This window comes from Salarias fasciatus, chromosome 1, assembly GCF_902148845.1.
Source record: "Salarias fasciatus chromosome 1, fSalaFa1.1, whole genome shotgun sequence".
Taxonomy (NCBI): domain Eukaryota; kingdom Metazoa; phylum Chordata; class Actinopteri; order Blenniiformes; family Blenniidae; genus Salarias; species Salarias fasciatus.
In genome coordinates, this window is record NC_043745.1 from 25,572,752 (window position 1) to 25,633,699 (window position 60,948).

The following is a 60,948-nucleotide window of genomic DNA, read 5'->3' on the forward strand; positions in this document are numbered from 1 at the left end:
ACAGGGGTGCCGATCTGAAAGTCGGTGCACGGCGCGTCCTGTGTGAACCAAGCATTTGTCCCCCCCTATAGTGAAAGACCGCCCTATCTCTCAATGATAAAGAATCCTTTAAAAAATTCCTGGATCCAGACGATGATCCGGATCATCACCAAAATTTAATGGATTCTAAGTTCGCCCAAGACCCACCTTTCCTCAAAGTTTCATTGCAATCTGTCCATAACTTTTTCCGTAATGTTGCTAACAAACCAACCGACAAACCGACGTGATTCCATAACCTCTGTGGCGGAGGTAATAACTGCCTCATGCATGAGTCATTCTGATATCAAACCATTTAGATTTGAGATTGAGAATCCTGTATGCTGATTGTTTGGCTTATGTGTCGTCTGAAGGTTCGCTCTGGTCGTGCTCGTCCTGGCTGTCTGGACACTCGAGGGTCATGCTGAGGACAAGAGGAAAGACGTTGCATCAGGTAACACATTCATTTGTCTGTTTGTACATTAATGCCACAAATTATCATGATAAAGGAAGGATCTCAAAGATGAAAATTTAAATAAAGAAATAAAGAAAAAAAACAACATTTGACAAGCCCAGATGTTAGTGCAGGAGTCTGTAGCTTGATGATCAAAAGGGATGTTTCTGTCTCCAAATCTAACTGGAGCTACAAAACACATTTCCTGTAATAACTGTTCACAGCTCTTAAAGTTTTGAGATTTCTTTTTTTTTTTTGATACAAGAACATGAATTCTGTCTTCTGTTGCATGTATGAAGTTTCACTCACAATTTTCCATAAAATGTTCCCACATTTAAAGTTGTTTTTGTACTTACTTCAGTACTTGCACTTCTTAGCTTCAACTTTCTTTTGCAGTATTATTTCAGACAGTTTGACAGTTTAGCTGTTTTAACCATTTTTACTCTTTTTAAAACAGCTTTGTGTAAAACTTGTTACATTTTACAAATCCTTATCGTTGCAGGGTTTTTCTTAAAGTGGGTCTTAGAAGAATTTTTCTTTTCTAGTTCTTGTGGTTGTTTGTTTCTCTGCTAAGAAACAAACACTCCACTCACTGAATTTAGTGCACATACTTCAGAAACGCTCCAGAAGATTACCAAACCTGGTAAACAAGCTTGAGTAGAGAGGCAGCAGTGATGAATCCTTGTTCTGTGTCTACATAAAGCTTTTAGTCTCCAAAAAACCTTGTGGCTTCAGCTCTGGTCTCACATGAAAGAAGCAGGTGAACACAGTCAAACAACATGCTGCTCAGCCTGTACTGATGCACTGCTTTGGATTAAAAGAAGAGGTTAGCAGGCACATAGACAGAGCTCACCGATTTCAATCCTAGAAATGATCAATTCAAAGTGGTTTATTCATACATTACCAACTTAAACTTTTGCATAGACAAACCGACAATTCCACATGAGCACGCATAGATGAAAATGAAGATTAAAAAAGATCTCCTTTCAATGAAATCCCTGCAGAACCAAACTCCGAGGGGCTCACTGCTCACCTGTTGGAGTTTTGGGGATAGTAAGAGAGAAAAGGCTCAACAGAGTCAGCTTTTTGACACAGCGGGACAGCAATCAGGTCATGAACTTCCTCCTTCTAAACTCCTTCAGGAGGATTCAGAGAGGCACAGAGAGGAGCCATATAAACCTGCAACAGCTGACATAGAAAATGCTCCAGGGTGTGTTGAATCAGCCCTGACTGTAAGCTTTATTACACTGCATCTCTTCCACTGCAAGGCATCTCTTCAAATATTTATTTCTTAGAGGGTAAATAGATTGTTGGAGAAATTACAGAAACACATCCAGACAAACAGGACGAGACAGAATTAAGCTGAAAACTAATTTGCTGTCAACTCTGTCGCTGTACACAAAGAGTGCTGCGATCTGTCTACCCAGAGGACCTTGTCCTCTGAAGCTACAGCTTCCACCAGTAGCTTCTTGACAGCTGCTGTCTGGATAGATAACTCCTGCATGAACTGACACAAGCTTTCCCCTGGGATCTGACGGCCAGGCTGTTACTGTTCCTTCCAGACCCCCTGATTTGGCTCCGAGGGTCTTGAGTCCGAAATGAGAATTGTGCGCTTTCCAGCTTCTGACCGAAGAGTTTGAGAAAAATAACACTAAACCCAACAGTCAGACTTCAACAGAAGATGTAATTTATGAACCCACTTAAGGCAATGATGAACAACACTGTATTCAAATTAGAAACAATATCTTCCATTAAAAAAAAAAAAAAAAATCAAGTATATTAAGGTGGAAACTCATGAACTGTTTAAATATTCACTCTTTAATGTGCGAAACATCAATTAAACGAGTCAGTGTAAACTAAACATGGTGAATGAAATATGTTATAATGTAGCTTTACAACTAGATTAATTGAAACAAAGATGCCAGCATGTTGCATTCTGGTGGCAAAGCTCTGTAAAACAGCAAATTCAGGCACAGAAAAAAAGGATGTGCTGTATCGACTCTGCTGTATATTGACAGAATGATAACATGTTCAACATGTCAGTTGCATTTATGAAAAAAAAAAAAAAGATGAATACAAATGCATTTAACAAACCAAAACAAATCAAATCATTATATGTTCCATCTGCACTTAATACAGATAATGAAAGGAAATTATTGAAGCTATTTTATTGTGGAAGTAATGTAATGATCCTGACAATAAATTGTGTAACATCGGCCACATAAATCAGATATCGAAGCTCCGAACGAAACATTGAATTTTACAAAATGTGGTTCTTTTTGTAAAAGGAATGCTTAAAACATGCTCATCTCAGTTTTAATAGCCTTTAAATCGATAATTTAGGTCACTTAAAGGTATAGTGGATGATTTTCTTGAAAAAGTTGAAGTCAGATGTCTGTTACTCGCTTTTTGAGAAACGCGCCAGACCATCCTACCGGCTCTATTGCTCCTACGAGCACGCTTGACGGCGTGACGCAAGCATTTCTCCAGCGTGATTGACATGTTGGAGGACCAATAGTTGAGACTCGCATCACGCCATTCATTGGTTAAAACATCGTCCGTTAACAGCAACGTACAAACTGGAGTCTGTTTTTTATGGATTTTAGATGCAAACAAGATTTGATCATGAGCATAAACAACCTCTTCTGAGGACAGAAGACCTCCAAAACAAACAAACAAACAAAATTTATGTGAAGGCAACAGTTGACTTAATGATTTTAGACACATTTTATCTCACACTGTGATCAGCAAAGAGCAATGTTTCATTTTCAGAAGAGACTCCAAAAACATAGACATTATTTTTAAGATTTTTATTCCTCATGGACATGAAATAAATCAAAGCTGGTGTGGGATTGATTGTATTGGTGTATTCAAATCACATCAATAACTACTGCAACAGTTGCTATAAGGAGGTGTGAGTGTGTGACTGTAAATTTTGTCTAACTGCTTAGAGACAAAAAAGAGATGTGTGTTTCGTACTTTAATTTCAGTTCATAATAATCAAATAAAAAGAAAAAACAAATAAAATACAAAGGTAAAGGAAAAATAGTTATTGTTAACTTAATTGTCATAAATCCATTAAAAGGGAAAATAGGTCATATTTTTAAAACTCTCAAAACCATTGCTTTGCACTTTTATTTCACATTATCGACCTGTCTTTGTTTGTCCAGGCCCCGGGGTTTCCCCGCGTCGCTCCAAGCGGCTGGTCGGTGGGAGGCTCTCAGCTCACGTTCCCTGGCAGGCCTTTGTCCACCTCAGTGAGGGGCAACTGAACGGAGGCTTCGGAGGAGGAGCCCTCATCACCGACCGCTGGGTCCTGACGGCTGGAAGAAACCTTTTCGTGAATAAGGACAGAGAGGACATCCCAAGACCAATTCTTCATTTCCCCAAAATTTACTTGGGAATCAAAGACAGGTCTGAAGCTAATGAATCCAATGAGCACCCTGTAGAAGAGGTGAGCCAAGGAAAAACTTGCTGTCTCTCTGTTAAAGTTTGATGTCAGGTGCTAAAATGTAAAATTAAATGATAATTTAAGCGTACTGTCCTATTATGATAGAGAAAATCCACCAGAATTTAATATACTATAAATTAAAGACGATGCTCATGACAGAACGTTGTATATAGATCAAAATTTGCATCACAGAATGTAATTCAATATGTTTACGAAGCAGTGCTTGGAAACGTCAGGACACTTAGGAAATTATTAATATTCTTTAACATTACTTTAACACACTCCAACATGTTGCATTCATATCCTGCAGGTCCTCGTTCATCCACTTTTCCAAAAACTATCCCACTGGGACAACGACCTGGCTTTGATCAAGCTGCAGCGGCCCGTGCTCATAAATGAAAAAGTGACCCCGATCCCCCTCCCAGACAAGTGCCAGGACCTCAGCAACACCACCGGAAAGTCAGGGGTTATCACAGGCTGGGGCTTGGGGGCCCTCCTCAGCCCTGCTCCACATCTCAAACACCTTGTTCTCCCCCTGGTTAACCAGTCCGAATGCAAGTCAGTGTATGACAGGGATCCAGAAGCACCGAACATAGATGACAGTATGATCTGCACCGGAGCCTCCAAGTTTGAAGAGAACGTCTGTTTTGGCGATGCCGGAAGTGCCCTGGCAGTCACCGATCCTGATAGTGGGGACGTGTACGCTGCAGGCATCCTCTCCTTTGACAAATCCTGCAGAGTCAAGCCGTTCGCAGTCTACACGAAGCTTTCTGCGCACCTGCCCTGGATCCAAAAAGTCACCAGAGGAGACACAGATCAATCGATCAATGTGCGCACCGCTGCAATGTCTAAGATGATTTCCCAGCAGCTATAGAGATTTTTTCTCTGTTCTTTGTGCTGACTCAAAGAATGTGAATAAATGCTTATTCTTCAACTGCTATCGTGTCATGTTGGCTCCGTAATATTTTTATGAATACTGATAAATAATTGGGCATCATAGCTCAAATCATGTTTTGTTCCACCGTGACTGTTTTGATACTCCAAAGTTTTTTTTCTTCTTCTCTTACTCTGATTACTAAATTTACCTTTAACCCTCAACCGGCAATTGATCACATTTGGTAACTTTCACACTTTTTATTTCATCCCTCCAAATTATTTCCGGTAAGCTCACGACAATCACGATCCAGCGCCAGTCTGGAACGGCCTGCAGAACATCACAGGCTACAGGAGACCATCCGCCCAGCCTGCAGGAAGCCACAGACTTGCAAATGAACTTAACAACATCTACTGCAGGTTTGATGAGTCTTTCACACCTACCGGTCAGACAATAGACCTACCCGCCACCCCCAGCAGCCCCCACCCCTGCACTAGTGATCTGTGAAAACACCACATCGAGAACCCGGTCCATCAGTACTGGCACCCCCCAGGGCTGTGTCCTCTCCCCACTGCTTCTCCCTCTACACCAACGACTGCACCTCAGGTGACCCCACTGTGAAACTCCTGAAGTATGCAGACCAGACGACACTCCTTCATTGGTCTGATCCGTGATGGATACGAGTGCGCATACAGACAGGAAGTGGAGCTGGTGCGATGGTGTAGCGAGAACCACCTGGAACTAAACCCTCTGAAGACTGTGGAGATGACAGTGGATTTCAGGAGGACCCCCACAACACTTGTCCCCTTCATCATCCTCAGCAACACAGTGACTACGGTGGACACCTTCAGGTTCCTGGGTTCTACAATCTCCCGAGACCTGAAGTGGACCCCCCACATAGAGGCTGTGAGGAGAAAGGCTCAGCAGAGGTTATACTTCCTGCGACAGCTCAGGACGTATAACCTGCCCCAGGAGCCGCTGATCATTTTTTACACGGCCATCATCCAGTCTGTCCTCTGCACCTCCATCACTGTCTGGTTTGGTTCGGCCACCAAACAGGACAGGCACAGGCTACAAAGAATAATCAGGTCAGCCGAGAGAATAATCGGGGCCAGTCTGCCCTCTATCCAGGACCTGTATCTCTCCAGGGTCAGGAAGAGGGCCGGTGACATCTCTGCCGACCCTTCACACCCTGCTCAGATCCTCTTCAAACTCCTGCCGTCTGGCAGGCGTTACAGATCTCTGCAGGCCAGAACCACCAGACTCAGGAACAGTTTCTTGAGGTTTCAGTTTTATCTGTTTTTTATTGAAAGTACTTGTACATTCTTATTGTTAATGTTATGCCTCTCTTCTTTGGGTATCTATTTTTCTCAGTAGCCAACTTTAATTCAGCTGATTTAATTTGATTTGTGTCCCTTGTCCTTTTGTGTATTTATCCTTTCGGTATTCATCTGTGTACTCAGCTGATAGCACGGCTAACCGGAGTCAAATTCCTAGTTTGTTGACAAACCTTGCTAGTAAAATCTTTCTGATTCTGATTCTGATTTCTGATCACAGAATACATGATAAAGTGAAACTGGAGATAGGTGCTGGACTTGTGGAATTTAGTCTAAAAACAGTATTTTATCCTTCCAATCAATTCAACTAATTATTGCTTTTTACCTGAAAGGTTATGACACCATGTTTGAATGTACGAGTATTCAAAAACTGCACAAGAAAGACATTTTTGAAACAAAATAATGTCCATTTAGTAATTTTTAAGGTCATGCAAGAAACACTCCCTTCGGATTAAGTATTACAGAAAAGATAAAAAGCAAATATTCTATGTATGTGTTTATTTTAACTCGATTTAGTCAGTCACAAAATAAAGAAGTCCATCATGTCAACAGGTGGGTGCAAAACGTCTCATTTTCAGATTCCTCAAAGACAAAAACTTCACCAGACATTCACCTTTGTATTCACAGATCAAAAAGCAGTTTGATGTTCTGCTTCAGGTTTGAAAAGTCGTGACAAGCGATGTCAGATTACCAAAACAAACGAGTCCTTCTGGAAGGGTTTTATAAATGACACAGCTGAGGTCGGACGTGATGCTTCGCTGGAAAACATTTGTCTTTGAATAGGAGACCTGAGCACTTCCTGTGGTGAGACGACGTTTTATGATCAGCTTGAAACATAAAAACACTGAAGAGTAACAGAACTGACAGAACTGAAGGATTTAAAGTGTCACCAGAAGAAATCTCAGATTATGAACTGTCTCAAGAACAAACACTTCAGAAGCTGATGTGAAGACTCAGAGATGACTGGATTTGTTTGTGCTGGCATCTTTGAGGGTGATGGAGCTGATCTTCTTTCTCACAAGGTTCATGTTTTTTTTAACCTGCTATTTTCTCACAGTGATGCGTGTTCAATCTAAAAAGGGAACAGAACCCAGACAGAAACGATTTCCTCTGCTCAGTGAAGTGCATCCAAAATTATTTTGTGTTTTCACTTTATTTTTAGGCTATAATAAAAATGTAGTCATTGGAGGAAGTAAGAAGTACTTTTTAGCAGATCTGCAGCAGGGTACAGGAGGTTCTCCTCCTCAGTTCCTGAAATATTAATACCCCTGTCAAACACCATTACTCTCTACCAGTCTCAGAGTGTACTCTCTGCGGCTCCATCACTCCTCAAGAGCATCGGCTCAGGTCACGACACCGCCTCTTACTTAATGCAGTTCAAACCAGAATGAGATGGCAGGATGCATGTGATATGTTTCTGTGTATAATAGTTAAGAAGACTATTTTTGGACTATTTCTTCTCAGTGATGATTTTAGAGTGCTTTTTTCCCCTTGCACTACATATCCAGAAGCAGGCTGGGTGCTCATTTCTCTTGCTTTTGGTAATACTAATCAAGCATTTTCTTTGTTGCCAAATAGTAAGTTTATTTAAACTTGTTGGACAAGTTTGACTGAGAAAATCAATACCAGTGATTTCTAACCTTCCTTCCCTGCCGTTATCAGGCATTTTTAAGTTGACCGAGTTGAGTTTTCAGGAAGGGTACATCGTGACTGTGGCCATTTCGATTAGCACATAGAATATCAAACAGAGTTATAAGCAGTGTTGCCAGATCTGCTCATTGTATGCCATTTTAGTCTTGTTTTGGGGAAAAGTTGCTCATGAACACTGGGGCCCATTAGTCAGTTTTTTGGGATTTGTTTCTCAAATGCTTATCTGGGTTCCCACCAGAATTTGTCAAACAGATATTTTCAATATTTTTGTGAAGTCTCTTCCGTCCCTTCTGATTGGCTCCAAAGCCTTTTGAAACCAGTGATCTAGAATCAGTAGTAATTTGCTTTTCACACATGGGTGTTTTTTCAATCCGATTGAAAACAATCGAGTTAAACACACGTGTATACATGGGCGGCATGCAAAGCGATCCACGATCAATCCTCGTTTACAAGGACCCTGGGTGAAGTGGATTATATGCATCCTGTGACATGCGCACAAAGTCTCTCGCGGAACTTTCAGGTGTTTAGCTTTGCAGCCAGCAGCTCAGCGCCGAGCAGAGTGTTTTATCTGTTGGATATCTGCTCAAATAATGTCCAAACAATGTCCAGGACCTGTATCACTCCAGGGTCAGGAAGAGGGCTGGTGACATCCCTGCCGACCCTTCACACCCTTCACACCCACCCGTGAGTAGCCGCTGTTGAGAGGGGGGCGCTACAGGGGCGGTGCAGCCTTGGCTGTGGGGGAGCCACAGCTGTGGGCCCTTTCCTGGCCGTGTTGCGTCTGCCTGCAGGGGGCTGCTGCCGGTGTGACCGGACCGGGCGCAGAAGAAGCGGGAGCAGGAGCTGCTGGCTGCGCGATCCAGGATGGAGGTCCACATGAGGTCGAACCAATGCAGCAATCAGAGGACTTGGAGCGGGTTCCTCAGGAACTGACGACGGCTGTGGTTTCTATTTTTTTTTTTTTTTTTTTGCGAAGACTAATCCTATTTTTAATTGAATTTTATCTGTAAACAGTTATTTTTTTTTTACTTGTAATAAATACACTGCAATTCTTAAGCTTGTTGTTGTTGCACTGCTCACCCCTGGGTCAGAGCCTTGGTTAAACGGGTCCTAGTCCCTCCACTAGGTGGCGTTGTCAAGCAACTTTAAATTAACTTATTTGTAACCCCCTCGGCCACAGGTGTCTGTGCTAACTTGTGACCAACAGATGTTGAAATACCGACTGAAACCTGTAGTCTTTCTAGTGAACATCGGTTATCTACAGTTACAGTAAATTTATAAGTTTATTTTATTTATTTATTTATTTTTTTAACATCTGCTGTTACCAGCATGTGTTTACACAGAATTCTGCCATCACTCATTGACATAGGAACCAGTTAATCCATAACACCGGCCGGGCGGTTCTCTTGTAGTCCCTACGGAGCTCTTTGAAAAACTCACTGTTGCGCGATTTGCGGCCATCTCGACTCTCCAATGTTTGTTCTCTTGGGGTTTTCATTAAAAAAAGTTTCTCAACCACCGTCAAGTTCTTCTGCTTGTTTTTGACTTTCCTGCTTCCCGTTTACTGCGCACGTCACCACTTCACAGCAAGGGAACGCGTGCGCAGAACAAATAATCCTCCGTTTAATCCGCTCTGCTGTCAAGGACCGTATATGTGAGACACAGAGCTGACTATCGATCGGCATCGACTACCTTGTACAATTGGATCCGAAATACAATCTGCTCTGAGTGAAACGGATCCACTCGAGTATTTGTATGACACATTTACAATCCGATTATACGGGGCCCATGTGAATGTGACCATTGTGAAAGCCAAAGTAGATGGAAAAAAAGAGACAATTTTACACCAGTGTACGAGGGACCTCTTTGATTCACTGATTTTCCATTACAGGAGTCAATTTTTTCATGACAGATGAAAAATGACGATTTTTCTTGTGAAAGTCTCTTCATTTTGTCTTATTACTTACTCATTGGAAATGAAATTGGTGCAAAGTACTAGAAGTAAAAGAAAAATGTTTATTTAGTGTATGGTGTACTTCCTACAAGACTGTAAATTTGATTTGTAAATATTGACAATCCATCTGTTAACACCCTACGCAAGTCCATGTTCTGTATTTCAATTCTATCTTTTTCATTCCATGTTTTGTAAAAATTTGAGAAAAAATTGAAATTGCTTGTTTTGGACTTCTCTTCATAAGCCTGGTTGTTTGTTTCTCATGGGATTTGGAAACGTTGGTAAAGAGAATTGAGTTTTTGTCTACATTGTAAACTTCTCTCTCTGTTGTTTGAGGCTCCGTCATCTCAGCGTGAGTCCTGGGAACATGATGCTCCACCGGCTGGTGCACAGTTCTGATGTGAATAAGGTGTATGTTTCAATACAGCCAAACACAAACCTACTGGCAGCATACAAATACAGACACTTTGAAGATGAAATTGTAGTTTCTTCTTTGACATGTGCAAATGTAATTTATACAAGTGTTGTATAGTCAAAGCCTGAAGCCTCACAGTGTCTCTAACCCTACCCTTAGAGCTAGTCCGATCCTGAGTGATGTCTGGTTGCCTCTTGAAGAGGAACCACTTAAGGAAGATAAATGAAAGGAATTTCTGAACCCCTGAGTATTGACAGGTTCTTTATTAACTGTTTTGCAGTGTTTTTTGAAGCTTAGTTCTCTAAAATTGACTGAGAGATGACAGTAATGAAGCATTACCAGTGTTACAAGTGGTACTAAAGTCATTACGAGACATTCAAAGACACAAAAGTGCTCTCTGTGGACTAACCTGAGTCTCTGAGGCAGAATTAATATCAGTCAATCGTATTTTTCCTTGCTGGTCAGCTGCTGTGTACTCAGCTGCCGGGTTATGTACTCTGTCCTCCTGTGCAGCTGGGAAACTGCAGCTTTACAGGCTTCATTACTGACCTCACAGTTACTCTATCTATCTCACACACACACACACACACGCACGCACGCACGCACGCACGCACGCACGCACACACACACACACACACACACACGTCTTTTAAAATGTTTTATAACCCTTCGGATTTACTTCACGTGCTAATACGCCATCCCCTGGACCACTGGAAGGAGTATTTTGTCCACTTTTGTCAGTCCGGCTCTGACTCCTGTTGACCTCCAGCGATTGCGCTAAGCTAACTACGATGCTAACAGCTGGGAGCCAGCCACTGGACACAGAGACACAAAAAAGGGATTTATGAGCTTATCTCACTTTGTCTTTGATAGGGTCCAAAATCTTCAGAGTTTTCCTTTAAGTCTTTTGTAAGGAAACACCAGATCCGAAGGAAAAAAAAAAAGAAACAATATGTGTTTTATTTGAGCATCATTGGTTACATCCACACTGTTGGATGGCAGTGAAACTGTGAATGATCAAATGATCGGAGATCCAGTTCTTCTTTTTGTTTCTCCTCACATCTGTGGTTTTCTGCAGTTTCTCGTCTGCTGCAGAGCTGCATGTTTAATACCCATGCATGTGAACCCCTGTGAGATTTACAGCTTCCTATGCAGTGGTGTGGCGCTGCTCCGGGTCTGACACTTTGGGGAAGGATGATAGAGCTGACAGGCATTAAAGGCCATTCAAATGCCACCACTGTCACACCTTCTCCTGAGCAGAGCGCCGCCGCCTGACTCAACTCCCTTATCAGGAAGCAATCTTGGTCGCACATGCTCCTAATTGCTTGCCGTGTGTAAAGTTTAGATGTTTTGTGCTGTTTTGTTAGATGATGAAATGCAATTAATACGCCAGGTAAATCTGAACAGACCAACAAAATGTGGTTTGTGTCCACAGAAATGATTCTGTCTGCAATTACATTTTACATAAAGGAAAAAGATCCATTTCACACATTAAAGTCTTTCCTTAGCTTTTGTTTTGAGCATTTGTTCACATTTTTTAAAGTACATTTATTTTATTACATTATTTCATTAAAGAAAACTCTCGTGGAATCTCTCACTTGGGTGCAAAGTGAGAGTTTTACATCTTTTTTGAAGGTATCTTCTGATGGGTTTTTGTTTTTCCTCAATAGCTGGACAGAAAAGGTCAGCCTGCCTTTACTCGTCACTCTGTGAAAATCAAGTCGTCCTGCAGTAAGAGTGGTTCCAACACTGGATGTTATTTCACCTCAGGCAGAAATGGCTTGTGCCATGTGGACAGGGGGATTCAAACCTGCAACCCTTCTGTCTGATGGATGACTGCAAACCAAGCCACAACGACCCAAAATGTGTAAGTTATTGACAGGGTTGGGGAGTGACGGATTACATACAATGGCGTTACGTAATTAGGATACAAAAAATGTAAGCCGTTACAGTACATACAAAAAACATGTAATTTCATTACAGGTACATCTGAATAAAACACAGATTACTGTGTGGGATTACTTTTGAAAATCAGACAGAAAATATCAGACATACTGCAGACATACGCACTGACACTGACACTTAACAGCACTTCATGGCACAAACCGCGACACCACCGCAGTCACTATAGATATAAATGATGATAGACGCCGCATCGACCGCTATCTTGGAGCAGCCTCCCGCTCTACTGTTAAATGAATAAAACAACCGGCGTTGCCATGTATTTTACCGCCTGCTGCTGGAGTCATGGCTGCTCCCAGGGAGAGAAACTCATTCTTTGTCTGGAAACGTAGTCATCGTTTTGTATTTAAGTCAGATGAGGCCCATGACCTCTCTGTTTAATGTAAATTCTGCCTCCCAGCTGTGAAAATGCTCTAAACAGAGCTCACAGAGGTCTGCATGTGTTCTTAATCCTCAGAGCATTGTGTGTTTGCTGTGTGTAGAGTCGTCAACACACTGTGAGGATGACACGTCATAATTGTCTTTGTCTTTATTTTATGTTTGCTGGTGAAGTAGTCTCAAAGTAACTAAACGTAATCTGGTATGCTACTTTTTATCAAAGTAATTAGAGTAAGTTACTGATTACATTTTCTGACAAGTAACTTGTCATTTTACCAGATTACATTTTTAAATTAGTTCTACCAACCCTGGTTACTGATAAAGGCAACACACAAATTTTAATTACAAATTAAATCAACTTAATTCATTTCCTGATCAAAAGACAAAGACAAACAATGAGAATGAGAAAATCACGTTTTTTCTTTTTGTTTTTTTAATTGACAGTTCCCCTCAACTGAACTGTCAGTTTTTTGTTTGAACCCTCAACATCTGAAGCAATTAGCAATGACACCAGCTTTACCCTTCAACCTCCTTCCCCTCAGCATCGGAGTCTGAAAGGAAGTGTGAAGTGGCTTCTCACACGACTGAAATGTGTGAGCGTGAGCAGCGAACAGCTCCGGTCCTGGCTGGGTGGTGTTTTATTAGATGCACATCGCAGGCCTTGTCAGCCTGATTACTTTGGACAAAAATCAAATAAATCAGTGACTGAAGGTGAAAGAGGAGTGAAAGACAGACCACTTTTACAAAGGGAACAAAATATTCCCAGAGGAGGGGGTAAAAAATGTCATGATATTTAACTTATTGCTCCTTAAAATGTGTTTATCTCATATCAGGAGCCCTGCCTGTTCTCCAAGGTCTGCTGAACTTTCTAATAAATCTCTGAGTCTCTCAACAAACCCACAGGCAAGAAGGGTAATTCTTTCATGAGGCAGTCTTTCACTCCATCATTTTAAAAGGCAAGAGACACAAATCTTGAAGGTTGCATGACCCTGAGTGTGAATGTTTTCTTCTTTTCAAATCAGACCAGATGACATGGGACAAACACACAATCTGTCACTTAGATTCTCGTCTTGAAATATGCACAGAAACACCAGTGTCAGATACAAAAATAGGCTGAATAAGAGGTCATGGGAAGGATAATGGGAATTAAAAAAAGATATTGTTTGTACAGAAATCAAACACAAATGTAACACCCCAACTGTGAAATATTTATCATGCATTAGTTGGTCTGTTATCGTCAGAGATATTTTTGCTTTTACTCACTTTATGGAACACAAATGTCAGCCTGTCGTCAAATGTCCACTACTGCACCCAAAATTTACTATAACAACTTCTTCTTTCCCACTTCCTCCTCTACACTTGTAGGTAAACATAATGGAAGCTGCAGAGAGCAAGCAATGTGTCAAACAGAAGCACAACTTACAAATACGAGTGAGAACTGCCCCCACTGAATGTGTGTGTTTGAGGAGTATGAGTCTTTGAGGACAGATTATACAGTGTACACATGAAGTGTAATGGAAAGGTGACAACATATTTAGAGATGATATTCATCCTTGATAGCTACAATATGGCTTTTATGTTTCTCAGGTCTAAATATTTATTAGTGATTGTAGTCGCTGCATTTTTAGGACTGTTAGCAGTGGTTAGCAGACTGCAGAATTTGCTGATTGTGTTTTATGGGGTTTATCTGAACCTCTTGTGTTTTCTCCAGTGATGGTGTGGAGACCTGTCCACGGTGTGCCTTTGTCTATATTCAGCTGAGATAGGCTCCTATAAAGCTGCTTAGAAATCAGACAGATAGTTATTTGAAATGAAGTTTGCTGGAAGCATCACAGTGAAATGAGTCATAATTGTGATCAAAGAGGATCATGCTGATCTGGAAATGACTTGAAACAAGTCAGAGTTGATTCAAAGACAAAAATAATTCCTATTCAATTTTGATGTGAATGAAACACACTGTTTTCACAGTGACATTGACGGTGTATCAGACAACCGTAAAACACTCAGCATCGATCAGACTTCCTCATCCGTGGCTCTGTGGATTAATGCTCTCATCAACCTCTGTCTGCCACTTATCAGAGTCTATCATCACCATCACAGAACATATTGTGTTCTTTACAAGGCCGAATGTTTGTTCTCTGTATGTATAAATACACAGACACACACCAATATGGAATCATGTCCGGAGAACAGAGGGGATCCAGCACTTTGCTTTGTGTGTCAAATCATATAAGACACTCAAGGACAGCTCAGAGCTCAGGACAAAGAGATCTATATCCCCTCATGTTTCTCTGTGGCCTTTACTGAATTGTCACCTTGTCTGCTTGTATTCTAGGAAGCAGAAATGTCACCAGATGAGATCCAATAATCGAATGAGGGATTCAACTAAACTGAGATTTATCCCTATATTCACCATATTGAAACAAATTAGACACCTTTACCTGTGATGATGCACACACACACATATACAAAATGAATGAAAAACCACATAAAAATACATAGAAGGGTACTGAGGTGAATAAAGACAGAACGTTTTGAACTGTTCATGTAGCACTCTATGGATTTTCAAAGCTGAAACACACTAACCACTGTTACATGATTTCATTTTCTCGGCTCCGTGTTGTTCTGTGGAAGTTTTTCTTCCTCGTTTGGCTCCTCTTCATCCGGCTTCTCCCACACAAACTGCAGAGAGCACTGCTGCATCTTGGAGCTGAAGACGCTGTCAAAGCGTCGTCTCTGCTCCTCGGTGAACATGTTTTTCCAGTCTCCAATCTCACCTACAATGTATACAAGGAATTTTGTAAGAAGACTCAACTATACGTTTTAATTTAAAGCTTAACAGAATGAAAGTCATTTTATTCACACGACTGTGTTTTTAAAGTCGTGCATTGAGTGAAAGAGTAAATATCACCTCAGATGTGATTATTTACTCCAGTAAATTACAAAAAAAAGTTGGAACTTTGCATTACATGTGAGTTGAAAAGCAAATCATTCGGACTTTATATGTGTGTATAGTGTTAGAACACAGAGGGGGGCGTGCCAACAGGCAAACCAGGCATTTGCCTGGGGCCCCGGCTTTTAGGGGGCTGCACAGAAACAAAAGGGTCTGTAATTTCAGCTGCTCAGTTTATCCCTGTTATTCTCATGGTAATCAATGTTTCTGTGAATTAGCAGCTCGGTGTCGCTCTCAGCCTCATTTATACAATAACCACACTGCTTTAATAGTGTGGTTTGACACTGTCGTACATAAATAGGCAAAGCATTTCTTGAAAAATATTTTGTTTATCTCATTTGACAAAAAAAAAAAAAAATCAGTTTAGTTTAAAAAAAAGCATGAAAACAGCTAATGTAGGAGTGATCACATCAAAACAGATGCCCGAATATTTGTAAGATAGGATCTTTTCTTCTTTGTTGTTCTCTTTTATTTACATCTTTTGGAGGAACGCTGTCAGGCTCTCATTTAGAGAATAAGGATTAGTAAAAATCATTTTTGTGTGTGGCAGAATTTGTGTCCCAAAACTTTAAAAATGCTTGCCACAGTTCAGTAATGCTGTCCTGATGAAATTATGTGAAATGTTATGGGCACCATAGACCCAAACATCATCACAGGTTTTGGAAACAATAAGCTGAATTCTTTCTTCACTGTTTTGGTTTGTTTTGGAATCACTTTGTGGGTGTTTCGAATAATAACCATAATGTTTGAGAATCTTTTGATGTTTTTTTTTTTGTTTTTTTTTTTTTACTGAAATTAAACTTTTAAACAATGTTTTAAGTAATGATTAGAAGTGTTTTACTGTTTTTTCCAGGACAAAGAACCTCTGAGATTTGTGTTTGATCTGTCCGGAGGTCACTATTGGTTAATATCATGATGGGACTGTATGATTCACCTTTCCTCATGAAAGAGCCTTTGCTGTGATCCATTATCTCTTGGGGAACGAGGGTATAGTTGATCATCTTGTTGTCTTTCATGCTGCTGAAGCTGCAGTGTTTCACACAGTTATTGATCTCATCCTCCGCCAGGGGGCACTGCAGGAACAGGCTAATTTTCTTTATGGCGCCTTGTGGGTCCTGGTGACAAGAAGAAGACAGACAGAGGCTCGATAAAATTACAGGACTGAATCATCAGTTCACAGACTATTTAGTGTGAGCAGCTTCCTTAAAAAATGTAAATAACGCCTCCGATTGCAGAGTCACAGCTGAAACTAAAGAAGTGACTAAAGGTCAATGTTTCCACACAGTGCACTTCCACCTTGTGTCAGACCGCAGCGGCTTTTACAATTAGGGAACAACATAGATTAGCTTCATGAGACACTGCTCACTTTAAAGATGGCTTCAGTGCAAACAGCAATTAACAGTATTTTCACTTTACCAACAACATTTCTTCATAGGTGACGTGAAGCAGGTTGCTGACAGCTGCTGTCTGGGTCCAGCCGATAATATGCTCAAACCACGACCCAAAGTGCACTGGAACAACAACAAAAAAGCAACGAATGAATGCATTCACATCCCAGTCTTCGCAATAAAATTTAATTCAATAAATTTGGCAATAATATGAAGCAATACCCACGTTTGCCCTCCAGGAATCGATCTAAAAACTCTGGAAATGAACCAATGTCGGGAAGAAAGTTTGCCATTTTATGGAAGTGGTAAAAGGACACCATCACATCTTTAGGGTTTCTGCTCACGTAGATGACCTGCGAGAGAACGAGGAGAGAAACAACTGCACTCACAGACTCTGGGCTGGTCAACAAGCACTGAAAAGAGTCTGCAAACACTTCCAGTGAGCTCACAGCACGTCACAACAGGTTCACCTGACATTATTGATACTTCTATTTGTATATATTTTAGATTTGTTGACTACATGAACGTGGCTGTGGCTCATCTTCAAATCTCACCACTGTCCATATGCGGAAAAGTCCCTGAACAAGAGGCTGAACCCATTGCAGATCAAGCAGTGTGTGTGTGTGTGTGTGTGTGTGTGTGTGTGTGTGTATGTGTGTGTGCGCGCGCGCAAAAAACAGTTTGGTTAAAAAATAACCCAATTCTAACCCAAATGTTGGTAAAGAAGATGGCTGTGTATGGTCATAGTAGTCACATTCAGCCTGCTTAAGTATTTAGTACCACTTTAAAAGGTAAAGGATAAACAACCAAAAAATGATGCATAACTTTGAAAACCCAGAAATATCTCATATTTTTGCTGCATTCATTTAAAAAACACAATAAGACTTGCTGTTCCTGATTTATTCGCACTGTTGTCGGAAGAATCGTCTATATAACACAAGAGTGAGATGTGAGAAGTGGACCCAGACATCAGGGATGCAGCATTCAAAGCCAACTGCCTCATTAAAGCAATGCTGTGGGAGTGTGTTTGTGAAAACCTACATGCGAAAGGCTGCTGGAGTCATGCACCCTGAAGAGACAACGCTTTCACATCCTTCAACAGATTTTCGCGTGCAACAAAACTAATAGAGGATAGACATTGTTTTTGTACATTTTGCATTAGGAGGCATCAATATAAATGTTATGATGTTGAAAATGCTTTATTTGTCTAGATAGCTAGCTAGCTAGATAGATAGCTGGATAGATAGATAGATGGAAGTCACAGTCAGTTGACAGATAAAGAATGCGTTTCTTCATGATGCTTTGCCTTGTAAAGGACAAAAATCTAAAATGAGGACAGACTACTGTCCTGCAGCTTGTAAAAAGATGGGTGACAGCTGTCTAGCTGAGAACACGCAGTCCTGTTCGAACGATAAGTCACCGTGAAAGAAGCAGAAATTGCTCAGATAAGACTGATAATGCTGAGATAAGATGCTCAAAACAACTACAGATAAAGCAGCAAGAGCTTCTTCCTCATTGTGTATTTTCATTGTTTCCATTCTTACAGTAACAATGTCAGGGGGTAGTTGAAGTGCTTGAGTGATCTGACCTTGGCTTTGGAGTCCTGGATGGCGGTTCGCAGCAGGCGATAGGGAAGGTGTGTGGTGAGGAGGCGAGGCACAGCAGACGAGGCCTCCAGCACCGCGGTGCAGTAGTACTGCTCCAGCCAAGGCGCTCGTGTCCAGTTGGGGACAGTCTGACTTAGGTGAGGGTCTCCTCTGCTGTAAACTAGAGTCACAATCTCCTGCATCCACGTGGTGCCTGATGAGAACAGACAAAACGTCCTTTTCTGAATCTCCTGGAATCTACTCAAAGCCTTTAAAGGGATACGTCAACATTTTGGCAAATTGGCCCATTTAGCGCAATTCCTTAGTCATTTCGAACAGCATACTAACTTTTTTTTGTGAGGGCGAGCTGTTGTTTATCCAGAGGTGAGTCGGGGAAGGTTTTCGGGATGGACACAGTGGAAGTGGATGGTATTTTTGGTTCCCCTCGTTAAACTCATCAAATACAAAATCCAACAACCCCAAAACACTTTGGTGGACACGTTACAATCCGCACATTCACTACGCCAGGGGTCGGCAATTAGCGGCCCGCGGGCCAAATGTGGCCCGCCGAACCGTCCAATCCGGCCTGCGAGAGGATTCCAACATGCATGCGCACAAACGCACGCATTACCCCGGGCCCTCGAGCGGACGCACGCACCCCTGTTGGAGTGCGATATCTGTCATTGTGTTGCAATAGACAATCTTTGAAGGATGTGTTGTTTAGTTGTGGTTTCTGGTTTGTCACTGAAAAATAAAGAGGAGTGGCACCTCGTCTGGTGAACTGAGAGCGCAAGTGAGTGCGCTGCACCGAGCTCACCGTGTGTGTTTATTCTCCAGTAAGTTTGAGTGTAACGGTGTGTTTCCACCGGACGCGACGCGAATTTTTCGTGCGATGAGATTACATACAAAGTCACTGTAATGACGCGATTGTCGCTCAACCTTGAGCGGCGGGCAGCGGACGCGAGCGATGACGCGGCGAGCGGCCGGTGGCGGGCGTTTCCTGGGAAACATCCGCGCGCCCGTCGACTTGCACTGCCACTCGCTGCCGCCCGCCACCCGCCGCTCCATTGCTCGTAGCTCGAGTTGAAATAATTGAACCTTTCAAGCGAATTCGCGCCAGGACAGCCTATCAGCGTGGAGGTCTTCACGGATGTGCTGACGTAGGGCAGAAGGGCTCCGACCACGCAGAACAGTTGGCATGATGCCAAGGCGAGCGGCGTGCGCGATCTCACTTGTTCACCGCTTCTGGTGGAAACTGGGCGTCAGCCTGAAGTAGCGCTGGAACCGGCCGTCCGGGCGCAGCTCCTGCAGAAGACGGTGGAACTCACCGAGCTCAGACCGGCTCCGGAGCGCAGCATGCAGCCAGAAGCGATGCTGGCGCCTCGGCCACAGCCGGAGCTGACTTCCCCATGTCAAATACAGAGCAGCGATTGTGGCAGGCGGAGCATCTCAATCTTTATTTGTAAAAGCACTTCTCATATTCATAAAAGTGCTGAACAGTAAAAACAGTCATAAAACAAAAAAGAACAAAAACCCGCACCATCGATCAGTATGCGCGCGCGCACACACACACACACATACACACAGACAGCCGGGTGCACACAGGACTGTAGGACAAACATCAGAAAAATCCTGCCCACTGTGCAGGAGACGGTGATGAGGGAGAGACAGCAAGATCGATTTATTGCCTGCTGGGATGAGGAGGCTGTGATGTTTCTGCAGGATGTTCTGTGTTGCATATGTGTACCAGCGTGACCCGTCCCATGAATGAATTCACACACCAGCGATAAAAGTCGAGCATCTAGCGCGGCGTGGTGTCATTTGTAGTGCGAATGCCCCCCCCCCCCCCCTCCAGTCCGCGGATGGATGTGCGCTGGAGATGCCTTGGCCCGCGATTGAACTGCCCCCCAAAAAAGTGGCCCTCCGCCAAATCTAATTGCCAACCCCTGCACTACGCTGTGAAATATTAATGCAAAATTACCAGATTGAGTTGTTTATGCGAAGATTGCTAAGACAGAACTACTTACTAAACATGGCATCTGGGTGTAGTGATTTCAAAAGAAAAAGTAGTTCCCAGTATTTGCTTCAGTGTCATAGCACGACAATATTATTTGTTGGTGTTCCACAGCGTAGTGAATGAGTTGAAAGTGTTTTGGCGTTGTTGGATTGTGTATTTGATGAGTTTGATGAGGGGAACCAAAAATACCATTCACTTCCATTGTGTCCGTCCCGAAAACCGTCCCCGACTTGCCTCTGAATAAACAACAGCTCGCCCTCACAAAAAAAGTAAGTATGCTGTTCGAAATGACTATGGAATTGCGCTAAATGGGCCAATTTGCCAAAATGCTGAAGTATCCCTTTAAGACTGTCAGACAGTCAGAAAACAGAGTAATGAGTCATGGGGTAAATAGCAGACAAACTCTCACCTGACTTCGGATAGGAAGCAATGAGAATATCTGTGTCCTGGAAATTAAACTCAACCGCCTGTTGCAAGGAGTCCTGTGTGTGCAGATGTCCAGGAAAAGAAATGTCTTGAAACATCTCTGTGACATCCAGCCTGGCCATGTCCAACTCTGAAGTTTTCAGCCTCTGTCGTTTCTCTCTCTCTCCGGTCTTTCTACGCTGCTTCTGTCTCTGTGAGCAGGATGAAGTACAGACCAAACGCAATATGAGCCAGAAAGAGGAAATAAACTCTGACATGCAACACTTCTCCACTAGAGTCAGACAGGGCGTAGCTTGCAATATTATGATAAAGAGATGGATGTCTGTGATGGAAAGAACATGATGGAATGGAGTAGCCTAATGGAAATGAGTCATTTTGAGCCAAATCCAAAATACACAGGAAAAAATGTAGTAATTTCATCCAAGAGCCACCTCATGTTAACAGCTGCTCTTTTACAGTGATTGTAGTCCATGTAGACTATTGATCAGAGAGAGAAGATAGATAGATAGATAGATAGATAGATAGATAGATAGATAGATAGATAGATAGATAGATAGATAGATAGATAGGTCTTTATTATCCCGTAAAGGGAAACTTGTTTCCACAGCCTTTCATGTCAGCTCAAGATGTCATGGACACCATCGCATACACCACAAGTAAAACAGTAAGACAATTACAAAAACAGAGAATATATAACAAACAGCATCTAACATAGATTGGCAAGTAAGTCAGCGAGGTACCTTGTTCAGTACAGCAATAGCAGATGGAACAAAACTCTTGTTAAAACGGGCCCGTCTACATTTAAGAGTCCGATATCTGCGCCCGGAAAGGAGGGGCTGGAAGAAGTTATGAAGAGGGTGATCTGTGTCTGAAACTACTGATTTGGCCAGCCGGGCTATTGCTCTGTTATTCAGTTCTGAAATGTTTGGTGTGGGAGAGCAGATTATTTTAGATGCTGTGTGAGTGATTTTAAGGAGTTTGTTTCTATTGAAGACTGACAGCATAGTGTAAAAACAGGAAGAACAATACAACAGAATGGACTGGATGATACTCTTATACAGCAGCAGCAGAAGATGAGGAGCAACATGGAGAGCACCGAGTGTACGGAGAACATTAAGTCTTTGTTGTGAGCATTTATGAATGTCCATGATGTGGTGCTCGAAGGTGAAGTTATTGTCCAGGGTGATTCCAAGATATTTAAATGTGTTCACCTGTTCTATAGCATTGCCGTTGATGGAGATATGGTTCAGGCTGGGAGTGGGTGGATTAAAGACCATTTCCTCTGTTTTATCAGGGTTAATGTAAAGATGATTATACATGCACCATTGTGTGAAGTGGGTGACTGAGCTGTCATAGGCAGTGATAGAGTGCTGATTATTGAGGAGAGCCAAGATTGCAGTGTCATCAGAGTAGTTGTAGTATGTAGTGATAGGTGTGGGGCTTGTACAGTCATTAGTGTAGAGCGTGTAGAGAAAGGGACTGAGGACACAGCCCTGTGGGGCTCCAGTGATGGTAATGGTATGGCAGTTCCTGTCCTCACAGCCTGTGGTCTGTTGCTCAAAAAACTATGGATCAAGTGGACGATTTGAGATGAGATGTTTAACTGATGTAATTTGTGTATCATCAGGTGGCGTTGTATGGTGTTAAAGGCTTAACTTAAATCCACAAAAAGAACTGCTGCAAGGTTGCCAGGTGTTTCCAGATGTTGAAGGAGGGAGTGGAGGAGACATGCCACAGCATCCTCCGTACCACGCTTGGCCTTATAAGCAAACTGATGCTTGTCCAGCTGAGTACTGACAGCTGGAAGGATGGTCCGTAGAATCAGTTTCTCATAACATTTACTCACTATAGCTGTGAGTGCAACAGGTCTGTAGTGGTTGGGTTCTGAGGGCTGTGGTTTCTTTGGCAATGGAATGATTGCAGATGTTCTCCAGAATGTGGGCCACCATGCAGTGTGATAAGACTCCTGCATGATGGAGAACAGAACAGGACACAGTTCCACGGCACACAGCTTAAGCACCTTGGCAGGGATGCCATCCGGCCCCATAGCCTTGCCAACTTTGCATCGGCTCAATTCCTGTCGAACATCTTCCTCTGTAAATGGAGGAGATGTTGATGGGTCAAATGGGAGAGTGTCAAGGAGCTCGTTACAGGCAGCTGAGAAGTCAGTGATGTCAAATCTGGAATAAAAGGTGTTGAGTGTGTTGGCAAAGGTTTGGGGGTCTGTGACTGTGGAATAGTCCTGTTTGACCTTCTGTCCTGTGAGTGTTTTTATTTTCTGAAAAGCTTGTTTAGTGTTCATATTTGCAAAATCCTGCTCTATTCTGTGTTTGTATCTGAGCTTTGCTTTAATGATGTGATTTTTAATCCGTCTGTCAATCATTCTGAGGGAGGCCCAATCCTTCTGTTGAAATACCCTGTTTTTTCATCAGTCTTCTTCTAATATGAGATGTAATCCAAGGTTTAGAATTCGGAAATGTCCTGTAGGTTACCATGGGGATACAGTTATTAACACAAAAATTGATATAATCCCTTACAACAGATCCTAGTTCATCCAAATCACCGTCAAATATGCTCCAGTCCGTGCATGCCAGGCAGCCTTGGAGGCATGCAATTGCGCCCTCAGACCACTGCGCAGCGCTGTGGACTTGCGGCTTAGTGCGCTTCAGTTCCTGTTTGTACAGAGGAAGAAAGACCAAAACATGAAGTGCAATTACAATCAGGATTCAACACAGTAACTCTTGAAAATGATGTGTTTTGCAAATGTGTCCACCTCAAACACTCAGATCAGCACAAACTGTAATAATAGCAGAATATGTTCTTGAAAGCTATACAAGTAGTTGTTTGTGAAACTATCAACATGTACTTTATCACATACCATTCTGAAGCGACTGTGGATATCAGGGTTGGCTGAGCTGAGGACGTTGAGGGTTTTTGGACAGAATAAATCATTAGAGGGACGGCTCCATGTTGGACATCTGCTATACTCCCTATTGAGAAATTGTTGACAGATGAAACAAACAGTCTGTATTTTGGAAATTTTCTGCAGATTTAACTGCATAGATGCATTGGTTAGCACTGCTATACAGTAGCTCACCTTTCTCTCAGTGACTCAGGCATTTTGGGGACAAGGTGTCAGTGTTTCTGTCTCAGGTTCTGCAGGCTGGAGCTTTACTTTCTGTTCAAGTATCTGCATTCTTCAAATCCTGGGGCATCACTGAGCTTGGGAAAAGTTTGCCAAAGAGAAGGATTTCATTTTCTAAATACTATTGTAATGATCTAAATCGACTGCTTGTGCTGATACTTTCGATGTAGATTCATAGTTATATTGCCACACACACATATGCACAAATGCACACATTTTGACCTGAGTATACTGGACTTAAGTTATTGTTTTCCATAACATGACTGAACAAACAGGACAAAATGGTAATAAAAAACACAAACATCTGTGCATTTTAAGGGTAAAATCAGAGACGCTGCAGTATTTCCAGGAGACACACTGCAAACAGTCCTCATACTCACATTATTCTGCTTTGCCTGCCAGTCAAGAGTTGGAATAGGGGGAAATCCAGGCGTGCACAAGTTTCTCACGACACACTGGGTGGTCCCACAATTTACAGAGCAACTGTTTTACAATATCTCCGCTTGTTTGAGTCTTGTCAGATTTCACGCTGCAGTTTTTGGGCTTTACCAAACAGAGATTAAACTTGAACCTAAACCTAAAGAGTGACGTAGTTAAATAAAGCTCCACCTAGTGTATGTGTTTTTCTAATAACAACACATTGAAACTGACTGGGCTTTACCGTTCAGATTGAACCTTTAAATCTAATCACTCTGTCCACTGATTTTCTGCCAGCAAACAACAGAGACAGTTGAGCTGAAGGTAAATGTTTAAATCCTGAGAGATTTTCTACTTTCAATTAGTGGTGTGTATCGCCTAGTATCTGGCGATACGATTCGTATCACGATTCATGGGTCACGATTCGATATATCCCGATATATCCCGATACCAATGTTCATGACGATTATTGCGATACTTTAGGAACAACAAATTTGTAAACTAGTAGTACTTCATGAGAAAACTTGTATGAAACACATTTTATTCACCCCAAATGCAACAGAAGCACTCAAGCAACTATATATAACAGCAAACAAGTTGCAGGCTACTTTTTCATTTAAACAGTAAATAAAAATAAAGGCTATATATACCTTCAATAATGTAACATGTTTTGAGAAAATAAAGTGCAATCATTGTAAAACATTGAATTGAATTGAATTGAAATTCCTGTATTTGTCTCACAGGGGGAAATTGCAATGTTAAGCAGCACAGAGAAAAGAAAGAAACAGAAAAGAAATGCAAAATATGAGAATTTACAAGGTCCAACCATACACAGAAAAATTAACTATAAATTTAGGATAAATATAATTAAATAACAGATACAAACTAAATGACATAATTTAAATGTAGTTTAAATGTAAGTTTCAGACAGATATAAAGAAATAACAGATATACACTAACAGATATAAATCAAATATAAATTAAATATACATTTAAGACAGAACACATATGTAAAGTATAATATTAATAACAGATATGAGTTACATATTATTTAAATATACATATAGGACAGACATATGTACAATATTATAGAAAAATGTGAGAGACATGAGAAGGCAAACACACAGGAGTGTCATTTAGAACAGTGTGTGGTGTGTGTTTGGACTGGTTGGAGCAGTGCTGGCTGTAGAGTCTGATAGCAGCAGGGAGGAAGGACCTGCTGAGGAGGCAACGCTCCTTCTCACACCTGGGGGGACGCAGCCTGTCCCTCACACAGCTGTCCAGGGCCCTCAGGGTGTCCTGCATGGGGACATCCTGCTCAAATGCATGTGGGTTGGTGGTGTTTCCGCGGTATTTGACTTTTGCAAAGCACATTTTACAAATGGCGTGGCTCTTATCTGTCCCTCCATCCTGGTTGTAAAAGCCAAAGTGCGTCCAGAATCCGGCTTTATAAATATTCCTCGGAGCGTCTCCCACTTCCTCCGCCACGGGAGACTGTTGTGTGATCCAATTACCGCGAGACGGTAGTGTAAAGAAACCACCAGGAGAGCTCTCGCATGCTGTTCTTCCTCTGGCGGACTGGAGGCTCTGCAAAGCTCTTGGTGTGGTGTGCTGCCAACTAGTGGCCAGGAGTAAAAGTGCAGCACACAAAAAGACGCCGCAATGGATATTTGCCGGGTAAATACATAATTAAAAATCCATATGAACGTATTTTGAATCGATGCGAGAATCCCGTGACGTCATATCGCGATATGTCACCGAATCGATTTTTTTAAACACCCCTACTTTCAATGTTTCTGTTACTATTTCAGTGTTTTGGTAGGCATTGCGGCAATCTTAAAGAGCAACAGAGACAGAGAAGGAGGAAGAGACTCATTTGCTCTTTAGTTTAGCAGCAGCAAATTTATTGTTAAAACAACCAACCCACGCTACTGGCCTCCCTCCGTGGAGGCGCGCAGGCCACGCCCTTCCCCCAGAGGTCTCCCTGACCCACAGTGCAACTAAAAGTGAACACAAAAGCAAAAGAAAACATGGCAACAGCACAGTAACGATAAACAGAACACACCCACAATGAAACGAAACATGAATAATCCCCACAAAACACATAAACCGGCCCGAAACGGCCAAAACAGTCCTGCTACCCACAATCCCCTGCGGGAACGGTGCTCAGTTCTGGAGCAGCGGTCCTCTACCGCCCCCTAGCGACCCCCCCACGGTCGCTACAATATAATTAAAGCCAAAATGTGATTGCATTACATTATGATGCTGTCTCTATGTTAAGACTGTTCTTTTTAATTCAGTCATGAGAGTCCAAGTGAATAGTTTGAATATGAGGTGAACACAAGGGCAACATTCATCTACTTGTGTTTTTCAAACAAAAAGCAGTCCGCCCAGTCCTGTGAAACATTATGTTGGTATGTTGGTTAGGGAGGAGGTGGGAGTAGGGGGAGACCAGCTCCACAACATTAATCAATTTTATCTGTCCTTTATTTTTCATTCATTTATTTATTTTATTTTATTTTTTTACTTGAAAGCGGATGGTCGACGGACCTATTATGCTATTTTTCAGTCACGTCATATAGGTCACAGAAGCCCAAAAACATAGTATTTAAGTTTGTTTCTGCCCCAAATCCAGCCTATGTTCGGAGTTTGAGCGGTCTAAAAAGTGGCTCTGAGGAGCCCTCCTCCGAACAGCCTGATTTTCACAGCCGACTTTCCGGGATGCACTTGAACGCATCTGGCCACTACCACTCTCTCACACATGGTGGGGGCACAGTCAGAGGCACGTTCCCTCGACCGTTTCAGCTTAAATGTGGTGTAGCGAGACAAGGAGGAAAAACACAATTTTCAAATTTGAACGTCTTAATGAGGCTACGGCAACACATACTACTATAACCACCTATCCAGGGGCCCCCCAAAGGCTTGGTTCCTCTTCCGGGGGGAGTGGTGATCCTCTTGTTGACGTCATCAAGAGGAAGATTTCAGAATCGCGTGTTTGAGTGTATATTTCCTTAAAAGTGGAGTGCGCAATTGAGGGAGGTGACTGAATTTTTCACTTCTGGGGGATCATACAGAGGCTCTGGGAGGTAATACGACTGTAAAGACTCCTTTTTAAAGTGAATTTTGCAAAATGTGACTCCTTTAAAGGTGCATTAAGGAGTTTTTCAACTTTAAAAATACTTATTTTCCACCATAAATATGTTACAAATGTTCAATGGTGTGTACAATGTGCCCTGACATATGCATTGTAAGTACCGCTAACAGCATTAAATTGTCACTTGAAAGTTGCAGTGCCGGTCAGGCACCAGAATTTTCTTACTGAGAATTTGAGATGATGTGATGTAATACGCAGTCCCGCTTGCCTGATTTAAGTTTCGTTTTGTCCGCCATTACTCCAAGCAGTATTGAGGATGGAGCTACCAGAAAGTAAGAAAGGACCGGCTTCTAGCACTGCCACAACTCCAGCACAGACTCCACCAGGCAAAAGAAACTTAAATTTTACTCGAGCGCTACTAAAAGAGCGAGGAAGGAGTTCCCCTCTTCCGTGGACGTAAGCCACAGGCACAAGTTTTTCACTAAGCTGCATTACCGCCAAGGCCTGCAGGGGGCGCTGTTTCGCATAAAACGTGCAAACTCCTTAATGCACCTTTAAAACGAATAGCATTGGGAGAATTTAGTTGTTAGAGTGCTGTTCGATACTCTCTGTACTGTCTGTGCTGTACGGCATCATACTTCAAGCAGAGGACTGATGGGAAACATTCAAAAACACATCATGTGCATCCCAGCCTGATAAAGCTGAAAGAAAAAAAAAAACAAGACAGGACTAAAGCTGAAGCAAAGCCAGACTTAGAAGTTAGGAGGTAGGCAGAGTGCTTGAGGGCCTCAAGAGAGTATATTTTTAAACATAATTACTAAAGAAGCACATTAGATAAATGACATTACAGTAACACTAGACCAATTCACAGCACTGTACATGTCTGATACCACAATGAAAATATAATGGCTCTATGTATTTCATCAGGAGCGTTTTTTTTTTTTTGCATTAAAATATAAGGGGCAACTCTGACTTTTTCTCAAGATATTATAATGAAGTTACAGTTACTAAAGTTAAAATATATATATTTTTAATAATAAGCATAAAGTTCACTTCTAGTTTTAGCATTAACATATCCGAAGTTCTCGTTTTCAGCAGCTGTGTTGTTCTGTCAATAAACTCCTGTTTCCTGGAAGAAGAAACAGTATTAAAGATGAAACAACTGCGTGAAATACATGCACGTGCATTCAACAGTTTCTGCAGGGTCAGTGTGGATAACTGCTATTTTCGAATGAAAGAGAGAAGTGCAACAATGGGGTATTTTCACAGCTTCACTACTTCCTGAAAATAGCTGTGCACACTCATTTCCTGTCTTGCATTATTGGCCAAACTGATTATTCCAGGTGTGTCTGGTTTAGACTGCTGCAACAAGACACACCTGGATTAATCATTTTGGCCAATAATGCAAGACAGGAAATGAATGTGCACAGTTAATTTCAGGAAGTAGTGGAGCTGTGAAAATGGCCCATTGGAAAGTTCATAATGTCTGGATTTCACAGTACACAAAGGAACTCCTTCATTTCTCTGCCTTCTCTGAGGACATCGGTCACTAAGGTGATTGACTGTCTTGATCGTCAGCCCCCGTCACCATCCACCCACCACATGGACCTTTCCTTTTGCCCTCTTCCTCCGGCTTCATCTTCCGATCTGCAACGGAGGTGGAGCACCAGCCGCTCCAGAGAGGAGCAGAGAGGAGGCCCGACCGGCCCAGACATGGGCCTCAGCAACCAGCTTCCTCCACCGCAACAGAGAACCTGAACTGCTGGGAGGATGTTCCTGAAACACAACCTTTGCCAACCATTCACAACCTTTTCTCTCATACTGTTTTGCCAAGATAAAAATAACAAGTTATCACTTATCTGATCTGCCATTTGTTGCAGCCTTTTGGTTATCCAATTCAATTCAGTTCAATTCAATTCAATTCAAAGAAGCTTTATTGGCATGACAAACATACATTCACATTGCCAAAGAATTACATAAAAAGCACACAATATAAACAGTTTAACACACTTCTCTGGAATGCAAAACAGTGCAAGACAGTGCAAATACTATAAAAAAGGAATGAAAGTTAAATAGAATAAAAATATGAGTAGTCTCTTTGTACTTTATACGTAGTGAAAGTACAAGTGTGCAGTGGGGGTGTAAAGTGTTCAGAGTGGTATTGTTTTTATATACAAATGCAGAACCAGTTACATGTCCTTGCACACAGCCTCATTTGTCGAATGGAGATGGTCTTGGTTCTGGTTCTGGTCCTAGTATGTCCTCCTGCTCGGGTTCATGGAGGTTTCAGTTTTTCAGTTCGTCTCCTGTTGGAGCCGTGCACAAACCGGGCTGCTGTGTTTGCACACTGCTGTACTTCCACGAGCAGAGCAGGTATGGCAGTTTCAGCATGTCGGGCATGCTCTGAAAGTCAGTATGTGTGTTTGTGATGAGGGGCAAGTAGGTGTCCCTGAGATCTTGGTACAGAGGGCAGGCAGTCAGAAGTACAGCTCGGTCTCCACCTGACCCTGTGTGCAGTGGGGGCACAGTCTGTCTTCTCGGGGGGTCCAGGTCTGTCTGTGCCAGCCTCTCTTGATGGCCAGGTTGTGCTCGCTGAGCCTGTACCTGGTCAAGGATTTCCTGAGCTGAGGGTCAGTCACAGTCAGTCAGAGACTCAAAAAAGTAAAGAGTTACCCGTTACTCGTTACCTTTGAAAAAAGTAGTGCCTTACACTACTTGATTACTCCATGGAAATAGTAACGAAGTTACACTACTCGTTACTGCATAGTGCTCCGCGGAGCTATGCTCCGGTATATCCTGCGCATGCGCAGGTCTGTGTGTATCAAAACGTTATTTTAACCGATTGAAAAGAAAACATGTCTTTTAAAATGTTTTATAACCATTCGGATTTACTTCACGTGCTAATACGCCGTCCCCTGGACCACTGGAAGGAGTATTTTGTCCACTTTCGTAGTCCGGCTCTGATTGACTTCCAGCTAAGCTTCGAGCTAAGCTAACTATGATGCTAACAGCTGGGAACCAGCCACTGGACCAGAGACATAAGTAAGGTATTTATGAACTTGTCTAACTTTGTCAATGATAGGGAAAGGGCGTGGGTCCCCAATCTTCGGAGTATTCATTTAAAAGGGGCATTTACAGTGGGAGGGAGTGCCGTGTTGTCAGTGGGGCACAAATTTTACTTTGACGGTTCCATCAGCCCTAACCCGGAAGAGACAGCGAGTAGTTGCTCGTATGGCCACCGTTCCATCTACTGGTGGTAAAAAAAAAAAACACTCTGCTTAAATAATATTTTGGTTGCTCTATTTGCACTCATTATAAAAGTAACAATCGTAGCGTTTCATTTGTAACGCTAGTTTAACTACCAATCTAGAAGGAGTAGTGCCGTTACACTACTCGTTCCCATCAAAAGTAATTTAACTACTTGTAACGTTCGTTACTTGTCATTATATACCCAGCTCTGGTCACAGTGCTCAGGTATTCTGCCACCATGTATTTTCTGTTTAGGGCCAAATGCAGTATGTTTCCAGTTTGCTCTGGTGTTTAATGGATTCTGTCCAGTGGTTCAGGGATTTCTCTTTCTGTTTCTGAATAATTTGGTTGGCTCTGATTGGCTGTCTGTTTGGTGGCTCTGCTTGTGTTTGTGAGCAGAGTCCCAGAACCAGCTGGCTGAGGGGGCGTGTGTTTACAGCCTGTCTGTAAGTGAGGGCTTTGTAGTGGAGAGTGCTGGGCTCACTCTCCTGAAGGTGCTCATAGAATTTAAGAGCTCTCTTCTGGATTTTAATAATTAGAGTGTAACAGGGGGGATATTCAAAAGAGTTATCGCTGGGGGATGTAAATGGATATTAGTGGCCGGCAAAGTATTGAAATTGGGTGAGTGAGAGCAGGGTGTGACCAACAAAGAGCAATCCACGTAATGAAATACAAGATGCAGTTTATTTGGTCTAAAATATTATAGTGTTAAAAGAAGAATAAAAGGATTAAAACAATACAAAACTATTCTAAACGGGTCTTAAATACTGCGGGGGGGTCCAAGCACTTCAATATCAGCTCCCGGGTGCCGCTCTGGGGGCAGGGCTTCTCCACCCGGCGTGGACGGAGGCTGGATCCCCAAGACAATCCCAACGTCGTCTGGGGTGGGGTGCAGTTCCTCCTTCTGCGTTGCTCCGGTCACCAGAGGGACGTCCGGACGGCACCTGCCACGTACAAAACCGGGCCAGCACAAAGCGGGACCAAGCGACTCCACGCTCTAGTCCATGTAGTGAGCACCACACTGGACGAGTATAATATTCACGGGCGTGGCAGGGTTTCCTCCCTGCCGCTGCGTGTCAACAATGTGTGGTGCTCGAACTGGATCGCTCCGCTGGTCCCGTCCTGGTTCCGTCACGGCCCCAGAGTGTGCTCCCTTGGCGGTGTGGCTGCCGTCCTCCCGGTGCACTGCTTCCCCTGTGTCTGCTCCTCCGTGTCTGCTCCTCCGTGTCTGCTCCTCCGTGTCTGCTCCTCCGTGTCTGCTCCTCCGTGTCTGCTCTCCTGCTGCCAACAGCCACACTGCCTTTTATGCACCTGTCAATTTGCCACAGCCCAGGTGCGCTAATTGAATACAGGTTTGGCTAGAGGCTCACGTGAACAGGGGTTCCAATCAAGGTGAATGGGAAGGGCTTATTCAAGGAAAAAAGGAAAACAAAGGCAAACCAGCAACACACAGCACACAAATGAAACAAAGCCCTTTCCCAAGCGCCCGATCACACCCCCCCACCTTTTTTAGTTGCCAGTCCCTGCACTCAAACTAGTCCCCATAGCGGGCTGGCTGTTGGCCAAAGTTCACACGGGTTGAGCGACGGGGCAAGTCTTGAGGCTCATCTTGCTCTGATGCAGCTGGGATGAACCCATAGAAAACAGGGAGTCCAGCCTGCTGTGTCAGGGAGGATGCTTCTCCAGTAGGTGGCTCCGTCACAGTTGGGGGTACAGTACATAATTTTAAAGCATTCCGATGCACAGTCTGTTCATGGCCATCTTTCTCACGGCGCACCCTATAAACAACCCCAGTGTCCCCCACACAGTCCAATATCACAAAGGGTTCAGGGTCCCACCATGTGCTCAGCTTACCCTTCCCCTCCCTGCGTCTGTTTCGCAACCACACACGTTCACCAGGTACCAGAGGCAAGGCTTTGGCTTTTTTATCAAATTGCCATTTGTTTTGGGAGGCTGCGTCAGCGGCTTTCTTTCGAGCAATGCCATAAGCGAAAGCGAGTCTATTTTGATGATCTCGAACCCATCCAGGTAAATCAAAGGACTGCTGCTGGGAGCTTAGACCTAAACGTACATCTACAGGAAGTCGCAGGTGCCTACCGAACATCAAAAAGGAGGGGGCATACCCCGTGGCACTGTGGACTATGTTGTTGTAGGCGTGGACTAGTTCAGGTAAGTAACTTTGCCAACAGCGTTTCTTTTCCTCATCTAAGGAGCGGAGCATGTTTAACAAGGTTTGGTTAAAACGCTCAACACCACCATTCCCAGCGGGATGGTAGGATGTGGTCCTACTCTTCGTTATGCCATACAAATCACAAAGTTGTTGCATTAGGGCCGACTCAAAATTTGGGCCACGATCAGAATGGAAACGCGCCGGGCAGCCAAACGGTTGTATGATGTGATTCCAAAGCATTTTTACGGTGGTTTGGGCTGTTTGGTCAGTAGTGGGCATAGCCCATGCGAAACGAGTGAATTTATCTGTAGCGACAAGGATATTTTGATAGGTATCTGTAGGTCGGCCTAGAGTTAGGTAGTCCAGCTCAATGATTTCAAGTGGGTAGGTGGATTCGATAGGGTGGAGTGGAGCCCTAGGCTCAATGCGACTTTTTTGAAGGCAGCACCTATCACATTTTTCATGTAATGCTCGTACCTCTCCCTCCATATTGGGCCAATAGAACTGCTGCCGTAACCGAGCAAGAGTCTTTTCCACACCACAGTGGGCCCCAGCTTCGTGTGTCCTCCTCCAGACTTCTTCACACCTACAACTTGGACACACAACCTGATGGTGCTCCTCATGGGTCATCCCATCAACAAACGTCCGGTACAGTAGGTCACCCCTCACCGTCAGCCTTTTCCACTGTTGAAGCAGCTTCTGAGCTCGATTTGTAAGTGCCAAACGTACAGCGCGTGATGGGAAACTGTTCTTTGCGACATATTCCTTGACAATCCTGATGTCCGGATCAGAATCCTGTGCCTCCCTCCATCCAACGTCGGGCATGATGTTGACAGCTGATACATCGGCGGGCTCCTTCGGTTGTACTGCAACCTGTTCTACATGGACAGGAAACCTGGAGAGCGCATCAGCATTGACGTTACTTTTACCTGAGCGGTATTTCACTGTATAATTGAAGGAAGCAAGCTGTGCCACCCAGCGTTGTTCCACTGCTCCGAGTTGCGCTGTTTGCAGGTGGGCCAGAGGGTTATTGTCTGTGTAGATGGTGAACTCTGCTCCTGTAAGAAAATCCTTAAATTTTTCCGTCACAGCCCATTTGAGGGCTAACAGTTCAAGCTTAAAGGAGCTGTAATTGGCATCATTTTGTTCAGTTGGGTGAAGGCTTCTACTGGCATACGCGATTACACGTTCATGACCGTCCTGAACCTGTGACAGAACGGCTCCAAGACCTTGATGGCTAGCATCCGTATACACAATAAATGGTTTGTCGTAATGGGCGTATGCGAGTACAGGAGCTTGAGTCAGTGCCGTTTTTAAATGATCAAAGGAAGCCTGACATTCAGGGGTCCAAGTTACTCTCTTTGATTGGGAACGCTTGTCCGCTGGAATACCAGTTAAGAGTCTATTCAAAGGACGTGCAATCTTAGCAAAACCTGCTACAAAGCGTCTGTAGTACCCAGCCAGGCCAAGGAATGCTCTAACCTGCTTTATCGTCGTTGGGACTGGCCAACCTTGGACCGCTTGAACTTTCCCCGGGTCTGGCCTCACACCATGCTGGTCCACTACATGTCCCAGGAACGTCACCTCCCGCTGCAGTAGCCTACACTTGTCCGGGCGTAGCTTCAGACCATGTCCCCACAGCCGCTCAAACACCTGGTCCAGATGCTGGAGATGGGAAGAGAAGTCAGCAGAGTATACTATGATGTCATCCAAGTATACCAATAACGACTCGGCTATTTGTCCATTGAGACACTGTTGCATTAAACGTTGGAACGTTGCTGGCGCATTACATAGTCCAAATGGCATACGCTCAAATTCGTATAGGCCAAGCGGGGTCGCAAATGCAGTCTTTTCTTGATCATCAGGATGCATCTCGACCTGCCAGTAACCACTGGCGAGGTCCAGGGTCGAAAACCACTCCGATTTACTTAAGTTGGTTAAGGTCTCTTCAATGCGTGGTAATGGGAAAGAGTCTTTATGAGTGACAGCGTTTAACTTCCGGTAATCCACACAAAAACGCCAGCTGCCATCTTTTTTGCGCACAAGGACGATAGGGGCAGCCCAAGGACTACAACTTTCTTTGATCACCCCTTTTTCAAGCATACTGGAGAGGAGGGTTTTCATTTCTTTATACAGCATAGGTGGAATAGGCCGGTACCTCTCCCGGATAGGAGCCGCGTCTCCTGTAGGGATCCTGTGCTGCACTAGATTTGTCCGCCCAAAATCCTCCTTGTGCTGTGCGAAGACTTTCTCCCACTTCTGCAACAGAGCACACAGCTCCTCCTGCTGTTGCTCGGACAGATCGGATCGCTCCGTCATCAGACTCACCTCAGTCGGCCATTCTGGGATTTCGACAGCGGCTGCAGCGTTCGTCAGAGCCACCTGGACAATGCCATCCTCCTCCAGAGACAGGGCCAGGTCACTGGAACCGTGCACATCCGCGTCTTCAATGTGATAGAGCTGTCCTAATTTTTCAAATCGACCAATGGAAACACTGTATGGGTGTGGATTACAAATACGTACAGGAACTTTACCTCTCCTCACCTCAACCAGAGCCTTTGCGACACCCACATCACCAGCACGCGGCACGGCCTCTATAAGAGCGCAGTAATTTGTCCCACCTGGTCCCATCTTTGCCCGCCCCCAGACTAGCATCTCACTCTGTGCGGGTACTGTGACACTACGTTTGGAAGCTAACCTCACATAACCCAAATGTCCATCTTCGCTGGGGGAAAGGTTAATTTGACAACAGGTGGCAAACGCATCCCTCCAAACTTTCTGCTTTTTGAAGACCTGTGGGACGGCTGACTCCCAAGGGCTTCTGAACAAGGTATCCCAACAAGCCACAATGACATTCATTCCCACAATTAAAGGGTGGGTACACCTCTCGTCTTCGACAATTACCACCCCCCGTCCTGGGACTTGAATACCCTCCACCTCCAGGTCTAAGACGGCATAACCGACGTAGGGTATTTCTAAGCCATTAGCAGCCCTTAATTGGAACAAGGTAGGGGTCTTTCCAAGCTTAGCTTGTGTGAAATGTGCATTAAACACACTTTCTGCCATTAATGTGACCTGAGACCCTGTGTCTAAAAGCCCACTGAGCTGAACCCCCTCAATGGTTAGTTTAATTATAGGGCATTGGCCGACAACTGCTTCAGAGGCCCTGGGTGGTGGTGGTGGAGTGTCAACAAGCCCTGCTACTCGGACCTCAGCAGCAGGGGTAGCTAGTTTAAAGCTGGTTCAGGTGTAGCAGGTCCTCTACAATAGCGAGCTATGTGGCCTGCCTCCCTGCAGCGGTGGCAAATAGGCCTGCCCTGTTCATCTCTGTCGTTGTGGGGTCTGGGTGAGTAGCGCTTGTTCCACGTTGGGTTAGAAGAGCGGGGCCGAGGTGAGGCTGGCTGCAGCAGTGGTTTGAGTTCTGCCACGATATCCTGTGTCAGCCCCTTCACATGGGTCTTCACGTCATCCATAATTTCACGCTTGAGCCGTTCCTTCCAGTCGGCATCCTGTGGGGGTCTGGAAGGAACAGACTGTTTAGTAATCATAGAGCAGGTTACCTCGGGCCTTTGGTGGCTATATTCTGAGTCCAACTTCAAGGCTTCCTCCCGCAAATCAGCAAACCCTAGGCCCGGGTTGCGGCGAGCATAAACCTTTAAGGCTTGAGCCAAAGGCCCATCACACAGTCCAAGCAGTAGTTGATCCCGCAAAGCAGTTTCAGAAGGAGCATTATCTGGATCCTGACTGTCCAATTTGCAGTACAACTCACGCAGCCTCAAAATAAATGATTTGACAGGCTCATCCACTCCCTGTAAGCAGCAAAAAAATTTTGATCTCACAACTGGTATGGGGGTCTGGTCACCGTACAGAGAATCCAAGTACTCAAATATTTTAGCTGTTGTATCTTTTTCAGCTGCGTTCAAAACCGTTATTTGTCGTTTGGCTTCACCACTTAATGCTCCCAATACAATGCTAACCTTCCTTGCCTCTGCTATATCCTGGGAACTCAAAAGCCCTTTAATTTGCTCTTTCCATTCAGAGTATTTTAAATCGCCACCTGGCCCCATAAATTTTGGTAGCCAAGGTGCACCAGGGTACACAGGCATCATCATGTTTGCTCTTATTTGGCGACACCAGCTCTCAAAATGGGTCCTGCCGACAACGCCAAATGTGACAGGGGGGATATTCAAAAGAGTTATCGCTGGGGGATGTAAATGGATATTAGTGGCCGGCAAAGTATTGAAATTGGGTGAGTGAGAGCAGGGTGTGACCAACAAAGAGCAATCCACGTAATGAAATACAAGATGCAGTTTATTTGGTCTAAAATATTATAAATAGTGTTAAAAGAAGAATAAAAGGATTAAAACAATACAAAACTATTCTAAACGGGTCTTAAATACTGCGGGGGGGGTCCAAGCACTTCAATATCAGCTCCCGGGTGCCGCTCTGGGGGCAGGGCTTCTCCACCCGGCGTGGACGGAGGCTGGATCCCCAAGACAATCCCAACGTCGTCTGGGGTGGGGTGCAGTTCCTCCTTCTGCGTTGCTCCGGTCACCAGAGGGACGTCCGGACGGCACCTGCCACGTACAAAACCGGGCCAGCACAAAGCGGGACCAAGCGACTCCACGCTCTAGTCCATGTAGTGAGCACCACACTGGACGAGTATAATACTCACGGGCGTGGCAGGGTTTCCTCCCTGCCGCTGCGTGTCAACAATGTGTGGTGCTCGAACTGGATCGCTCCGCTGGTCCCGTCCTGGTTCCGTCACGGCCCCAGAGTGTGCTCCCTTGGCGGTGTGGCTGCCGTCCTCCCGGTGCACTGCTTCCCCTGTGTCTGCTCCTCCGTGTCTGCTCCTCCGTGTCTGCTGCCCTGTGTCTGCTCTCCTGCTGCCAACAGCCACACTGCCTTTTATGCACCTGTCAATTTGCCACAGCCCAGGTGCGCTAATTGAATACAGGTTTGGCTAGAGGCTCACGTGAACAGGGGTTCCAATCAAGGTGAATGGGAAGGGCTTATTCAAGGAAAAAAGGAAAACAAAGGCAAACCAGCAACACACAGCACACAAATGAAACAAAGCCCTTTCCCAAGCGCCCGATCACAAGAGGGTATTTTCCTAATTCTGCTCTACACGCATTGTTTGATGTTTTGTGTTGAACACGAAGAATAGATTTGCAGAGTTCTGCATGCAGAGTCTCAGTTTGGTGTTTGTCCCATTTTGTATAATCTTGGTTGGCGATTGGTCCCCAGATTTGACAACCATAAAGAGAAACTGGTTCTATAACCAAATTCAGAATTTTGAGGCATATTGGAATTGGGATGTCTATTTGAATGTTCTTTTTGATGGCATACAAAGCTCTTCTCGCCTTGTCCCTCAGATCGTTCACAGTTTTATTTAAATTTCCGGTGTAGCTGATGTTTAGGCCAAGATATGTGTAGTTTTTAGTGTGTTCTAGGACCTTTTTGTCTCGGAGAAATGTGTGTTTGGTGTGCAGTGGGCTGAGTCCTTTTTGGAAAGTCATTATTTTTGTTTTGGACTGGTCTACTGTCAGGGCCCATGTCTGGGAGAACTTGTGCAGAAGTCAAGGTGTTGTTGTAACCCTTCTCTGGTTGGTGACAGCAGCACCAGGTCATCAGCAAACAGCAGACATTTGACCCCTGTGTCTGCCAGTGACCTGACATGACTAAAAACCAATTCTCTCTCTCTCTCTCTCTCTCTCTCTCTCTCTCTCTCTCTCTCTCTCTCTCTCTCTCTCTCTCTCTCTCTCTCTCTCTCTCTCTCTCTCTCTCTCTCTCTCTCTCTCACATACACACCCACAAGCACACATGCACACACACGCACACCACTTATATATAGCATGCACAGTCTATGTTGTTTTGTTTTCTCTTGTAAATAAATATAATTTTTGGAATCACACCTGTTGTGTTATTGAATGTCATTAAATATGAACTCAGAAATTCTAAAAACTTTACTGTCAACTTTGGTAATTGTTCATAGTTAAATTATTAATCCAATTTCAAATTTTATAGTTGACAGTATCTTATGAGGCTGATATCAACGAAGTGGCTATGATTTCCAGTTACACACGTGGTGCCCTAAAGATATCGGATCCCAATTCTTGTAATAATTAATAAATATCTTTGATGATCATTATCCAAACTGACCATAAAGTTGATTCCCAGCATAATAATGCTTCACGTGTGAGGCCAACAGTAGTGAGTCAATGAAAAATTCAACAAAACAAATATACAAGTACCATCTGTCTTCAGCTATGATTAATCATGAAACCTAAATTAAAATGAGTTGCTCCCCACAGTCCCAGACATGCAGAGCTGCCAACCTCCCTTCAACTTCAGTTATTCTCAAACAGCGTAATAGCTAAACAGTCAATGTCAGGCATTTAATGAGCACATAACCATTCACAGAATTGTTCTCTTTCGCTTATCATTTTCCATCATGTAACATTTTATAGCTTTCCAACTTTTTATGGGCAAGACAAGTTTATTTGCACAATACCGTTCAGCAACAAGGCAATTCACAGAGCTTTACAAAGTACACAATTATGCAATAAAAATGGAAAGAATTGAAATGCGAAAGAACAATGTGAGTAATGGGGAGTCAAGCTGCTTCAGAGTCTGAAACCATCAGTAAACCTTTTCCTGAAGACCTGAGGGTGTGTTTCATATTGTGCTCAATAACTTGTCACTTTGACCCAAAACATAAATTAGTGGCTGCCACTGGGCAGTGCATTGGCATGAAAATATAAAACAACAATAAATAATAAAAACAAATGTACATATGATACAATCCAAACCAAGTGTGTGAAACGGTAGGGCTGTTTGGCACTCACACACACTCTACTCACACATACACACACATTTAAAAAGTATAGTATTTCATCTGCCCAGTATAAAAGTATTACAGGGATTTCCCTTGAATACTTTGATGCTTATATTAAGATCTATTGGTGGTTTAAAATAATAAAAATGTTCTTGTTGCCAAACACATAAATGCTACGATCTACCAAATAACCTCATTTACTCATGATTTGTGTTGTTCAGTTACTCAGCAGGATTTTGGTTGAGTTGATCAGTCATCATAAACGTTTTAAGAAAGACTTGAATAACTCACAGTATATTCTATCTAAATGTAGTAGCTTTGTCCATAAGGGTCAAATGTCTTTGAACCAGTAAGGAGGGCATAACCTGTTTCCCTCTGTGACGGGAATGAAGCTTCACCGATAAAGGAGGAGGGTCAAAGGGATCATAAATAGCTGTTGTCATGAGTAAGAAGTGACAAGAGAGGATCTTATCTGTGGTTCACTTCACTATGATATCATCAAAAGAAATGCAATAATCTGCCCGGAGTTCATCATTATGTAAGTTGTTACTGAGTTTAATTTTAGTAAAGCTTTTAGGACATCTATGTTGCATTAGCACAAATGGAACTGGAGTAAAGTTTTTTCTATTCCATATTAGTTTTTGTCTTTTGTCTGCTTTCTATCACGTATATATGCATAACATAATCCAGATGTGAGTGTGTCTTCTGACATTTCAGTGCACTGATAATGTTTCTGTCTGTAACATGCATGTAATGCAGTTTTTGTCTCTGTACTTTCAAACTCATTCTCTGATAACAATGAACACTTATATTTAAATAAGTTTTGATTAATGAAACATCTTACTAGTTTGTAAAAGTAATTCTTAGTTATGAGTCATGCTAGAATGCTTAAAATCAATGTTGTTCTGACGTTATCATGTTTTTTTTTTCAAATTAAGACATCAATTTTTCAAAAACATTTATAACACCCGCATTTTGTAATAACCAGTGCAATATGTAACAACTTATTACAAAATGCAGCAAACTTTATTACATATTGCGTTCAAGAATTTTATTACAAAATGTGACAAGTTATTATATAATGATGTGAACATTTATGACATTATTACATAATGCAGCGTTATTACATAATGCGGCACTACAAACCTTATTCCCTACACTTTGTTTATATTTCAAAAATTAACTCAGCCTGTACATAGCAAAATTCCATCCAGCCATCCATTTTCCACCGCTTCCACCTCCTTCAGGACCCGGATCAGGTTCTCGCCCAGAGCCATCTTGACTTCCTGATCGGTCCATCCTCTCCTCAGCAGTTCGGCCGCCAGGTCGGGCACCTTGGACACGTCCTCCAAACCTTCAGGGACTCTGAGAGGACGACACACAGGAAGGATGCTTTCACTTCTCAGTCACACGAAGTGGTGTTAACAGCTGAAAATGTTGATATGCAACTTCCTCTGGAGTGTTTTCACCTGAAATAATTCCATCCATCCATCCATTTTCCACCGCTTATCCGGGACCGGGTAGCGGGGGCAGCGGTCTAAGCAGAGACGCCCAGACTTCACTGTCCCCAGACACTTCCTCCAGCTCTTCCGGGAGGATCACAAGGTGTTCCCAGGCCAGCCAAGAGACATAGTCTCTCCAGCGTGTCTTGGGTCTTCCCCAGGGTTTCCTCCTGGTGGGACATGCCCGTAACACCTCCCCAGGGAGGCGTCCAGGAGGCATCCTAAAGAGGTGCCCGAGCCACCTCAGCTGGTTCCTTTCCATGCAGAGGAGTAGCGGCTCTACTCCGAGCTCCTCCCTGGTGACTGAGCTCCTCGCCCTATCTCTAAGAGCGCCCAGCCACCCTACGAAGGAGACTCATTTCGGCCGCTTGTATCCGGGATCTTGTCCTTTCGGTCATGACCCAAAGTTCATGACCATGGATGAGGGCGGGAATGTAGATTGACCGGCAAATTGAGAGCTTCGCCTTTTGGCTCAGCTCCTTCGTCACCACAATGGACCAATACAACGACCGCATCACTGCAGACGCTGCACCGATCCGCCTGTCAATCTCACGTTCCATTCGTCCCTCACTCGTGAACAAGACCCCAAGATACTTAAACTCCTCCACTTGGGCCAGGGTCTTTCCACTGACCTGGAGGGGGCAGGCCACCCTCTTCCGGTCGAGGACCATGGCCTTGGATTTGGAGGTGCTGATCCTCATCCCTGTCGCTTCACACTCGGCTGCGAACCACCACAGTGCATGCTGCAGGTCCGGGTTCGACGAAGCCAACAGGACAACATCATCTACAAAAGCAAAGATGAAATCCTGTGGTTCCCGAACTGGACCCCCTCCGGCCCCTGGCTGCACCTAGAAATTCTGTCCATAAAGATTAAGAACAGAACCGGTGACAAAGGGCAGCCCTGCCAGAGTCCAACATGCACCGGTAACAGGTCCAACTTACTGCTGGCAATGCGGACCAGACTCCTCCTCCGGTCATACAGAGACCGGACGGCCCTTAACAAGGGGCCCCGGACTCCGTATTCTCAGCATAGCATGAAAATTAAATGACATAATTATTGCTTTTAAATAACTAATCTTTTGTCCTTTAAAGAAGGAAGTTGGTGGATTAGACTGAGCTGAGGGTTTATGTATTGGCTTTTGCTTGTGATTTGAAAGTAGTTTGTGAAAAACAGTGACGTGGTCACAGGGACAAAAGTATGGAAGAAGTGAATCAGCAGAGTTTTGAATAGGCGCATAGCTCTGCAGCTGTGAAGGGAAGAATGTGGATGGGGTTATCCTTGGGTTGGAGGGAAGCTGTTCTGGAGATGAGCTTGATGTGATGGTGAAACAAGAGTGTCTGGTCGAAGATGATGCCAAGGTTTGTGATGTGAGGAACCTGTGGAGCCACTGAGTTTTGGGTGTATTTAATAGGTGTTTCACTTGAAATTATGATAATTTGGGATGATTCATCATAATTTAGTTTGCGGAGGTTTGATTGGAGCGAGGATTTGATTTCAGTCATGCAGCTTGCCAGGGTGGAGCGGGCTATGGTGGAGATTGTCTGGTAGGAGATGAAGAGCGGGATGTCATCGGCGAAGCAGTGAAACTGGACATCTGGATGTTGGATTATACCTTATACCTTCAGGCAGATGCTATAATGTGCCTTTAAGCGATTTTATCGACAGGACACGTATTTTATTAGTCCAAAAAGGTTAATTGGTCTTCCAAGTAATAATCCAAATCAAAAGTTCTCTTCCAAAGACCAGTGTGGTATTTTGTTGTTTACATTACTGACGGTTTCGGCAGCTGTCAGCTGTCTTCTTTAGAGTGTTTGTCACTTGATGTTGGTGTGACGTATCTTGTCAGCTGATTTATACAGGTTTTGGCAGTATTCTCCCACTAGTGGAAGTGGGAGAACAGCGTCATCTGCAGTCCGACTTCTTGAGTACAGAATCCCAGGTGTGTGAAAGCAAAAAGGCCCCCTCATCCCGGTTAACTGTCTCGGGGGCACGTTTCCCAATTTCAATAGCCTCTTTTATCCAGCATCGGTGTTTGTTCTCTTCTGTTCCGATGACTCTCGCTCCATCCCAATCCATAATGTGATTTTCTCTTTTACAATGATCTGAAATGGCAGACTTGAGTTGTTCCTGTTCAGCTTTTCTTTTTGTTGCTCGTGTTAGTGCTGTTGTGGTTTCTTTCTCACTTTCTGTCTTGTGTTCCTTTTTCGTGTGCTGAAAGTCCTCCCTGTCTCTCCAATGTATGTTTTGTTACATAACTTGCATGGAATTTCGTAGATTATATTGCATTTTTGTTCCCGTTGTATTCTGTCTTTGGGGTGTACAGGTATTTGTCTGAGTTTCCTATATGGTTTTACCGGAGTATTAATGCTATGCTTTTTCATTGCTCTTTGTACTTTCTCTGTGATGCCCCTGATGTATGGGAGGGTTGCCATCGTGGTGTTCTCCATCCTCTCTCTGTTGTTTTCCTTTGATAATAATAATAACAATGCATTGGTTTTATATAGCGCTTTTCAGGACACTCAAAGACACTTTACATTATTCATTCACACCATACTGGGTGGTGGTAAGCTACTACTGTAGCCACAGCTGCCCTGGGGCAGACTGATGGAAGCGAGGCTGCCAATCTGCCCCATCGGCCCCTCCGACCACCACCAACCATTCACTCTCACAACTTTCATACTAATGTGGCAGGATGGGTGTGTTTGTGGTTGGTCTCAGCCTATTGGCTGGGGGCACTATAAAAACCCCTCCCACGTCTGTGTCGCCCTCTGGTTCTTGCACTTCCGGGTTGGTGCTGGCTGGTAGTGGTGGTTCGTGAGAGCAGGGTCGCGAGGGCTCCGGGGGGAGCGCGTCAAGCGCATGCCGCAGCAGTTGTAGATCGGGCGCATGGGTCCCGATGGTCCGGTGCTGGTCTGAGCATTTGTCCCGCTAACGGAAGTCGGAAGCGGTTCTGCCCTGTTCGAGCCCTGTTTCCAGCGCAGACACACCACGGCTGTCTTTGTCTTTGTTCTTTGTCCTTGTTCTTTGTCCTTGTGTTTGTCCATCCTGGAGCTGCTGCCATGTTAAATGTTATTCCGTGTCGTGTCCTCCGCACGGTGGCGTGTTGGTGTGGGCCAGCCCAAACACGCATGGGACTTTGGACCGGAAGGATGCGCGCGCTCCTGTCAATTAAGTGTTTTTGTTTGAAACAATAACTTGAACGAATGTAACTGAACTTAACGAGGAATAGAATAAATTATTTTCACCTGGAACCTCTGTACTCCTTTTTATCATCCGGCGAACCTGTGTAGCCTTTTTTTTTTTAACAGTTTAGTTTATTTCCTGGGGTGAAATTCCCCAGGTGGCGTTGTCTGGCAACACCTATATAATATTTAGATTCCGCGCTTTGCCACACTAGGCAAGGTGGGTGAAGTGTCTTGCCCAAGGACACAACGACAGTTTTACGCCTGCGGGAGCAGGGATCGAACCGCCCACCTTCCGGTTATAAGACAACCTGCTCTACCAACTGAGCTACTGTCATCCCAACAGCTTGGCTTGGGTCTCTTTTTCTTCTCCTGGACCTGTCTTCTTCCTTTTATATTGCCCAGTTGGGGTATCCGCATTGTTTGAGCGCTTGAATGATATGTTGTTCTTCTTTTCCCCTGTCCTCCTCGTCTGTGATTATATTGCCCCGGTCAAAAACTGTTCTTTGAGAGTTTGTGTGCTGTGGGGTGTTCGGATGTCCATAAGAGATATTGATCGGTGTGCGTTGGTTTTCTGTAAATGTTTATTTTAATGCTGCCATCCTCTTTGTGGGAAATGTTAATATCCAGAAAATTTCTTGCATGGTTCTCTTCTTCTTCATGTGTGAACTGTATTTTTCCGGTGGTTTAAATTGTGTTGAGATGTTTTTTTAATTCTTGTGTGTGTCCTTTTTTTATTTTCTCCAGGATGTCATCCACGTACTTCTTCCACATAGTAAGTCCACATTGAACTGGTGCAGCGTTGATGGCCTTCTCCTCCAGATCCTCCATGAAAAAACCACACTCATAATGGCTGAGAGGGGGTCCCCCATGGCGGAAGCCTCTTTTTGTCTGTAAATGTTTTGTTTATACTGGAAATATGTTGACGTGGAGACAAAATTTAAAAGCCGGGTTATGTCTTCTACTGTGAAATCGGTGCGTTTCTTCAGTGTTTTGTCTGTCCTGAGTCTGTTTTCCACTATGTGCAGGGTAACGTGTATGGGGGTCTTTGTGAAGAGGGATATGGCGTCATGTGAGATGAGGATTTCATCTGGATGCACTTGAATGTTCTTGAGTTCTTCTGCCAGTTCTCTTGAGTTTTTGCAATGTTGTTTCGATTGTCCAAGTAATGGTTTAATTAAGTCCACCAGTGCTTTTGACAAGTTATAAGTAACCGATCCTATGCTGTCAACTATGGGCCTCAGGGGGGCATCCTTTTTGTGGATTTTAGGTATGCCATATATACTTGGAGTGATATTGGCTGTTGGTATAAGGTGGTTGTATGTGTCTTTGTCTATTTTTTCCTCTGCTAACAGTGGTTTGAGTAGAGCTTTGAGAGCCTTCTTTTTTTCCTCTGTTGGATCTTTTGTCATTATTTCATAAGTATCTGTGTCTTTTAACTTGTCCTCCATTTTCTGTTCGTAGCACTTTGTGTCCATGACGACCGTTGCTCTTCCCTTACCCGTTTCTCTTCCAGGCGTTCCAATACCCGGAAGTCTTTGATACATTGTAATCCATGCCTTGCGCGTAATAGTCCAAAGGCAGCATTGTTTTATGCTGCCTTGTTTTCATCTTATGTGCTTATCTTTTATCATATCTGGTTTTATCTTGCTGTTCAGAAATCTCCCTCTGCCCCATATATAAAGTGTAAATTGTTTCATTGGCTGATTGATTGATTGATTGATTGATTGATTGATTGATTGATTGATTGATTGATTGATTGATGGATTGATTGATTATTCTAAGGATAAGGACTGAGTTTGTGTAACACAAGTATTCACGGTTATACAAGACATGAGATAACATTGTCCTCAGCTTAAATAGTAAACAGTCAGTCTGACTGTTCATTATACATTAACCACGATGCACAGAATAATGACTTTTGAGATAATATAAATAATTACGCGACTGTATTGCTTTTATAAGCACTGATGCTGTAATGAGAAACAGACTGAAGGCAGAGGAGGAGCGACGGGCAGAGCCAATATTTAGAGGCAAGAAGTATCGGAAACAGACAGAAAACTGCAGCGAGAACCAGCACAAGCTCGACTCAAGGACCTCAGTTATTAGAATCAGGATTACTTGAGTAAGAGGGCAAAAGGGCAAACAGTGTAAAGTTGGGTCTCAATTTTAAAGAGGCAAGATAGATTAAAAAAAAAGCATAACAGTGGATTAAATTGTAAGTTAAAGTTGAAGAAATGTTACCTAAAGAGATGTTAGCTTGGGGTTTGGTGCTGTTGATGAGTAACTTTGCAGTTACTGTGGCTCACGAAACATTGGACCGAGCTCTGAGGCTGATGTCTGAGACGCCGCTCATCGATGGGTAAGTGGAAAAAGCTCTCTTTCATGTTCTCTGCTGTTTCCCACGGCAGCAGTTAAAGTCTGTCGTGAAAGCTCATGCATGGAAGCAATTTCTGGAGCTGATTCAACAAAGCCAGTAGTTTTGCCTGTCAAATGATGTCAGTTTTAGGAAATTAGCTCTTTGGAAATGTGACCTTTGATTTTTTTTCCACTGTCAGTCATAATGATCTACCATGGAAGCTTCGACAAATATTTAATAACAAGATCAACAAAGTGGATCTTAACACACTGAGCACAACACACACCAACATCCCCAAGATCAAGGCAGGACGGCTCGGAGCTCAGGTACGGGCAGAACACAGAGCAAGAACATTAAAGAACTTGGTTCTTCTTTTTCAAGGACAGCATGTTCTTTACTTGATTGCACATCTTTCAAGAGAGCTTCACAGAAATTGGAGATACCAGAAAACCACTGACTGTCCTCTCTTCCTCTCTCAGTTCTGGTCAGCCTACGTCCCTTGCGACACGCAGGACAAAGACGCCGTCAGACAGACTCTGGAGCAGATTGACTTGATTCACAGGATGTGCAACAAATACCCAGAAACCTTCAGGTTTGCCTACACCGCTCAAGGTGAGACTCTTTGAACGGCACAGTTCACGACGCTCTGCTTCCCGGCGGGGTCCCACATCTGCTGTCATGTCTGCAGACATCCTGAACGCATTCCACAGCAACAGGATCGCCAGTCTGATCGGGGTGGGGGGGGGTCACTCCCTCGACAGCAGTCTGGGCACTCTGCGCATCATGTATGATCTCGGGGTTCGCTACCTCTCCCTCACACACTCCTGCAACACGCCCTGGTGAGAAGCAGCACCACAACATCTGCGCACACACACACACACACACACACACACACTCACACACACACACACACACACACACACTCCCACTTAACATCACAGGTATTGCAGGTATCTCTCTGCTTCATGGGAGAAAACTGGAGTATCCAGACAAAAACCCACACAGACGGCATGCAAACCTGACACAGAAAGGCCTCAGCCAAGATTCAAACATGAATCCTCTGGCTACGGGCCAACAGTGCTCATCACTGCTTAACCATTTCAACCACGATTTCAATAAATGTTTTTAATGTCATTCCACTACTGTATGTGACTAATTTACCCTACAACATGAAATGAAATGTCTTAGATGGTGCATTATTAAGAGATGAATGCATGAAAACAATCCATTCCACTTCATTTGTAAAGCACATTTAAACTACAATAATGTCTCTAAAGTGCTGTCCATAAAACAATAAAACAAAATGTTCTGTAAAAGAAATGCTGCAAGTAAAGTGAAAACACTTCATTGGACTTAATTCTTTGCTGAAAGGCTAAAAGCTCCAGTTCCTGCTGTCAGCTCAGGTTGTGCTGCGGAGAGTCCGGGGGATTCCTGGGGGGTTTGGGTGCAGCAGTATCAGATGTTTAGGGGGTGGAAGTTGATTAAAAAAAGTTGCTTTAACTGATCACAGAGAAGAGCAGCTGCAGATAGCACTGATTGCTTTAGTTACCTAACATGTGGCCTTTATGAGCAACTGAGAAGAAAACCTGAATGTCATCCTGTCTCCCAGCTGTGTGAACTACAGTGTGCACGTCTAATGTGTTTGAAAGCTTGATTTACAAAGTGTAATGAAAACCATGAGCTTCATGCTGCAGTGTTAAAAACACAATCTTCAGTAAGTGAAAGGATTCGCTTTGACTGTTCCCATCCTCACTGTATCCTATCAGGGCTGATAACTGGCTTGTTGACACTGGATCGGAGCCTTCCGAGCACGCCGGTCTCTCTCCATTCGGCAAGGTCAGTGCAGCAGTGTGAGCAGCGAGTGACTGATTCTGTGTTGCTGAGCTCCGGATGATAGAGATTAGTGTCTAAAAAAAAAAAAAAAGAATCAGACCTCATTGTCAGCTGACCTTGAGTGTAGTTTAATGAACTTTACATTGCCATGGCCATCAGCCTAAGCTAAAATCAGTTCACATTAAAGGAAAAAGTTAGGTTACTCACGTAACCCTGGTTCTCTGATAACCGAGTGAGGTATCTCACTATGGGAAACGCCCCCTGGCATGACCGATCATGGAAGCTCCAATGACACCACGTCTGTCATGTGTCATGCATGGGGCAGCCCGCCCCCTTTATAAGCGGCCCTCGCGCTGCACCCACCATTCATAATTCTTCCACCCCACTAATGCAAGTAGGGCAGTGTTGTGAGATACCTCACTCGGTTATCAGAGAACCGGGGTTACGTGAGTAACCTAACGTTCTCTTTCAAACCTCCCTCGGTATCTCACTATGGGAGATATAGCCCACTTCCGGATTTGCATGCTCCGAAGCCCACAAAGCCGCGACCCGTGATGGGTCGACACCCTCAACACCCTACGGCTATCACGCAATTAAGATGTACCCACACTCAGGACTGAATGAGCCAGAGACGTCTCGGTCACGTCCAGCCTGTAATATCGGATGAATGTGTGTGGGGATGCCCAGCTGGCAGCGGCACAAATGTCCCTCACAGATGTGCCCTTAAACAGGGCCCATGAGGTGGCCATGCCCCTGGTGGAGTGGGCCCGCAGCCTCTCCCGGGGCTGCAAACCACGAATTTCATACGCCAAGATTATAACCTCCACCACCCAGTGTGACAGGCGCTGGCGCGTCAGGGCCCTCCTCTTGTGAGAGGGAGCTCACGATATGAAGAGCTGGTTGCTCCTCCGAAATCCCTTAGTCCTGTCCATGTAACGCCCTCACAGGAAAAAGCAGATTAAGCCGCCGTTCGTCTTCCCCTGCAAACGGCGGTGGGTGAAAAGCGAGCAGCTCAAGTGTGGAACAGCTGTATGCAGAATCACTAACCTTAGGCACAAACGCCGGGTTAGGATGCAACGCAACCTTCCCATAGTCTGGGGAGAATTGAAGGCATGAGGCGTGCACAGACAAAGCCTGTAACTCAGCTATCCATCTCGCTGACGTTAAAGACAGCAGCTGGATAGTTTTAAGAGAGAGCACTCTTAAATCTGCACATTCTAATGGCTCAAAGGGCAAACTCGTGAATGCCTCCAAAACCGTGGGTAAATCCCATGACGGGATCGGATGTTTACGCACGGGACACAGCTGACGCGCCCCCTTCATAAACCTCTTAATTAGAGGATGCTGCCCGACAGGCGCACCTCCAAAGCCCACGTGACACACCAAAATAGTGGCCAAATAGACCTTAATGGTGGAAAAACATTTATTACCGTCAAATAAGTCCTGCAGGAAGCACAACACATCCGGGACAGAACACTGAAACAGAATGATAACTTTAGTCTCACACCATTTTTCAAACACACGCCATTTATTGTCATATAATGATCGCGTGACAGGTGCTCTTGAATAGTCTCAATCACCCTCTCACGAACCAAGCCCAGAGAGCTAGACGTTCGGGGTTCGGATGAAAAATCTGCCCGCACGCTTGCGACACCAGGTCCGTGCGTAACGGTAACGGCCATGGCTGGCCGTGTACGAGATGTATCAGCTCCGCCATCCACGGCCTGCTGGGCCAGTAAGGAACTATCAGGATTAATGAAAGCTTCTGATCTTTCACTCTGATCAGAGTTGGAGTGATGAGGTAGAGAGGGGGGAAAGCATACAGCAGTGCGTTTGGCCACGGGTGCGCAAACGCAAACGCGTAATAAGAACAATAGGGGACACTGCGCGCTTTCGTGCGATGCGAAGAGATCTACGGACGCTCGGCCGAATCTCTCCCACACCCGGAGAAGCACCTCGGGGTTCAGTCTCCACTCTCCGTACAAGGGATTTCCCCTAGAGAGTAAATCTGCCCTGCTGTTCAGTGCACCCGGAAGATGCGCTTCGCGCAGCGATAACAGGTGTTCGCTGCTCCATAATAACAGACTTTGAGCCAGTCTGTGTAATTTTACGGAGCGAGTGCCTCCTTCCCTGTTTATGTAGGCCACTGCTGTCGTGTTGTCCGCTCTGACCAGCACATGACACTTTCCCAGGAGGGGCAGAAAATGTCTGAGGGCTAGGAACACAGCCAACAGCTCCTTTATATGAGCCTGACGAAGCATCGGGGGCCAGGTCCCGTTCACTGACCTCCCCTCGAAAACCGCTCCCCACCCCGTTAACGAGGCATCGGTTGTAACTGTCTTCCTCATCACAACCGCTCCCAACGGGACGCCGGTTGAGAATATGTCCGGGTCCCTCCAGTGGCGGAGAGCCAGGAGGCATCCCAGGGAAACAATCACCGTACACCTGAGGTGACGTCGTGTGTCCAGACGCAGAGAGGATATCCAGCGCTCAAAATCTATCATTTTCAGCAGCCCGTGCAGAATGACAGATATTGATGACGCCATCAGCCCTGACAGCCAGAGACAGTCCCGCAATGACACTGAACTTCCTCTCTGAAATAAAGCCAGGTGTTGGCTAAATTTCTCCACTCGAGCATGGGACAGAAACCCCCGAAATGAAACAGAGTCTATTTCGAGGCCCAAATACTCGATCCTCTGAGTGGGAGACAAACAGCTCTTTACGGGGTTTATATTGAACCCCAAGCTGTACAGCCTGTCCATCAGCTTCCGCATATCCCTCTCCGATTTCTCTTTGCTGGATGCACAGAGGAGAAAATCGTCCAAATACGCGAACACTCTGAGGCCCGATGCTCGCATGGGTGTCAGGGCAGCTTCCACACATTTGCTGAAAATTCTCGGGGCGAGTGACAGCCCAAAAGGCAGGGTCTGATACACGTAAGCCGTTCCCCTGAACACAAACCTGAGATATTTCCTGTGTGCGATATATACGAGGGGGGAACCCAAAAGTTCCCGAACTGTAGTTATAACAAGAACAAAAACAAGAAAGAACAAGAACAAGAGACAAGAATGATTTCAGACTTTTGGCTATTACATGTCGCTATAGCAAGGCCTTAAGCATAACTGTGAAAAACTTCACCTCCCAAAGACACACAGGCAGCTCACAGGCAGCGTTTATGTTGCTACAGTCCTGCCCCCTTCTTCAAAAAATGCGAAAATGGCGGAACCCACTGATAAGCGAGACCAGCACGCTAGCATCAGATTCTGTTTTCTACTGGGGAAAACGGCAACAGAAACACTCACCATGATCCAGACCTCGTACAAAGATGAGGCTCTGGGTAGAACACAGGTCTTCGACTGGTACGGGTGCTTTAAGAGTGGTCAGATGAAGACTCACCTCGCTCCGGCCGACCCTCCACCTCCCGCACAGAGGAAAATGTCCTCAAAATCGAAGCTGTGGTCATGGCAAATCGACACAGGACCATGGATGAGATTGAACATTTGACAGGGATCTCCTGGAGCTCCTGCCAGAGGATCCTTCGTGAGGATTTGGGCTTGAGGCAGGTTGCTGCCAAAATGGTCCCGCGCCTCTTAACCACGGAGCAGAAACAGGCTCGCGTGGACAGGTGCCAGGAGCTGAAAAGGCAGCTGGAGGACGATGGAGGGCTTTGAGAAGATCGTCACCGGGGACGAGACATGGTGCAATGGTTATGATCCGGAGACCAAGCAGCAGTCCACCCAATGGCACCATCAGGGATCACCACGGCTGAAGAAAGCGCGTCAGGTCAGATCAGCAATTAAGACCATGCTGATCTGCTTTTTCGACATCAAAGGGATGGTCCACAGCGAGTTTGTGCTGCCGGGGCAAACCGTCAACCAGGACTTTTACCTGGAAGTGCTGCAGCGGCTCCAGGAGTCGGATCGGTGCCTGGTGCGGCAGCTACGGCGGCAAAGGACTTTTTGGACCACTGTTTCTGCTGCTGAGCTCCGCGCTGGTGAGACGCTGGCTGCTCAGATGTGCGCGGTCTGGGGTCCTTATAGCTGCTGCTGCACACTCTCGCCGCAGCCGCGAATCCCTGGCGGGGTGGCGGTGTGGGGCGAGAGGCAACCTTGCAAGGAAGGCAGATATTGAGGGCTTCTCCCTGCTTCTTCCTCAGGTCACTGGTCTGCTGCATGGCTGTGACAGCCTCGCCGAACAAGCCTTTAGCCCTTGACGGGTCGAAGGGAGCATCAATGTCTGATCCTGTCTGACCTGTTTTTCCTGGTCAGACAGGCTGGAGAGATCAGCCAGAGCGCTCTCTCTCCTGCCACTGCGAGCCCCATAACACGGCCGCAGCCCTGGACCGCACCCCTGGAGACACGGAGGATGAGGTCCGTGACCACACACATCTCCTCTCATATTTTGGGACTTGGGGAGCCTTTATCCAGGAGGACCCCCATCTTCTGGAAAAGTTCAGCCTGGTAGGCTGTCAGCAGGGTGACAACATTTAAGTTGTTCACTGACTGGGCTGCTGATTTGTAAATCTTTTGAAACATGGAGGCGGAGAAGCGCTCCATTTTCCCCGGGAGGGTGGGGCCCACGCGGTGAGTGCGGACCGGTGGCTGGGGTGGAGGTGAGAAGCCACCGCCTGCTCCACTACCAGGGCATCTCCGAGGCCCTACTCCCCGCTGTTAACCACCTCCAGACCGGAGTAACCCTTGACGGGGACTCTCTGGCGAAACGGTTTATCCCAAAACCGCTTCATCTCCTTCATGCACGCTGGGACGACGGGCACAACCTGCTTCTTTGACACCGGGCGGGAAGGCAGAATTTTACCGTCGTATAAATCCCTCTCCTCGCAGTTGTCCTCCGGTGACGCGGGCCAGTCTATACCCAGTCGTGACGCTGCCCGTTTACACACCTCATGCAGGTCGACCTCCGAGGGTGAAGAGGAGGGTTGGATTCCTCCGCTAACGGAGCTGACGGGCCGGGATGCCGGAGTCGGCGGGAGGATTGCGTCCTCGTCATCCTCCTCATTGTCGTCATTAAGGAGGTCCAGGTTATCGTCCTCCTCTCCGGCCCCCCCTCCGTGTTCGTCCTCCGAGTCGAGGAGCTGGTCGAACAGTGGAGGGAAGTCCCTAAAACCGCAAAAGGCCGGACAAGGACGGGACTCGACGTCCTTTCCCTTGACGCTAGCCAAAATCCCCTTGGAGGAAGCGGTAGCCATAGTCGACCTTGACGGTCAGTAATAAAAACACCACCACCCTAAACCTTAACGGTTCGCGTGATAAGCGAAATACACACTTTTGCGACGAAAGCAGTGTAAAGTGAGTCCTGAATTAGAAATTTACGCTCGGTGACTACCTTGACGGCGTGTTGGAAGAGCAGTTAAATGAAAATCCAAAATCCGGACTGCTGAGGAGCCAAGTGATGATCTTCACGTGGAAGAAAGCGAGAATGGTGGGTGCAGCGCGGGGGCCGCTTATAAAGGGGGGCAGGCTACCCCATGCATCTCGAGATGACTGGTCTGTCACATGACAGGCGTGGTGTCATTGGAGCTTCCATGATCGGTCACGCCAGGGGGTGTTTCCCATAGTGAGATACCAAGGGAGCTTTGAAAGAGAACACAGAAATAGCATTGTAACATTGTTACACAACCTGTAAAGGTGAAAGTGCTGCTGGAGAGTGGGAACTGCCCAGACAACTCTTCAAAGGTGTTTTATGTTTGGTTTAAAGCCTTCCTGATTTTCATCTTTGTTCAATAAACTGAAAATGTGGCCACTCTAAAAAGTTAGAATTTATAGCCCATCATAAGGAGTGACATGGAACTTTATTTATGTTTAGTATCTGCACAGGTCATAAGGTCATTACAGAACAAAGTCTTTTATTTAAAGAACAAAAAGCTGTATTTAATCCAATCCTAAGCAGCAGCCACACAGAGAGTTAGATTTAAGGACCTTTCTAAAACTGACTTCACACCACGAATATCTATCAAATATCTATGTCACTATAATGAACTTCTTTTGTGTGTGAAAAAAGCTGCAACCCTGCATCACACGATTACATCTGAAGAGAATTGTTGCTTTTCTTGATAATTAAGAAGAGTGACATGTGCTGAAACTTCAGCTACACACTGATCACAAGGACATCAGATAATCTACTCACCTGTACAGAAATACAGAACCACTTTTAAAGGTCAGCAGGCGGCTGCAGGAAGCAAACCTGCTGCATCATTGATCGTCATGGTTACATAATGGCTGATCATTCTTTATTTCTTTATTTCTTTATTTATTTATTTCTTTATTTAATGGTGCTGCTTCATCTTATAGTCATGTTTTAATTCATTTATTTTTTTAATTAAATTTAGTTTTCTGTCATTTTAATAGTTATTTTCTTTAGTTGTTCTTCTCAGGGTTTGTATTTTGTCCGCCCTTGTCCATCGTTGACTTGCTTTATTATTCTTCAGTTGATCTTTCTCTGAAGCACTTTGAGCTGTTTCATCTTGCAAGGACACCTTTAGGTTTAAAAAAAATATTGTCACAGGTGAACTGATTGGATTAATTGTAACCTTTTTTAAATATTTTTTTTCTCTTATATTGATCTCATGAGTTTCCTTCTCTTTAAATAGTTGAGCAGATCATAGATACTGACAAAGCTTTTCTCCAACAACAGCGAGTGATTGTGGAGATGAACCGCTTGGGGATGATGATCGACCTGAGTCACACAACTGTCAACGTGGTGAACCAGGTGCTGGACATATCCGAGGCTCCGGTCATCTTCAGCCACTCCTCTGCTTACTCCCTGTGTCCCCACAAGAGGAACGTCCCCGACGAAGTCCTCAAGAAAGTGGTGAGTGTCTACAGCCTGAGAATCTACTATACCCCTTTCCCACTGGCCAAAAAACCTGTTTAAACCTGCTAATAATCGGCTCCTCATGGCAGTGGGAAAGGGTTTAATCGGCAGTTAGACCCTGCAATCGACCCGGGAATTTACCGGGTCAGCTTTCTACCGGCTTTTGGTGGGAGGGACTGTTGAGACTGAATTTGCAATGAAAAAAGGATACTTGAAACCTCTAAGTCTCAGCACAGGTTCTTTTATTCAATTAAAGAAGATGAACAGACAGAGGAAAAGGTCTCATGCTGACAATAAAATCAAAATACGAGACGCCTCGGACCCCCGCCCTGCGAGAACTGATCTCAGTCAGAACCCCAAGCTGAATGGCCCCGATCGCAGGGAGAGGGCCAACCTTATACTCGGTTTTTGCATAATTAAGGGTGACCACATGACATTTCTCTTCTTCAGAAGTTAGCAATCATGCTTAAGATTTGCGGTCCTGCAGACAGTTACAACACTCTCTTCCTGTTGGCTTGGGGCCTTTTACAACAGTCCAGCTCATCTGAGCAGGGCATATATGACCAGTACAATAGACTGACACATGGTTGCACCATAGAGGGCAGCCTGAACTGGAGTTGAACTGCCTCCTGGGCTTCTGATCGTGTGTCAGCTCCTTATTCTGGCGGGTTCACACCTAAAATCCCTCAAGGCTGTGGCAAAGAGATCAAAGGTTTAGCTATGGTGACCTTTCACCTACGCAGTCACAGGGCACACAAGCACTCACAAGGAAGGCAGAGTAATAAAATCACAGTTAAGCCATTTAAATGGAACAGGACACATCCGGGACACAACAGGACACATCCGGGAACTTACATGATGACGTCGACGCAGCGTGGCTACGTTAGCACGCTAGTTGTTGTTTGTGGACACAGAGTGAGATATCCTTCGTCAAGACGACCCAGCATTGGCAAGAGCTTCTCTTGACCCGTGGGGAAGAGAAGATGTGTCTACAGGTAACGGGGACTGTGTTCCGCTGCATTGTTTACTTTCGTTTCGCTTCGTCTCACTGATGATGTCATCAACGTGGGACACCATCAGCGTGGGAAAACCTGGGTCTGCAGGCAGTGGGAAAGGAGTCATTAACGGGGCCAAAACATGGGTCGACCCGTTAGTTGCAGTGGGAAAGGGGCCACTGTTCAGACGTCACAATGTTCACACAGTACTGTAGATAGAAATCTATTTCATTTCATTGAAAATATCAAGTAGATAACTGTGTAAGAGACGTACAAGATGCAGACGTAACCATGAGATATGTTAACAAATATGCTGTGTCCTGTAAAGGCAGAAGCAGAGAAGAGGCAGATCACAAGCCGTTCCTTCTTGTCTTTACAGCATTGGAAAAACAAAGATATTTTGAATAAAGTATCAAATTCTATCCTATGAAAACCTTGAACAGAGAAATTTTTTTTTCACAAAATGATTTCAAATAAAACTATTTGCATAAAAGTGCATCTTTTATCGAAATGACGGAATTTAGAATCTTCTGACAAAAATCCTCATTTTAATTTTTCTTTTAATTATGGTATTTGAGCTGCATTATTCATTTGTGTTGAAGTGGCAGTGATCTTTTAGTATTTTTTTTGGTAAAGATAGTGTGTTCAAGGCTTCAGGTTCTGGTGCCCTAAACAAAATGAGTCTAGTCACAGAACGCCGCTATACCAACGCTCGCTACCGCTCTCTGCTGCTCTCTATCGGTAAACCAACGCTAAAGCAACGCTGGCTTCAGCTGTGCACCGCTAAGCCAACGCCCGTGTTATCGATTTTTTTTCCCCATTTTGTGCGCGGTGACGAGCGTTCGGCCCTCCTCCCTACCGTTCAAGGAACGCTCCGGCAAAGTTTGGGCGGTGTGACCGGGCCCTTACTTCTTCCTACTCCTTTTTCGAACTATGCTGTGTTATGTTGTTGTTGTTTTTTCTCTTTTTTCTTTGATTTGCATTAACTTTATTTTTTATTATAATTTTTTTCTTCTGTTTATATATGTTCGAAAAATAAATAAATTCATTCATTCATTAAATTTTTCTAAATATTTTTACATAAATATGTGAAAGCAGGAAGTTCACTGCACAGCCTGGTGCTGGTAAAACAGTCTGCCTTACGTGAAGTGCTTAGAAAACTGGTTCCAGCCTCCGCAGTGTCCCCGTTAGATTAAACTCCCATAATCACTCATTATCACACGTCATTATCACAAATACAAGCGGCTCCGATGAGGCACGCATAAGAGTTCATGCCAATAAATGAGCTGTGAGGTGTGCAAAACTATAAAACAATAAACGGATCAAAGGAAGATGTGCTCTCTGGAACATAGGTGAGGACTCAGAGGTCAATGCTCTCTGTGGATCAACGGGAACTTGAACGAATCTCCTGGCCTGAATCACTGCTTCGCTGCACTTCCCGTCACTGCAGAGTCTCCGGTGTACCAAAGCAGAAAGGACATGTTTCCCTCCATCCTATAGATCAGACTTTCTCTCATTAAGTGTTTCTCTGTCATTTCACCATCTCCGTCTGCAGAAGTTAAATAGAGGAATCGTGATGGTGAATTTCTACAACGACTATGTGACCTGCAGCGAGAAAGCCACACTCTCAGATGTTGCTGGTAAATGATTCTGTTGACCGTGACAATGAGTGTAAAGCTGGTTAAATATTAACATTTATCATCCTCTCCTAAACCTGCCCATCCTAAAGGTTATGGTTTTGGTTGTAGATCACTTTGACCACATAAGGAACGTGGCTGGAGCAGACATCATCGGGTTTGGTGGAAATTACGACGGCATTACGAGGTGAGTAAAAATTGCCAGGATCAACAGAAAAACACACAAAAAAAGAAAAAAGAAAGTAAACATGACATTTCACATTTGTCACATACATACACACACAGCCCATGCAATGTGCTGAGTCACCATTTGGAGCATCTGGGGCTTCTCTGTGTTACACTCCGTCACAGGAACACAAATCAATATACGAGAGAATAACAAGGAATAAATGTTATTTTGTCTCAATATAAATCCACAAAACCAAAACACAAATGAAAATAAAATGTTCAAGTGGGAAAGTAAGGCATGTTGCAGCAGTGCCGAATTAATGAAGGTATAAACAAAGCGGAGATGGTAGAAAACTAAGAACAAAGACAGTCCCTAAGCTCACGATCTAAGAAAGCTCAAATTGCTAATGAGAAAGTCAACAAATTAATTAGTAGTTTTAGTTGGAGACAACCGAAGTGGTTGCAAATTTTAAATGGTATTCCAGAGCACCTACTTGACAACCTCCCTCCTCTAACCTTTTATCATGAACAAGAACAATCAATATTCTCAAGAAATCAAGGTCAAAACAATCTGGTGCTCTGCTATTGAGCTTTTGTTTTGGGAGGTGAAAGCTGATTGGCTGACACTGCAATAACCAGTGGCCTGCCTGGATCAAACAGATCAACAGCAATCAGTTTATTAATGCACCCAAACCTGGCACCAAGAGAGAGAGAGAAATAAATATTAGATTTTTAAAGAATACCTTTATTTATACCAGCTATCACTTATTTAATCACTATTAAATCACTAATCACACTATTTTTTTATCACTGACAGGATTTAATGTTGACTCACCACACCTCTGTGACATCTGCTCTGTTCTCCACCTTGTTTCTCCTGCTGACGTTCGTTTTCATCTTGGCTTCTCCCGAGAGGAAGTTTAGGAGTTGGCATTTGTTTTTTTATTTTATTTTTTAACCTGCTCTCATGATGAAATTTCTCTAAGTAAACCATTAAACCAGTAAAGTCACCATTAAAAGAGTGAAGAACTCTGTGAGCCTCTTGCGCTCCATAAAGACCTGGTAAACAGTCTCTCTGTGATGGAAGGAGCCCATGCTTAAAACAAGAGGATTAATAACAAAGAAAAAAAGCATTTGAGGTGATCACTTCTTGTAAAATACTTCACAAAAAGTGTATTTCTCATTTTTATGAAAGTGAGTGTGCTGAATGGACAGAACTAGTTTTTTTTAGTTGATTAGTTTCTGCATTTATCAAACTTCTGCTATTTCTGTTTATGGAAGCATCAGTCCCTTAAAATGCATTTTTAAGTGTCAAAATTATGAATAAAGTTATGAATATTATCATCAAAGATCAACAAAAGGTGAAACAATGTCTGATTGGTAAATGTTTACTGTTCATAAGTATTTCTTGTAAAAACACCCCAGAGGAAGTCACATTTTGCAAATTTAATTTGCATTTTCAGCAGTTAAGAGGGTTTCGCTTCGTGTGACTGAGAAGTGAAAGCATCCTTCCTGTGTGTCGTCGTCTCAGAGTCCCTGAAGGTTTGGAGGACGTGTCCAAGGTTCCCGACTTGGTGGCCGAACTGGTGAGGAGAGGATGGAGCGATAAGGAAGTCAAGATGGCTCTGGGCGAGAACCTGATCCGGGTCATGAGGGCAGTGGAGTGGGTGAGGAGAAAAAAAACACACGCACTGTGCATTCCTGCAGACTCTGTCTTCCTGGAGCTTTAGCAGGAACACAAACCAGATGATCTCTAGAGGGTTGCACACTATTTCCATCGTTTACATCAATGTTTATCTTGTGTCCTAAACTTTGCAGTTTTGAGACATAAATGAATCAAATACTAACTCGCCTATTTTAAAGACTTAAAAAAAAAAGGTTATGCTCTGCACAAGGCAAACACACAGAGACACATTCACACCTGCAACCATGTAGAGTCACTAATGTCCTGAAACTCACGCTTGAATGATGGGAGGATGCACAAGGAGAACATGCAAACTCCACACAGAAAGGCCCCGAACCAGACCCCCTCCCTGTGAGGTGAGAGCAGTGACCACTGCACCACTGTTCAGGCACGGAACACATTTCTCAGCTTTAAAGGAGGAAAATTGAACAGACATTACATGAGTTCTTCACAGTCTTGATACTTCTTTTCAGTATGAAAGGAGGATCAGATAACACATAATAAAGTGCAAACTGTCATCTGATGCACATTCAGGAAAAAAAAAAGGTTATTGATGATATCCTGACACTGAGCTTCTCTTCTGTGTGTGTCAGGTCCGTGACTCTATGGCCAGCGCAGCCCCTGACGAAGAGCCCATCCCATACAATGAGGTCAAGAGAAAGTGCAGGACGAGCCACGGCTATGCAGACGCTGCAGCTGTGCATCCACTCAGCACTCTGGCTCTTTTGCTCACTCTGGCTCTCCAGGCTTTCTTCACATTCACAGCTTGATGGACGCAGACGTTATGCAGCTCTGACTGATCGCTGAAAATCAATCTACAAGAATCTTTATTTTAAAATGTCTGTTTTTTTGTATAGAAATATCTGTGCTCAGAGGAAAATGTATTTAACAGTTGTTGACTGATTTAAAGATCAGCTAATTTGTATGTTCATTTTAGTTAAATTATTCTTAAAAAGCCAGAAATTGAAACTATTTCTTTGACA

General features: G+C 44.2%; 3 protein-coding genes across 3 annotated transcripts in view; 2 read left to right on the plus strand and 1 right to left on the minus strand.

Annotated features, from left to right (window-relative positions):
* The window catches only part of hp (haptoglobin), a 5,650-nt gene extending 856 nt beyond the window's left edge, over nt 1-4,794 (plus strand). Inside the window, exons 2-4 of the mRNA XM_030095347.1 lie at nt 390-469; nt 3,640-3,923; nt 4,231-4,794. Of these exons, the coding sequence (XP_029951207.1) occupies nt 390-469; nt 3,640-3,923; nt 4,231-4,794 (928 nt within the window). The remainder of the gene's footprint in view (nt 1-389; nt 470-3,639; nt 3,924-4,230) is intronic.
* Nucleotides 4,795-11,148: 6,354 nt separating this feature from the next.
* On the minus strand, nt 11,149-21,029 carry sult5a1 (sulfotransferase family 5A, member 1). The gene is made up of 6 exons (XM_030091323.1): nt 20,844-21,029; nt 18,420-18,631; nt 17,058-17,184; nt 16,860-16,954; nt 16,378-16,558; nt 11,149-15,267 (listed from the first exon to the last, which is right to left on the minus strand). The coding sequence occupies exons 1-6, from the start codon at nt 20,980-20,982 to the stop codon at nt 15,092-15,094; spliced, it is 930 nt and encodes a 309-aa protein (XP_029947183.1). The 5' UTR covers nt 20,983-21,029; the 3' UTR covers nt 11,149-15,091.
* A 25,666-nt stretch (nt 21,030-46,695) lies between these two features.
* Nucleotides 46,696-60,735, plus strand: LOC115391249 (dipeptidase 1-like). Its single transcript, XM_030095370.1, has 10 exons — nt 46,696-46,820; nt 47,017-47,143; nt 47,297-47,429; nt 47,506-47,656; nt 48,584-48,653; nt 55,302-55,478; nt 58,032-58,116; nt 58,225-58,300; nt 59,813-59,948; nt 60,559-60,735. The coding sequence occupies exons 1-10, from the start codon at nt 46,696-46,698 to the stop codon at nt 60,733-60,735; spliced, it is 1,257 nt and encodes a 418-aa protein (XP_029951230.1).
* Nucleotides 60,736-60,948: the final 213 nt, after the last annotated feature.

Excerpts from the sequence above, each read along its gene's own strand:
- sult5a1 (XM_030091323.1), bottom strand. The coding sequence starts at position 20,982 with ATGGCCAGGCTGGATGTCACAGAGATGTTTCAAGACATTTCTTTTCCT. Across the intron at positions 16,955-17,057 it reads TCGATTCCTGGAGGGCAAAC|TGCACTTTGGGTCGTGGTTT; the intron begins GTGGGTATTGCT and ends TTGTTGTTCCAG. Across the intron at positions 15,268-16,377 it reads AGGCTCTTTCATGAGGAAAG|GTGAGATTGGAGACTGGAAA; the intron begins GTGAATCATACA and ends TATACATTGTAG.
- LOC115391249 (XM_030095370.1), top strand. The coding sequence starts at position 46,696 with ATGTTACCTAAAGAGATGTTAGCTTGGGGTTTGGTGCTGTTGATGAGT. Across the intron at positions 47,144-47,296 it reads CAGGACGGCTCGGAGCTCAG|TTCTGGTCAGCCTACGTCCC; the intron begins GTACGGGCAGAA and ends TTCCTCTCTCAG. Across the intron at positions 58,301-59,812 it reads AATTACGACGGCATTACGAG|AGTCCCTGAAGGTTTGGAGG; the intron begins GTGAGTAAAAAT and ends TCGTCGTCTCAG.